The 72089-nt window shown below is 39.6% G+C and overlaps 1 long non-coding RNA gene across 1 annotated transcript; it reads left to right on the forward strand.

Annotated features, from left to right (window-relative positions):
* Positions 1-4058: 4058 nt before the first annotated feature.
* LOC144379542 (uncharacterized) lies at positions 4059-54486 on the forward strand. Its single transcript, XR_013442703.1, has 3 exons — positions 4059-4200; positions 25304-25409; positions 54432-54486. It is a non-coding gene; the product is annotated as an uncharacterized LOC144379542 (long non-coding RNA).
* Positions 54487-72089: the final 17603 nt, after the last annotated feature.

Consider the following 72089-nt stretch of genomic DNA (forward strand, 5'->3'; position numbering starts at 1 on the left):
CAACTTGACTGGATCAAAGGATGCCCACATAGGTGGTTCAACTTGATTTCTGGGTGTGTCTGTGAGGCTATTCCTAGAAGAGATCAGTGTTGAAATTGAGGGACGAAGTAAAGCAGACCGCCCTCCCCAATGTGGGTGAGCATCCTCCAACCCACTAAGGGGCTGAATAGAAGAAAAAGATGGAGGAAGACTGAATTCACTCTCTGCCTGACTATTGAGCTGGATCATTGATCTTCTCCTGCCCTTGGTACTCCTTCTTCTGAGACCTCCAGCCTTGAACTGGGGTGTCTACACCATCAGCTCTCCAGCTCCCAGGCCTTCAAGCTACACCACTGACTTTTCTGGATTTCCAGCTTGCACATGGCAGATAGAGGGAATTCTTAGCCTCCATAATTGTGTGAGCCATTACCTTATAATAAACCTATTTCTAGATATGTATCTACAGGTAGGTAGGTAGGTAGATATCTAGAAATCTCTTTCTAGATAGATTATAGGTATACATTTGGATATGGATACAGAGGTCCTATGCCGTTTCTCTGGAGAGCCCTAATACAAGGACCACAAAACCATTTAGAGGAGAAATTTATTTCTATTTCTATTCTCTGTTAAGGGATTGGAACATCAAAGATGATTGGAAGGGATTGTATCCCATTTACACAATCAAGAGTTTGGGTTTTCCTCCAAGACCTACCCTCCTCCACCCATTCATCAGTGGCTCTCACATATTTGGCCTCCTTCAGGGCAGAATGTTGCTTGGCTGAGAACCTCTTAAGACACCATAGTCAAGTTTTCCTTGATTAAGTAAAATTGCAAAGAAAGGAAATGGACAGACACCTGGAAGAAAACGAAGATTGTGAGAGGTGATGAAGTTCAGAGAGTTAGTTGTTAATGGCAAAGTGTTTGCAAACAATGACCACCATCTTCATCACGGCCCCATTTAGGACATGGACATTTGCACCATAACTGCCCTTAGTGGAAGCCTCTCTCCCTTGTTGCATTTGTAAGACAGCACTTATAACTATCTGTTGGACACTATTCTCATAGTTTACCTACATTAACTCATTTATCCCTCAAGCAAACATATGGCATAGATGCTATTATTATTACTATTTCACAAACAAGGAAAATGGACTATAGAGAGGTTACGTAGCTTTCCTGAGACCACCCAACTGCAGAGCTGGAATTTGAAACAGGCAATTTGGCTTCAGAGTCTGTGCTCTCAACAATGACAAAATAGCACCTAAAACCATCAGTTTCGGTGGATGGAAGTATTGGCATCAGTTCTTCACAAGTCCCATGATCAGAACTGGGAGCTGAGATAGAGAGAGACTGAGCCTCAGGGAAATACATGGATGTCTGTGGTCAGTTCTGGATTCTGGGAACTGGGATTCCACCTTGTTTTTCAAATCAACCTCCACCCCCTCTCATCTCATACCTTGTGTCTAGCAACAAAGGTTATTGCCTTTTCATCTGGGGGGCACTATACATGATTCTGTGTTATCATAACCTTGCTAATTTCCCTGTCCTTGTGAGTCTTGATTTATTTCCGTATCCTTTTCTGGGGACTGATTTCTTCCTCTGAACCACAGGCTGGGGGCTGGAGAGGTAGAGTAGAGTGATGGCTGGAAACAGATTTTTGCCCACCCTGACTTCTGAACACCATCTACTCGAGGATTTCCTTGTTGTTGCTTTCAGGAACACTCTTAGCCAGTCCATAGCTTGACAATTTAGCTCTGTGCTGGGCTTGTCACCTGTGACCCAGGCTGGAAGAAAGCTCTGCTCCAGCCTTCCATAGGACATGGTGCTCTGTGTGCTGAACCGACCTTCCGCCCCCAGCAGCTGTCTCGCCAAGTGAGCGAATCTGGCTTTAGGTCTCTAAACATCTGTTAACTATTCCTTTAGCTAGGCCAATCTCAGTTGTGTGCTGAGATTAGGTAGAATAAAGGAATTCAACAAGCAAAATAGTGAGAGGGATATGGATACTTTCTGGAGGTTTCAAAGAAGCGTTGGTTTCTGGTAGGGGTTTGGGATATTCTGCTAACTTTTTTCCCACATGTTAAAGCCCTTTGTCAGAATCTTTTATTTCTCTGTCTGGAGGTTTCATTTGCATTAAGAACCATTTCACCTTTAGAAATAACTTTATTTTTGGAGTCTGGAAGGCCCAGGTTTGGGCACAGAAGACAGAACATGGAGATCATGCAGAAAAACTGACCCTAAACTCAAGGGTGAGTAATTAATTATTATCATGACAACTATTTAATGCAGTTGCTATTGTTGTTTGAATCCTGAAGAAAGGCAAAGATTTTGAGCCATCTCCTACTATTCTTCACCAACTTGGTTAGAAAGCTCATCTTTTATTAGTTGACTTGAGCCTCTCTATAATGCCTAGTCACTGGTCCTAGATCTGCTGGCTAAAATAACACAAAACAAATATATTTCTAGGTCTCCATGACAAATTTTCAAGTCCTTGAACATAAAGTTCTGACACACTTAACATGATCTTTTTTTTTTTCCTTTTCAAATAAGTATTTCTTTTTCTTGCCACATTCCAGTCATTAATATCACCCAATTAAAATCTCAGGGATGAATATGAAATGGTATCCTTTGTCTTGTGAAGAAACATTCTCATTGATTTTTTTTTTCCCACGCTGTGAGCTGACATAATGAGGCCAGAGAGTAGAGTAAAATGCTGGGTGTAGGTAGAGACCCATTTATGAGGGTATAAGGAAAGGCTATTGAAAAGCTTGGGCCACAGTTTTCTGCACAATGTGAAAATATGGATCCGATGGACAGCAGTGTAAGGGTCCAATATGGCACAGAGAGCACTGAAGAACAATTTCCAAGTGGCAAATGAATGTGCCAGTTGGTGGGGCTTTGAGAAGCAATGAGAGATCCATACATAGGTGTCTGGATTTCCAGCACTGGACCAACTCTGGAAAAAGACCCCAGGAAGAACCTTGGGTTGATAATAATAATAATGATGATGAAACTAATAATAAGTGAATAGGAGCTAACAAGTACTGGGTCATTATGATCAGTTAAGCACTGCACAAAGTTGTTACATGCGCTAACTTCTTAAGACTTATAGTATTGTAATACAATATAGTATTACAATAATCCACATTTTATAAATAAGGATATTAACACAGAGATTAGTAAATGGCATAAGTGGATTCTGTGCCAGTCTCTTTGACCCTAAATCCCTTAATTTTAATGTTTGCATCATATTGGTTTAGTCACTTTCTAGAATTCAGAACCTGTCCCTGATTGTTTAAAAAAAGGGGCGGGAAGACTAAAGTATTAGGTGAGTCAACCAAGGACATTTTAAAGAAGGAAATGAAGGCAGAAACTGGGTTCAAAGTAGCAGGTGGGCACAAGCTGAAATTAGATCGATGCAGATGCCCCAAGCTCACCATGGGGCCCTTCAGATCTGTCTCATTGACAGCAGGGAAAGCCTGGGGGGCAGAGACACTTAGAAGCCCGGAGGTGGTGGTGGGCCACCAGGTGCAGCATGCCTTTGGTTCAAGACGGAGATGTATTAAGCGTATTACTTGCATGTCACCCCTATCAAATTGAATCACAAGTCCAAACAGTCTGGGTCTGCAGCCAAAGCACACCAACAGCTCCTTTGCAAGGAGCTGGCAAAGAGCAAACCTGGGGGAACAAGGCAGGGGCTGACCTGCCCTGGAATATAGACATCTAGGACCAGAGCCTCTTGATCCTCTGCCCTCTCATTTTCTCCCGAAAGTAACAGAGTAAAACCTGTATCATGATGGTTTTCTCTGTGTCATTGTTATTCTCAAGAGCATCTGGTTTTGTAGTTTTATTTGGACATTTTTCACTTTCTTCTACAAATTTCATTTTCAAGCTCTTTGGTCAGGTCAGCAACTCTTCTCCCACGTTTCCTGTGAGATGAACATCATCTCTTGCCAGGAACTCTTTGTTCTGGAAAGCCGTGGTCCAGGAAAACAAATCCCGCTTTGACACCATCTTTACAGCCAGCTGTTCCTTACTCATATCTTACTTTCCCTGCCAAACTTAGAACTTGCGATTGGAAAAGGAGCTGAAAAAGCAACGCTTGTTATTCCCACTATTTTCCTTTTTTCAATCTTGTATCCAGAACTTCAAAATCATTAAGAGCACCTATCAGTTTTGCTGTGATTAGATACATCATTGGGTCTCACGCTCGCCAGCAGAAAAGTAAGTCAATGTGTTCGATGTGTTTGGGGAAATGTTCTATTTCTGTATCCCCTTGGATACCTACCCCAGGGATCGTAAGGAGCCTCCTGTGTCGGCCTTACTTTCTTCATCTATCTCTCCTGCAAAAGAAAGTAATTGACTATTAAAATTCTTCTTTCCCTTTTGGAAGATAATGAAAAACACCAGCTTGCATTAATATCTGTAAGTAATTTAAAATATCCTGGGAAACACAAGACATTTCTTCCCAAAGACTCAACATTGCCATACTCGGAAAGATCTACATACCTACTATACGATTCCATGAGATAGGGCTTCCTAGTCAGGTTTGAGATATTGAGCAGGATGGATTTGGGATGGGCAGAGAAGATGGGGCAAAGAAGTCCAGGTTGATGAAAATATACTGAGCTCTAATATGTAAAATATGATATAATAGTAAAATATATATGTATATGCTTGGGAGATAGTCAAAAATCTAGCCTTGCTGGAAAACTTTGTGTTGAACGATAGAAGAAATGAAGGATTGGTGATACAGTATATGTTGAGATGATTTTTCAAGCTTGCATACTAGGCTGGCATGTCTGGACTTTGCAAATAACTGAAGAAAGAGTGTTTGAGAGAGAGTCAAAGAGACTTGCTTGGTGGAAGCACTGTTTCTGAAAGATTTCTCTCAAGGGTTATACAGAGTTTAGGCTACAAGTCTAGGGAATCAATGCAGAGGAATAAAAAGAACTAGGAAACCCCTTCAGTGAGATTTTGCATCTAGAATGTGGGGATGAATGGTGGGTAACGAGCAAAAGATGCAAGCTGACAAGGGTGTGGATTGGTGCTCATTACTTCATAGTACCTAATATGAACAGACGCTTCTGTTTTACTCCGGAGCTTGCCCTCTATTTTCTCAATAGGAGAATGAGGACATATATTTTTTTTCAAACTTTAAATGGTAAGTATACTGCGCAGTTGTTAGCTTCTGTGTGCAGCTCAGTGCTATAGGCAAGCGGGCTGTTTTCACATGCCTTTTGACAAGAAGAGAACTGTGATTATGCCTGGACGTAGTCTCTGATCTATGTACCGCTGACGCGCACTGATCACGTGACTGAGCAAGGCTCCAGGTGCTTCTTTCTTCTGCCTCAAAGAAAGCATGCTGCACCCACATTTGTACATTGGTCCACCATGCAATGGATGTTTGCTCTAAGTCATCGAGTCTGATGGGAACAAACTTGCATTTTATAGGGGAGTTGAATTCTCAAGAGATGATTCCAAGAACTCGTTTCTCGTTCTGGTTTATTAGTTCACAGCACATCAGGGCTGAGTAAATGGACCAAGAGCTTCCAGAGCTGAGTAAGATTTACAAGCAATTACCGGAGTTCTGAAGGCAGCATCATACCCAAGAATGCCGAGTTGCAGAAGGAACTCCCAGAGCCTTGTTCTTCTCTGGCATGGGCACTCATCATTCAGGGAGGAAGGAGGCAGGGCAGCGCTTCTCACAATCACCCTCTTACCTCAGGCTTCTCACTCCTGCACGACCACTGCCTGAAAGCTGAGTGTTGGCTGTGTCATTTTTCCATACTTCCAGCTTCTACCTAAAGGTTCCTAGAAATGCCAGAAATGAAAGTGTTTGAAAGTCAATTCCTTTCTCACAATCCAAATTAGGGGTTTTGTTTTTGTTTGCTTGTTTTGATTGTTTTTAAGTGGGAAGCAACTTTTCTGCTAAGGAGATGGTGCCCTTAATAGTTAGAAGCACAAGCCCTATAGTCAGTCAGACCTAAAGTCTACTATTTTCTCAGTCAGTTTTCTAATTAGGGGACACTGGATAAATACATGAGTTACTTCACCTTAATTTCCCCATCTGCAAAATGGGAATAGTGACCCACTCTGAACTTCTCTGAGGATTAAATGAGGTGATGTATGTAAACCACTCAGCATATCTGAACATAAAATTTGGGCGATTTACCCACACAGGCAATGTTGGATGGCTATGCGACTCCCTATTTTAGGGGCTGCCCTTGTAAACTTTTACATATAGGAAAATCCAGAATGTGAGTTCTCTAAGCCAAAAAAAAAAAAAAAGATACAAAAACAGGAAAACAGAGGAAGAACTGTGTGTTCAAATTCACCCATCTATCAAGTTACTCCTTTCACGGGGTGGAGTGTGTGTGGGAGCAAAGAAAGACCAGAGGTATCCCTGATACGTGTATTTCTATTCCCTGTAAGTAAGGGAACAATGGGAGTAAGGAATAAGTCCCCTTCCCAAACAATTATGTACAGAAGTTGTTAGATGATTTTCATTTAAATCAAACATACTTTTTTACCCCATTGTGTCTTTCATAAACATATTTCTAATGGAAACATTCCGACAGGTAAATGATTTATGTAGCTATTTCCCTATTATTGGACATTTCATTTTTTCCACTGTTTTCTATGATAAATAACACTTTGGTAACTAACTTAACATATAAATTTTGTCTGAATTTTGGATCATTTCCTCAGGATAAATTTATATGAGTGAAATTACTAGATCAAAAATGATTTTAGGATTCTCATTACATTTTGCTGTGTGTGGCAAAAAAAAAAAAGAAAGAAAATACAAGTTATATTCTTAATAATAGTAAATGAAATTGCTAGTCTCAAGAGCTCCTGGCCAGAACAAAATATTATTTTTTTTAAAAGCACTATTATTTTATTTGAAATAAGCAGGTTCCTTATTGCCATTTAAATCTGTGCTTGATTCAGTAATCTTTTTCTTATGTTGACTAGCCATGAGCAATTTATCTTTTATGAATATCTGTTCAGGCCCTTTGCCCAAATTTTTAAGTGTTGGAGTTTTAGTTTATTTCTTAACACCTTGCAAAAGCTTTGAATGCATCAACTAAAATTTTGACAAATGGAGAAATGAGGATGAGGCAGTGATATCAGTTTGCTATAATTGCAAATTCTAGGTGATGGAAATTTTATGAGCAGAAATATACTTACAGGAGATCCCAAGTAATGTAGGACTGTAGCAGGTAGTTTAGTTGGATAAGTATCCATATAAGAATGTACTAAGAATTAAGATTTTTAAAACTTTGCAACTATAGTGTGGACCTTTTCAAATGCTGGAATAAGAAAGTGGGGCTTCATTCGATGATTGGTGGGAAAATACGAATACTTCTCCTATGTCAGTGTTTTTTTAACTCTGGCTGCATATTAAAACTAAAAATGTCAATTGGGCCCCACCCTGGATCAGTTAAATCAGTGTCTTTAGATGTTCATTGGTAAACCAAGACTGAGAACAAATCCTTTGAGAGATATTGTAAGGAAAATGAAACTCACCTGGGGCACCTGGGAGGCTCAGTCAGTTAAGCGTCGGACTCTTGGTTTCATTTCAGATCATGATCTCAGGGTCATGAGATCCAGCTGGAGTCAGGCTCCATGCTCAACACGGAGTCTGCTTGGGATTCTCTCCCTTCCCCTCTCTGTCCCCCTGCCCCCATCTACCCCGCTCGGGTGCTGTCTCTCTCTCTCTCAAGTAAATAATAAATCTCTCTCTCAATCTCTCTCTTAAATAAATAAATACAAAAATACATAAACACATAAATAAATAAACAAATAAATAAATAAATAAAATCTTTAAATAAAAAAGGAAGAAACTCACCTAATGGCAATAGTAGGAAGTAAAAGGAAGAGAAGGCAATGAAGAGGGAGGAGAGGGCAGGGGAGGGAGAGAAGAAATGGAAAGAACCAGAATTGGCTAGAACAGACTAGAACACAACAGAGTGGAACAGAAGTAGGCTAAATGAAGGACAAATTGTTAGAATATCACAGAAGCTTAGGAAGAGAATAATAAGGGGTTGGCATAGGGTAAGGTGATGGCAGACGGATGGAATGGAGGAAACAGGCGCAAGAAATAACACACAACAACACACAGATTTAGCCAGAAGCTGAGAGAGATGAAAGTAAGAGTAAAGTGTAAGGTTTGAAGGAGATGAAACGTGAAAATGAGTAAGTATAAGGGCTTCCATGGAGTGTTAACAAGAGAGTCATATAATGATTTCCAGGCAATGGTGAAAACCAAAATAATGATCGGGGCAAAGGAGACGGAAAAAAATCTAAGGCAACAGATAGACATAGTACAGCACAATATCTAATACAGAAAGTGCTTACTACATATTTGTTCAAAGAATAAATAAAGGGGAGCTGAGGATAGGACATTTTCTAGGATCTCCTTTCAAGGAGCAAGAAAAGGAAGGTCCAGAACTGGAGATAAAAATGGAATGATCAGAGGATACAAATATATAATTGTAAGTTTCAAAAAGACTGTGAGGGATAGAGTATTGACACAATGGAAGCTGAAGACAGACAATTATAAATTATATTTCACTGGGACAGCAGCTCTCCCAGGAAAGTAAGCTAATGGTTTTTAAATGGTTCCTGAAACAAGGAAGGAAACCTGAGGGAGTTAGCGCCAACCATTCCTGGTAAAGAGTGGAAGAAGAACTTAGGGTAGAAAGAAAACATGTATTTGTTGTTGCCTTCTTTTGTTTAGGGTCATTATTATTACTTTTTAAAGGATAGGGAGAGATAACATTTGTGTCAAAGGGGTAGGTATTACGAGATGGGGACAGGAAAAATGAACAGAGGGAGGAGAGTTTAATTGCTATAAGAAAGCCTGGGGAATGGGGCGCCTGGGTGGCTCAGTTGGTTAAGTGTCTGCCTTCCACTCAGGTCATGATCCCAGGGTCCTGGGATCGAGCCCCTTGTTGGGCTCCCTGCTCAGCGGGGAGTCTGCTTCTCCCTCTCCTTCTGCCCATTCCCCTGCTTGTGCTCTCTCTCTCTCTCTGTCAAATATCTTTAAAAAAAGAAAGAAAGATAAAAGAAAGAAAGAAAGCACAGAAGGCAGGAGGGAATAGAATAATGAGGAGGAGAAGTAGATGAGTGGTCTTCAGAAAGGAGGAGAGCCAATGCATCCTGTGAGAGAGAAGTAAAGGTGGGGAATGGTTAGAAACACAAAGAGACATCGAGGTTAGGAGAAGAGACCTGGGGGGAGCCAGGAATGCTGAAGGTTCAACTTCTCACTAAAATTGCAGGATGGATTATCAGCTGAGAAGACTGGTGAGGGAGAAAGTTTGAAATGTGTATACAGCTGCAGAAAGAAAATCATGAAGAAGTCAATGAGCTGCAGGCAAAAGCTTACCTGACTGAGCCACCCAGATGCCCCAAGGCAGCAGGATCTTAAAACACCTATGTTCAGGGGCGCCTGGGTGGCTCAGTCGTTAAAGCGTCTGCCTTCGGCTCAGGTCATGATCCCAGGGTCCTGGGATCGAGCCCCGCATCGGGCTCCCTGCTCAGCGTGAAGCCTGCTTCTCCCTCTCCCACTCCCCCTGCTTGTGTTCCCTCTCTCACTGTGTCTCTCTCTGTCAAATAAATAAATAAAATCTTTAAAAAAAAAAACAAAACAAAACAAAACAAAAAAAAACACCTATGTTCAACACCCTGAATTTGAGATGAGAAAGACTAAATATAAAAGGCTACCCAGGTACATTAGTTATCTTATTGCCATGTAACAAATTATTCCAAAGCTTAGCAGCTTCAAATGTCATACTATATTGGCATGGTTTAACTAGACCTTCCACTGGACTGTCTTAGAGGCCACAATCAAAGTGTTGACTGAGCTGTAGTCATCTCAAGCCTTGCTGGGGAAGGTTTTACTTCCAGACTTTTGTGATTGTTTGCAGGATTTAGCTCCACCCTGGCTGTCTAAGACCCTCTGTTCTTTGCCAGATGCTGGTCTCAACAGTGTGACAGTTTGTTTCATCAAAGTGTGCAATCTAAGAAGGCAATAGAAGGGGTTTGGGTAGCAAGACAGAAGTCACAACCTTTTGCTGTCTAGCCACAGAAGTGACATTCCATCAAATTTCTGTTACTCCATCAATTAAAATGAGTCACTAGGTCCAGTCCACATTCAAAGATGAACATTAGACAAGGTGTGAATTCCAGGAGTCAGGGTTCACTTGGGACCATCTTAGTATCTGGTTATCAGGTCAGGATTACACTAGATATGGCTTAATGAGTATTTTTTTAAATATCCAAGTTGATTTCTTTAAATAATCTCTAATTCTGTTTTTTTTTAATTATGCTTCTGTAAGAATTTAAAACAAGTTAAGTCTCTAAGGATTTTAAAAAAGATATCTTTGAAACTAGGCTGATGTAGATATAAATTTCAGGAGGGAAGAAAGATAAATAAATAGGAAGGGGGGGCACCTGGGTGGCTCAGCGGTTAAGCGTCTGCCTTCGGCTCAGGTCATGATCCCAGGGTCCTGGGATCGAGCCCCGCATCGGGCCCCCTGCTCAGCCAGGAGCCTGCTTCTCCCTCTCCTGCTCCCCCTGCTTGTATTCCCTCTCTAGCTGTCTCTCTCTCTGTGTCAAATAAATAAAATCTTTAAAAAAAAAAAATAGGAAGGGAAAAAAAGCAAGGAAGAAAGGAAGGAAAAGAAATAATTAAAATTGAGCCGCTACATGTGAAGATGAGATTTAGAGTCTGATGATGTTGCTGTTGTGAGACTCAGGTAGCATTTATGTAAATGAAGACCCAGGGAGTTGTGAATGTTGGAGTTCTTGGATGTCATCTTGGTGATCAGGATGGATGCTAGTGTCATTGACTACAATAATTACATGCATAGAGGGTCTACTTTTCCCAGGTACTCTAAGTCTTCATATAACAATTACAATGATGATGATGTTGATGATGGTGGTGCTGTCATTCATCAATCATATTAGTTTGTTCGGGCTCTGCACTTAATGCTTATCTCAGTTCACCCTCACAATAACTCTATGATAATATTATGTCTGCTTCACATGTGACCTTCCTGCTCAAGGTCACAAAGCTAACAAGCAGCCCAGAATAATGGTAATCTGGATATGGGTACTAGGGAACCTGTTTGTGGTTTTAATTGCCTTCCTACAAAGCCCAAATAGTTGGAAATAGGGTGGGAAGGCTGAAGTCAGTAAGGAAGCAAGTGTGTGAACCTAGAAGGGTATAATTTTAAAGAGATAATATGGAAATATGAGTACGTTTTGGAAGATAAAGAGAGGTAAAGCTCTGATGGTCTCATAAATGATTGCATTAGTTTCAAAAAAGAAGAGGAAGAGGGGCACCTGGGAGGCTCAGATGGTTAAGCGTCTGCCTTCGGCTCACGTCATGATCTCAGGGTCTGAGATCGAGCCCCGTGTCAGGCTCCCTGCTCGGCTGGGGGCCTGCTTCTCCCTCTCCCTCTACTGCTCCCCCTGCTTGTACTCTCTTGCTCTCTCTGTCGAGTAAATAAATAAAATCTTAAAAAAAAAAAAAAAGAGAAAGATGATGGTGAATAAGAAACAAAGGAGAATGTTGACACTTTTTTATCAATTTAATCTAATTTTAACAGCCTAGGAAAGATGAGAAAGCAGGTTTTTATCAGAGGAGAGAGAAAAAATCTTGCAGACTGTAGTAAATTAGGAATGGAGACTACAGTATAATATTCTAGAAAATCCCATTTGTGAGACTTTTGATAGTGATAATTTAATCACGAGCTAGCTAGGTCGTCAAGGGGACTTTTGTTCTAGGGACTTGACATGTCTCCGTGAAATTTTAAAAAATAATAACAACAAAACAAAAAACCACACACTGGTTTTGCTCTCATGGTGCTTATAATCTAAAGTTTCGGGTGACCTTTTAAACCTGGATATTTTGAGTTACTTGTAAGACTTTGCTCAGACAACCAGCATAGACTAGGACCGTTACAAACAAACTGTAATTTATGCCCATCTCCCTAATGAGCAAAATAGTCAAAACAAATAATCAATAAGCAAACAAAATAAATAAATATGTAATTGCAAGTTTATGAGTCCTTTAAAGGAAACAAAATTGACTTGCATAGGATGATCAGGGTACGATTCTCTTTGGAGGTGACATTAAACTAAGACCTAGAGGATAAAAAGGAAAGATTCATGTGAAGAGGGAATAGCATCACATTTTAATAAGCCCTGAGATGGGGAATGACTCTGCCTGCCCAAGGAACCCGAAATGGTGCTGTGTCTCTGGACTGCCCCACTGAGGGAAAGGCATGAGAGAAGGCTGAAAAAAAAAGAACCAACCAGGAGGTCAAACAGGATTTTATTTTAAGTGCAATAGGAAGCCATTGAAGATGTTTAAATAATCTAGTGAGATCATCCAATTTATGTTAGAATGTGTGGGGTGGGGAGTGGTAGCTGCCATGTGAAAGTATTTAGCAGGAGGGCAAAAGTGGCAGTGAAGACCAAGACAAATGAACAGAATCTATATATAACCTGGAGATTTAAAAAATCAGATATGTTGATGGCCAATGTAGGGGGTGATAGAGAAAATAATTAAAAATGACTTCCTATTGTCTGGCATGAGCCAATGGGTGGATAGCCAATGGGAAAGCTAATGGGGACACAGAATCAAGGAGAAGCTGGAGATCCAGGTTTGGAAACGAGCAGGAACCAAGGTACTTGTGGAGGCAGGAACCACATGTGACTCATTCGAGCCACTGCCAGAATGAAATAGAATGACATCTGTTTTCAGTGTTTTTGAACCTCTGTGCAAGAAATTGTGTCCAGGAAGGGAGTATCTAACTGGCTTAGTTGGTGCCGTGTGCCCATCCCTTCACCAGACTATAACCAAGGGGAAAAGCTAAATTCTTTTTTTTAAGATTTTATTTATTTATTTGACAGAGAGAGAAAGAATGAGAGAGCACAAGCCAGAGAAGAGACAGTGGGAGAGGGAGAAGCAGGCTCCTCCCTGAGCAGGGAGCCCAATGCGGCACTCGATCCCAGGACGCTGAGATCATTAAGCCAAAGGCAGACGCTTAACCCACTGAGCCACCCAGGCGCCCTGGGAAAAGTTAAATTCTTATATGAATTGCAGAAAACAGTCATTGGACAGCCAAACCAACATCTGATGTGTGCACAGGAAGCTGTTGAGAAAAGAGACTTAAAGCTGGATGTGGAGACAGAGAAATCCTCACGCACAGTTGGTGGGCATGCAAACTGGTGCAGCCACTCTGGAAAACAGTATGGAGGTTCCTCAAAAAATTGAAAATAGAACTACCATGTGATCCAGTAATTCCACCACTGGGTGTTTATCCAAAGAAAATGAAAATATTAATTCGAAAAGATATATATGCACCCCTATATTTATTGCAGCTTTATTTACAGTAGCCAAGATATGGAAACAACCCGAGTGTCCATCAGTAGAATTGTTCAATGGGATTGTTGTATGGAAGTGTTGAACCACTATATTGTACACCTGAAACTAATACAACACTGCATGTTAACTACATTTTAGAAAGACTACATGATTATAGAAATAAATTAATTAATTCTTTAAAACCTGAAATATCCAATGGTCCAGCAGTAATCAGGTGTCCACTCAGCCACTTGGGAAAAATCTGAGATAGGGAAGGGGGGCTAGGTAGTAATAAAACTATTCCCGAATTATACTCAGGAAGGCAACAGGCACAGGGTCAAGCTCCTGCTTTCCTGGACGTAAAGGAGAAGAGTCATTTTCTACAAACCGCTTTACCCCACCTTTATATAAAAATAGCATAATTGCTAGCATTTTTATCAGACATATTTAATTTCCTTTTGGGTCTGCATTTGGTGATAATCCAGGGGAATTAGTGAACCTGGGTCCTCTTCACTACACTGGGCTGATTTAGCTAATGATCTGTTAATGAGTTGTTAATCACTTATTCAAATTGGGAGGGTTGGGTGACTGAGCAGGTGTTAAACCTGGAGGAGATTCTGCTGCTGTAAAATCTTGCAATTTCCATTTCACTGGGAACAGGCTCTTCCTTGCTCCCTCTTCGCTTATGTGGTATGCGTGTGGGTTTTTTTCTTCCTCATTCTGGCAGGATCCTGGACAAACTTGCCTGGTGAGTGCCCTAAAGCGCTAACAGCCGGGGTGTCCTGGTCTTGAATGTTCCATCTCGGTTGCTGATAAGCAGCATTTTGGCTACCCCAGTTGGAAAGCCATTGAGCTTCAGAAAAGTAATAATTGATTGCTCTACCAGTAAGTGTTCTGGCAGCAACAAACTGTAAAATTCTAAGTAACTGTATAGAATGATATAGTATATGAAGATATTTTCACAGGCATGATCTCCTTTGATCAGAAAGAGCAACCCTGTGACATGAGGTGAGGAAGTATTTCCTATGTGATGTGATGGTGAGGGAGGTTAAGAATTTTTTCCAAGGTCTCTGAACTTGAAAGTCACAGAACTGGTTTTTAATCCAGGTGTGACTACCTCCAAATCCTATTTACTGGACCATGTTGCCTCTCCTAGAATCTGAAGCAAACATCTTAAGAGATATGGAATTGATATCGTATGCTTCATGCATGAGACATGTATTCTGCCCCTACACTGGTGTTACTGAATGACAGGAGAAAACCTCCTTTAGAAATACATGAGGCATTCGTTAAAATTCTTGATCTCCATTCCAGATCTACCAGATCTGAGAATAGTTCCTATGCATCTGTATTTTATACACTCCCCAAGCAGTGTTTATGCACACTAACATTTGGGAGTTTTAATCCCTCACTGATCGCTTTACCCATTACCACAGCCAACACATTTAATAAGATTAATGACCTAGTATCTCAGACTAGAGTACATTAGAAGCATAACATTAGAAAATGGAACAGAAAAGAAAAAGAAAGGCTTTTTGAGATGAGCACACATATCAGGAAGGGTGATATCTGACAAACTCTTACTGAGAAATAAGAAAGAAACACAAAACTGTAGGTACAGGCCTATACTTATAACAGTAAAGTACAATAACGGAAGTTAATTATCATCCTGACTCAAGGGGGAGGAAAAAGTTTAAATTATATTCAGTACCTTTTCTCTGTGAATACTAGGAAAGGCATCATAAATGTTTAAAATTTTTTGTGACAGAACTTTGAACAAAACTTATTTTAATATTTGTAGAGATAACATTTATCTTTAAGAGCTGCCTGAAGTAAGAACATTTTACTGTAAGTTAAAATACTAGGTTCACATCCTACCCTGACAACAACTAATTTTGTAACATGGGCAAACTTTTTAACCTCTATCTTCTTTCTTTTCTTTTCTTTTCTTATTTTATTTTATTTTTTTAGAGAGAGCGAACATGCACAAGTGGGAGAGTGGGATAGGGTGAGAAGGGTCAGAGGGAGAGAGAGAGAATCTTAAGCAGGCTCCACACTCAGTGAGGAGGCCCATGCAGGGCTCGATCTCATGACCCTGAAATCATGACCTGAGCCAAAATCAAAAGTCAAACGCTCAACCAACTGAGCCACCCAGGTGCCCCCTTCTATTTTCTTAACTTCAGCTTGCTCACAACTGTGACATGCTTAAGTTGTGAGGATAAAATTAAATAAAGGCCGTGAAAGCCCTGTGTATATGGCAAAGCATTGTATAGATGTCAAATATTATGAGCATCTGAAAAATCCCCATACAGTATTTATTCCCCCTTGGTCCCAGATTAATAAGGCATCATTGTATTCTATTTGCTAGCTAGAATAGAGATACAGGACTTATCTCTTAAATAAATATAACTATGGGTCCAATGAAACAATTCACCAGAATATTTATGTTTCCGGCCTCTGTTCCTAATTCAAATGAGTGAACTTAGGCAAAAAATCCCTTCATTTATTATAAGCTTTCTTATCTTCAGCAGGGGATTAGAAGTCCTACTGGGTGTATATCAAAAAGCAAGTCATAAGAGTAGTGGAGAATGTCTTGGAAAACTGAACTCTGAGCATTCCTAATCTCTAGATGTAAAATAGTATTATTATAAGGCATGAAACAGTATTTTCATTAAAGTGCCTGATTGTCAGAGTGGGTAGGTGACCCAGAAAACGTGCATGATTACTTCTTTTATCACTGAACATAGAAATTCTAAAGCAATCATTCCATTGACAAGTTTTATAGAAGATTTTCAGAATTGGGTTAATTTGGGGAGATGTGAATAAGAATGGTTATTTGTTGTTGTTACTGGTTGTTTGTCTGCTTTTCTCCGTGGTTTTCTGGTGTGTGTGTGTGTGTGTGTGTGTGTTTTTCCTGAGTCAATATTTCTTCAAATCAATGGTCTGAAAGGAATCTAAATAAGGCAGAGTTTTTAGAAGATGAGCAATATGTTTAAGCCTATTTTTCTGCTGAGATCTATGTTTTCTCATTTTCTAGAGAAAAAGAGATGATTGAGGCCTACTGACCAGAAAGTTTTGTTCAAACAAAAAAACAGAAACAAATTTTTAAATCGAGGGAAAAATGGGCAAACCTGTCACTCCAACAAGATGTGCTAGTTTGTTCTTTATCTTAACTCCTTGTTGGCAAATGAAATCTAAGGGAACAAAAGATCCACATTTTCTAAAACATAGTAGGAGTTTACAAATGCCTGTCTGCTATGCATTTGCCAGATAATTTACTTTACAGTTTTAAGATACCAACTAGTTGTGTTCTATTTTCTCCCCAGAACCAGAAGGGAAGTTTTATTTTATTGTGTAATCATATCACCCAATAATGCTCACATGAAATCATCTTGAGAGTTTTTTTAATACACTATTAGTTTGAATATTTTATCCCATTCAATGAATTAAAATTTGCTTTTAAATTTCTTTTCAGGATCACTGATTCCTATTTGAGAAATAAGACCCAGAATTCAAGATTGTTAACCAAAACTCCCAAACAAATGATAGCTTAACACATGTAAAGGGGCTTTTTTAAAGGTCATTTAGTTTTCCTCTGTGTTGGAATGCCAATCCCCATCCTTCAAAGACAAATGCATTCATTATATTAATCAGAGACAGGGACATGGTAAAAAGAAAAAAAAGAAAGTTATTAAAGAAAAGGAGATGACGGCAATTGAGACAACCATTTGTTTTGCCACAACCGAATTCATTTCCAGAAAAAAAGGCCCTTATCAATTTCTAGGGAATGGTTTGTCCTGTCACTGTGAATGCAGTGCTAATGTTCTTTATGGATCTCTCAGAGCCAATGCAGTGACACCAGTCTAAATAAAGGAGAAGAGAAGGCTTAATCACGCCTGTCACTGACCAGTTATTAACATTTTCCAACAAGGGCATTAGAGGAAAAATTCTGAGAGGTCAATTTGTATTTCAAGACTGGAGCCCAAAGAGAGAAGACTTACTTGAGAGCGATGTGTTTATGGCAAGAGCAGGTGTGTGAAGTCCACTTCAATTTGGCAAGCCTTTATTAAGCATCTTTAAGGTGGCAGACATCATCGTTCAAGGAGTTCATTGTCTAGTAGAAAAAACTGTTAAGGAAAGACATAAAATCAACAAACATTTGTCAAAGCAATTTGAATAGACATATATACAGGATACAAAGGAGAGATAGATTAATGCTTCCTGGAAAACTAAATCCAGGGAAAGCCTTGAGTTAGAAGCTTGGCTGTGGGAGACAAAATGCTTGACACAAGAGGTGGAAGGGAAGCTCCAGGCAGAGAACATACATAGGCAAAGGCTTGGACATGTCAAATACCATGGAAAGTTCTAGAAAACATGGTTCTGTATGAATGGAGCATTGTGTTCCAAGGCAAGAAGAGATTTAGGGGATAAGCAGAACCCTATGAAACAACCTGACTTTGGGGAGCCACTGATGGGTATTCAAACTGTATTATAAGAAGATCGCTCAACAGTCTTGCACAATTCACAGCGCTTACCAGAACACATACCCTCCCCAGTGTCCATCACCCAGTCACCCCATCCCTCCCACCCCACCCCCCACTCCAGCAACCCTCAGTTTGTTTCCTGAGATTAAGAATTCCTCATATCAGTGAGGAAGCTTTGTCAAGATTGGTTTAAATGGGACCAAGAGTGGGGACATGGAGATGTTAGGAAAATATGGTAAAATCTACAAGTGAAAGATTTGATGTTCTAAATTAAGGTGGTAAAGGCAAAATCAAGGATAAAAATTATGATACAGGTTGGAGAAAGGTTTTTTTCCTAGAATTTCTAAATCTTGGTATTGTTTTGATATAGGATATGTGATTCATTGGATGTAGGCCTGATGCCCAGCTATTTCAAAGTGACCACTAGTCCAAATCTACCATGCCTGCTCTATGCCCTTCTGTCTGTCTATCCTGCACTGCACCATCATCAAAAATTCTGTGTAATCCCCTACTCAGTTCTCAGTCTGCCATTCAAAACCATTCTTCAATACTCTCTGGAACTGTCAATCCTGCTGTATTTGTGGTATATGTGGGTGTGTGTGTGTATGGCATATATGGGGTGTGTATATATATATACACACAATGCTCACACAAAAATCTGTTCTAAATTATAGGTACTGGGACGCTTGGGTGGCTCAGTTGCTTAGGCATCTGCCTTTGGCTCAGGTCATGATCCCGGAGTCCGGGGATTGAGCTCCCATCAGGCTCCCTGCTCAGCGGGGAGCCTGCTTCTTCCTCTCCCTCTGCTCCTTCCCCCACTCATGCTTTCTCTCTCACTTTCTCACTCTTTCAAATAAATAAACAAAATTAAAAAAAAATTATAGGTACCATGGTTTAGTTCATTTTGTCATTTATGCACTTTTTTATACTTATCTCGAATGGTAGATAATCATTTTCTCACATCTGTTTTAACTCTAAAGAAAGAAGTGCTGGTGCTGTCCTTCTGGTTCCCTGTGGCTTCTTATTATTCTTCCTGTTAAAATTAAACTGTCTCCTTTGAAGTTTCTGCCCTCTGACTACACCATTCTCTAAATACTGTTATCTGTTGTCTTCCAATTTATCCTTCTTCAGTTTTTAAATAGTCTGCCCCATGAATTTTCAGTCATTAAATATTCCTCCCCATGCTCTTTGTAGCCAATCTAAACCCTCAAAATTCTAGCATCAACTCCCATTACCTCAAATTCTACAAGGAAGTTTCATGGAACAACTTTGGTTCACTTCCTTAGGTTCTTCATCTTCAAATGACCCTCTCTAACCCGTTTAAGTTTATCCCTTGAACTTGCTTGTATGGTAGATTGCTCCACATTCCAAAATCCCTGCCTATCAAACCATCTTCTGAACAAAACTTTTTTCTTCCACCTTGTTTATCCAATTATTCTTGCTTTAACCTTCCAGGCACTCCACTCACTCTTCTCTTCTAATCTTTAGAATCCAGAATCCATCTTTTAAATAACTGTCTATAAAACATAACCTCAGTTTTCCTCAATGTTTTGTCTCATCCCCCTTTCAAGCCCCCAGTACTGAATGAACCCAAACAAATATGTCTTCCATGCCTGTACCTGAGTTGCTGAGCACAGAAGTAAAACCAAACCAAAACAAAACAAAATACCCAAGGAGACAGCCTGGTTCCACTACAACTTCATGGTCTTTAAACCATGATGAGTTTACTATGTTAACTGGCAAATCTACTGTTTCTCTATTCAACTTCTTCTCACACTCTTCAAATATCTCCTACTCCTGTTTTAAAGAGAAATAGAAGTTATCAGACAGAAACTCTGTCATGTTCTCCTTTCCAGGCATAAAAATCTTCCATCATTTATACTCTCCCTCTCTTCCTCTTCTGTTACAACAAAGGGCTTGTTCTGCAAAATGTGCTTTCCATTCCACTTTCTGAAGAATTTAACACTATTTTAACCATTCTTTCTGTAACAGTTAACATCTCTCTCCTCTTCAGTTAAATTCTTCCACAAACTTTTAATTAAGTTAAATTTTTAGTCTAAACAACCTAGAAACAAAGCAACAAAAAGCAAAACCCTCTCTTGACCCCCAACAATTACCTCCAGCTACATTGCTATCTTTATCTTCCTCTTCACTAACATATCAAAGAGATGTCTACATTCCCTGTAACATTTCTTCATGTATCATTCAATCCTCAAGCCACTTCCATTTGACTCTGACTGTAACACGCAACCCTCCACTGAAACAGCTTTTACTAGGACAACTGGTGATCTTCAAATTATCAATCTGCAGAGTAGCTTTCAGTCATCTTAATTGATCATGACTTTAATATCTGAAACACCCTCTTCTTAAACTCCTATGAAGTCTGTGCTAGATTTTCACTATAGTTACTTGATTTCTCTCTCCTGTGTATACTCAATCTACTCTCCCAAAGCAGTCAATGTTGGAGTTGCCCAAGACTCAGTCATACTCCTAATTCTCTCAAGGTGCTTTGCGTCTCTAGACAAACGATCAGCAAACTTCTTCTGTAAAAAGCCAGAGAGTTAATATTTCAAGAGTTGTGGACCATATACTCTGTTGTAACTACTCAATTTTGTTATTGTAAAGTGAAAGCAGCCATAGACAATACGTAAATTAATAGATGTGGCTGTGTTCCAATAAAACTGTATTTACAAAATCAGCCAAAAGGATGGATTTGTCCCATGGAATTTACCAGTCTCTGGTCTAGATCATCTCTTCCATATCCTTGGTTTTAACTGCTACTTAGAGATGAATCAAAAACTTATATGTATCTATGACCTTCCTTCAAAGTTCCAAATGACATTTGACATTTGCATTGGACAATTAAAAGGAACTGCAGGCTCAACAAGGGTTCTTATGATTAAAACTAAAGTCCTTACAATGGTCCACAAAGCCCTATATAATATGCACACACACTCATTAATTTTAGATATGATTCCTATTTTTTCCCACTCATTCACTCCACTCCAGTCATATGGCCTCTTTGCTATTCCTTGGATATGAGTATGCCAAGCAGGCTTCTGCTCCAGGGTCGTTGGCCTTACTATTCTCTCTATCTGAATACTCCACTCCCAGATATTCACATGACTGACTAATTCACCTCCTTCAAGTGTTTGTTCAAGTGATACTTTCTCAATGAAGACTACAGCAAACACCCTATTTAAAATAGCATCCTCCACACTTTGACAGTCTCAACCCCCCTTAAGTTGCTTTACTTCTATTTCCATAGCTTTCACTTCCCAAAACACTGTATGATTTACTTATTTATTGCATTATTTTGTATTGTCTGCTTCCTCTTATAAGAATATAAGCTACAAGGAGGCAGTCATAATCTGTCTATCTTATTCTCTGATTTATCCCAAAAACCTAGAGAAGTATCTGAAACCTAGTCCAACTCAATAAATACAACAAGAAAAAAAAAAACAAAAAAAACGAAAATACCCAAAGCTATACTCATAATGCTTAAAATTAACCTTTAGGTAAAGATTGAACTCTTAGCTTCTGCATGCCATTTGATCTCATATGGTACTCTATCCAGTCTTGTTATAATTGACCTTCTTTCAGTTTCTGAACTGCACCATGATCCTTCAGTCCCTAGAGCCTTTGCACATGCTGTTCCCTCTGTTTGGAATGACCTTCTTTCAGTTTCTGAACTGCACCATGATCCTTCACTCCGTAGAGCCTTTGCACATGCTGTTCCCTCTGCTTAGAATGCCATTCATTTTGCCTAGCTAACTTCTACACATCTTGTAGCCTCAATTCAATCAATACTTCCTTCAAACTTCCTTGGCTTTCCTAAGTCAACCAATATTAACTATTTTCATGTGCACATGTCTTGGAACTTCCTTTATCATTATATGTCTCCTCCACAGGGATTATAAACTCCATGAGGACAGAAATGTTATCTCTCTCTATCTCTGTCTGTCTCTGTCTCTGTCTTGGCTATGTAGTGTTGGAACTTAGGAGAGGTTTAGGCCATGAATAGAGATTTTATAATCATGGTATTGCTTTGGATGAGATTCCCTAATAACACTGGACTGAATGAGAGAAAAGTCAGAAGCTAGAACCCTGATAGTCCCCTTCTGTCGGACTGGCAGACATAGATGCCTTAGTCAGAGAACTGAGACGTGAGAGGAAAAGGAAAAGTAGCAGAGGATTTTAGCAAGGTGAAGGTGAAAGGAAGTGTACTAGGTTAAAGAAGGATGTGTCAATTTTGTGAAATGGTACAAATGATTTTAATAAAGCTCCAAAAGTATAAGAGATAGTTCAGTAAAATGGTAAGAATAGAAATTAGATTGCAGTAGGCTGAGAAGTGAATGAAGGTAGAGGAAGTGGGAGAAAACTATATACATGAACATGAACTATATACATGAACATTTGAACAACATTTTGAAGGGGTTTGACTGTGGGGAAAAAAAGAGGGAAAGGTGTGGTAGAATGAGGATAAGCATGGATAGGCTTTATTTGTTAGACTATCTTTCCCAACGATATGTTCATTTCCAAAGGATGGTAAAAATAACACTGATCATTTAGTGAAAATGTCACCATGTATCCCATACTAAACAAAACATGTTGTCCTGAGCCTTGTGAGAGAGGTTTTGTTTTCCTACATTTTCAGATGAGCACAAGAAAGGATTGAAAGTTTAGGTAACTGTCTTTCAAATCACACACTAATAAATGAGGGGTTGGGGACTCAAACCCAGATCTCTATAACACCAATAGCTGTATTTTTTTAACACTTAGAACAGGTTTTCCCAAATATCAGTTATCTCTATGTCTCCTTCACTATTTTTGCTTTAAACATCTGCCATGTACCATCTTTATCATTATTTATCTAATATTTTTAATCCACTTATTTTTTCTTGTTGATTAGATTCATGTCCAAGGGTTTCATTTTGCATAAAGAAAATCACTTACCAATTATACTTTATTAAATGCTCAATTTATTACATGAATATTTAATAAATGTTAAGTTTATTTAGACATGGAGGGATATATATTATTAATAAAATTTTCTTAAACAACTTAAGACACATTTATAAATTTAGTACAGCTGCTTCTTTTAAATGTTTCAAATACCTTAAATAGCAGTATAATACAAATATATACAATCTATATTACAATACAATATTACAATCTATATTATCTGGAAAGAGCACTATGCTCCCTCTAAAACCTGTTTTAAGTTGTAGGTACCATGGATTTGGTTCATTTTGTCATACATTGTCATTATTTGTAAACTTGTTTTTATACTTACCTATAGTTATACTCAGATGGTATCATCCTAAGGCTGTTCTTAAGCTTACTCAGATATTTTCTCAAAGTTCTTTTATTTTATCAAACAAAAAAGATAAATGATAACATCTCAGACCAGCCAAGGATATAGGACCTGGGTTATAAGTTAACGGATTCTTGGTCAGGTGCGACATGTAGTTGCTTTTTCCAAATGTAACTCAAATGAGCTACGTAACACTAGATTAAGCTTCCTTTCCGTGTCTTAACTTCACTAGATATATTGATAAAGCTTCTGGGGTCCATGCTTTTCAATTAGTTTTAAGTATTTTGCCAATTAGGGCCTTTTCCTAGAATAACGGTCTTTTAGAGTCATGTTTACCTGGCATTATCTGGCTGTCTCACTACTATATTATATTTATTGCCATTATTTACCATCATAACACATTTACCAATTTTGGTATCCTTATTTTAAAATATAGGCCTTACAAGCATGTTTTTAAAATTAGAAGTGTCAATTAGAGGTATATGCCCTAGGAGAAACAGAATCAACTGCATACTTAGCCTTCTTTCAAGGGGCATAGGGGGTATTATCTTGCAACAAACTAAACTTTGGCAGTAAATGGTAATTTGGTTATTAATCACCAGACCCTTTTCTTAACTGATAAGCTACCGGGATATGTAAGATCAATTTTATGGATAAGTTCTCAATGAGTCCTTGGTATGGTTCCCAATTTGTCTAGAGCTGTCTGAGTTACTCCAAGTATTCTGTATTTACCAAAATCTGTTTACACAGATAAAAGCAAGCAAATATCTATGTTTTGCAAATATATACTTAAAAGAATATATAAAATACCCACATACAATAACATTTGTTCACTAATTAAACTAGTAAAACTAAAATTTTTCTATTTTAGCCTTCTTTTGTGTGAAAACTTCCTAACCTTTCAAAACTTTTGTAATTAACCATAACTTTCATCTGCTTTAATATTCAAATGATTATAACCTTCTTAGTAGAGTTCCTTTGAGCCAGCTTCTTTGTTTTTTATTACCGCCCTTGACAGTCTTAAAAATGTCCTTGCCTTCTGTCAATAATAGTCTTTTTTAGAGTTATACTGATTATTTCTTGACTCAAACTATTTTTCTTGGAAATGTTCATTCTTTTTTTAAGTGGAGAATTTTGGAGACCAACTCTGAGTGCTAAAAATGAACATGAATATTGGGGTAGGCAAAAGTGTTGTGGCTGCTGTTTGTTTGTCCATGTTTTGAGTCAGAGCTGAAAAAAATATATCCTTTTAAGAATCATTCATTTACTTTCTTTGTTTCTTATTTCCCCAATTTAACATGGTGTGTTGATATTCCCTACTTTGGTAAGGATTATGATTTTCATTACTATTAAGTCTTTCTACTGTAGAAACATATAGCTTAAATCAATTTATTTTTTTAAAAAAGATTTATTTATTTATGTATTTATTTATTTATTTATTTGACAGAGAGAGAGCCTGATGTGGGACTCTATCCCAGGACCCTGGGATCATGACCTGAGCTGAAGGCAGACGCTTAACCAACTGAGCCACCCAGGCGTCCCAAATTAATTTACTTTTAAAAAGGAAACTTTATATCAGTACTTTAAATCACTACCAGTATAATTTGTCATATGTAAAAAAAATCCTAAAAATAAGAGTCCAGCAATGCACTCCACAACACATGCACACACACACACACACACTCAACCAAAAATACAATGTGAACAATAATGTTCTGAGGATCTTTGAGGATCTACTTTCCAGTGGAAAAATTGTAATTGCTTAAAGTTATTTAAAAAACAACCATTTAAAGTCTCTGGAAATTGTAACGTTATGCAGCAAATGAAGAATCATTTATTCAAGAAAATCTACTAAATCTTGGTAAAAACAGTGAGATTTTAGGGTGCCTGGGTGGCTCAGTTGGTTAAGCACCCAACTCTTGATTTCTGCTCAGGTCATGATATCAGCGTCCTGGGATAGAGCCCCACATGGAGCTCCACACTCAGAGTGTAGTCTGCTTGTCTCTCTCCCTCTGCTCTTACCCCTTCTGTTTGCTCATTCTCTCTCTCTCTCTCAAATAAATAAGTAAATAAAATCTTAAAAAAAAAACAGTGAGATTTTAAGGCACTTGAGCCATGACATGTTCACTCTGCTCCCCCCAGCCCAGCTCAGCATGATAGAAGTCCCACCTATGTGGATGTGGCCAAGAAGATGGAGCTCTCTATCCAACTCCCAGTCAAGGGCTACAGTACTTCCCAGGATGGACAGGTAACAGTCATTTCTCATTTCCCACAGCTTCATGTTGCGGAAGTTACTTTCCAGGTAAGTATAGTTGAGAGGTCAGTAACTCCCTTTCTTCACCCAACCCACTGATAAAGTAGAGGTAAAGCCACCTGAGAATACTGGGGCCCTGTCTATCCATACCTCATCTTGCTTATAAGGAAAAGATCCTTTGCAGGAGAGAAAAGTCAGAAGACCCAGAGACTATTGTCTGCATCCAGCACCCTGAGTGTAAAGCAGAGTATCTCTCTGAGAGAAGCAGGCCACTGTCCTTGTTCCACTTCCAAATCAGTGGTTTAAAGATTTTGCTCAAGAGGAGAGTCAGGTCAGGAAAACAGAGAATTCTGAAACTCTTCTCAAAGGAGCAAACGTTATTTGAAACAGAGTACTGTATAGGGGAATTCAAGCCTTGAAAACAGTGGAGATTTTGGTGTCAAGCAATCAAGAAAAGGTTGGTAACTTCATGAGAGCAATAAGATAAATCATGTTCCAGATAGTTTACCAGAGAGAACCAGGGGAAAAAAAACTAAGAGGAGATCTCCCAAAGTTAGAAATAACCTCAAAGATTGATTTCAAAAACTATCCCTACTCAGGGTCCCAAATTTAATTGAATAAGACAGTGAAGCAATTTATGCCCCTGAGTATTGTCAAAAACAACAGAACGATTAACTAGCAATTAGGGCAGTTTAAAGCTGGATGTAATACCAACAGAGGCAGAAAGCTCATAATGGAAAGAGAAAAGGGAGCCCTGCTAAAACCACTGTCATCCCAAGGTGACTGTGCACATGCCCAAGGCAGTGCCCTCTGTCGAGAAGCTTCACACTCTGGAGAAATATACTTCGATAAAATAGTCCAGCCAGGTCACTAAGAAAATAAACAAGAAACAACAACAGAAAGCCCTGTAAGAGAGGATGATTATCTAGAGTTGTTAAATTTTCCAAAATGTCCAGTTTTCAACAAAATAATTATAAGACATGCAAACAAATAAGTAAGTGTGATTGTACATTAAAAAAAAAAAGCAGGCAACAAAATTGCCTTTGATGTAGAGAGGATTCAGATGTTGCATTTGACAAAGACTTAAAATCAGTAAACTTGAAGATAGATTAACAGACCAGATGCAATCTGAAACATTGAGAGAAAAAGAAGAAAATTTAACAGAGACTCAAAGAAATGTATGATACTATAAAGGGCAACAAGATATTTGTAATGACATCAGCGAAAGTAGAGGAGAATGTTGCAGAAAAAATGTTCAAAATGTATTTTAAAAAAATGGCAAAACACATCTCAAATTTGATGAAAAGTGTTAATCTACACATTCAAGAAGCTCAACAAAATCTACGTAGATTAAATACAAAGAGATCCAAATCCCACTGCTTAATAGCAAAAATACTGAAACAAAAAGACAAAAATCTTCAAAACAGCAAGAAAAAAACATCTTGCCATGCATAAGAGACCCCCCAATAAGATTAGGGTCTTACTTCCTACCAGAAGCAATGGAGGCCAGGAGGCAGTTAATGACATTCAAAGTGCTGTCAACTAAGAATTTTATATCCAGAAAAAATATCCTTAAAAGGAAAAGCAAGATAAAGACATTCCCAGGTAAACAAAATTTGAGAGAATGTATTGCCAGTAGATCCATTTTAGAAGAAATACTACAGTTTTTAAGGCTGAAAGCACAATTGTACTCAGAAGGACATATGCAAGAAAGTAATTTGAGCCCACATGAAAACCTACAAACGTGATCACAAATTTACTAATGCTCACAAATTTGATAACCCAGATGACATGGACCAATTCCTGGAAAGATACAACTGTCAAAACACACACAAGAAGAAATAGACAATCTGAATAGAGCTATATTTATTTTAATATTTGAATCAATAATTCATAACAGAAATTTCCCAAATAGAAAGCAGCAAGCTCAGATGAGTTCATGGTGAATTCTATCACACATTTAAGAAAGATATTATACCAATTCTCTACAATCTCTTTCAGAGGACAAAGCAGACAGAATGTTTCCTAATTCATTCTAAGAAGCCATCATTACCCTAACACCAAAATCAAAGACATTATAATAAAAGAAAACGATGGACTAATATCTCTTATAAACATAGATGACCCATAAGAGACTATGGCCTCTGAGAAACAAACAGGGTTTTAGAGGGGAGGGGGGAGGGGGGATTGGTTAGCCTGGTGATGGGTATTAAGGAGGGCACGTACTGCATGGAGCACTGGGTGTTATACGAAAACAACGGATCGTGGATCACCACATCAAAAACTAATGATGTATTGTATGGTGACTAGCATAACACAATCAAATTAAAATAAATAAATAAATAAATAAACAAACATAGATGCAAAATTCTCAATAAAATATTAGCAAATCAAAACCAACAATGTATAAAAAGGATTATATACCAAAACCAAATGGGATTTAGCTCAGGTATATAACACTGGTTCAACATTCAAAAATCAATTAATACAATCCATTATATTAACAGGCTGAAAAAGAAATCACATGATTATATCAATAGATGTGGAAAAAACATTCCACAAAATCCAACACCTATTTGTGATTAAAAACTCTTAGTAAACTAGAAATAGTGAGGAATTTCCTCAACTTGATAAAAAACATCTCAAAAAGGCTACAGCTGTCATACTTAATGGTGGAAAACTCAAAGCTTTCCTTCTAAGGCTAGGTACAATGCAAGGATGTCCCACTACACCACTCCTTTTCAACATTATCCTGGAAGTTCTAACTAATGCAATAAGAGGAGAAGGAAATAAAAGGTATACAGATCGGGGAGAAAGAAATAAAACTGTTTCTGTTTGCAGAATACATAATCATCTGTGTATAAAATATGTTAGAATCAACAAAAACCCAGCTGGAACCAATAAGCAATTATATTAGGTTGTAGGATTCAAGGTTAACATATAAAAGTCAATCACTTTCCTATAAACCAGCAATGGACAAGTGGAACTTGAAATTAAAAACACAATATCATTTATGTTAGCACCCCCCAAAATGAAAAACTTAGGTAAAATCTAGCAGCATGTGTACATGGTCTATTAGGAAAGCATCAACAGTCTGATAAACAAAATCAAGGAATAATTAAATAAATGGAAAGATATTTCATGTCATGAAGAGGAACATACTGATCAACAGACTCAATATGATGAGATGTTAGTTCTTCCCAACTTCATCTATAGATTCAGTGAAATCCCAGTGAAAATCCCAGCAAATTATTTTGTGGATATCTACAAGCTTATTCTAAAATTTATATGGAGAGGCAAAAGACCCATTATAGCCAACACAATATCGAAATAGAAGAACAAAGTTGGAAGACTGACACTCCCTGACTTCAAGACTTATTTTAAAGCTATAATTATCAAGACAGTGTGGTACTGGCAAGAGAAAAGACAGATCAATGGAACAGAATAGAGAACCCAGAAATAAACCCACATAAATATAGTCAACTGATCTTTGATAAAGGAGCAAAGGCAATATAATAGAGTAAGATAGTCTTTTCAACAAATGGTGCTGCAAAACCTGGACATTTACTTGCTAAAAAAAAAAAAAAAGGAGAGCATCGAGACACAAACATTACACTCTTCACAAAAATGAATTCAAAATTAATCACAGACCTAAATGTAATATATAATACTATGAAACTTCTAGAAGATAACATAGGAGAAAACCTAGATGACCTTGGGTATGACAATGACTTTTTAGATAAAACACTGAAGGCACCATCCATGAAAGAAATAATTGATAAACTAGACTTCATTAAAATTAAAAACCTCTCTGTGAAAGACAATGTTAAGAGAATGAGAAGACAAGCCCCAGACTGGGAGAAATTATTTGCAAAAGACACATCTGATAAAGGACTGTTATCCAAAAGATTAAAAAAAAAGTCTTAAAACTTAACAATAAGAAAACAAGCAAATCAAATAAAAAGTGGACCAAAGATATTAACAGATACCTCACCAAAGAAGATATACAGATGACAAATAAACATAAGAAAAGATGTTCTACATCATATGTCATCAGGGAAATGCAAATTAAAACAACCATGAGATACCACCACACACCTATTAGAATAGCCAAAACCCAGAACACTGACAACACTAAATGATGGTGAAGATATGGTGCAATAAGAACTCTCATTCATTGCTGTGAGAATGCAAAATGGTACACTACTTTGGAAGACAGTTTGGCAGTTTCTTACAAAACTAACCTGACTCTTCATTTGATCGAGAAATTGTGTTCCTTGGTATTTACCTAATGGAGTTAAAAGCTTCTGTTGCCACAAAAAATAGCATACAGATAGCCGTAACAGCTTTATTCATAATTACCAAAACTTGGAAGCAACCTAAATGTCCTTCAGCAGGTGAATGTATAAATAAAACAATTGGACATCCAGACAATGGAATATTATTCGGCACTAAAAAAGAAAATGAGCTATCAAGCCATAAAAAGACATGAAGCAATCTTAAATGAATATTACTTAGTGAAAGAAGTGAACCTCAGGAGGCTACATATTGCATTATTCCAACTATATGACATTCTGGAAAAGGCAAAATTATGGAGACAATAAACAGTTCAATGGTTGTTGGGGTTGGTGTGTGAAAGGGGAAGAAATGAACAGAGTACAGAGGATACTTAGGACAGTAAAAATACTCTGTATGATGTTATAATAATGGATGTACGTTGTTATACATTTGTCCAAATCCATGGAATGCAAAACACCAAAAGCGATTCCTAAAGTAAACTATAGACTTTAGATGATTTATAATGTGTCAGTGTTGGTTCATCCTTGGTAAAAAATATAACATTCTGGTGAGTAATGTTGATAATGGGGGAGACTATTTATGTGTAAAGCAAGGTGTATATGGGAAATCTCTGTACCTATTTCTCAATATTGTTTTAAATTCTTTGTGACCTTGGATGAAGCAATGCTTTCTTGGGTAGGACACTAAAAACATCAGCAACAAAAGGAAAAATTAGATTACTTGGACTTCATCACAATTAAAAGGATGTTATTAAGAAAGTGAAGGCAACCCAAAGAATGAGAGAAAATATTTGCAAATCATATATGTTACAAGGATCTAGTATCCAGAATAAAGAATGCTTATAATTCAATAATAATCACACAACTCAATTGAAAATGGGCAAAATATCTGAATGGATATTTCTACAAAGAAGATATACAAATAGCCAATAAGCACTCACAAAAAAAATGATCAACATCATTTGCCCCTAGGGAAATGCAAATCAAAACCATCATGAAATACCACTTCACTACCTCTTTTATAATCAAAAACAGAGGTAAAGAAGTGTTGTCAAGGTGAGAAGAAATTGGAACCCTCATATACTGCTTGTGGAAATTTAAAGTGGTGCCATCCTTTGGAAAACAGGCTGGTAGTTCTTCAAAATATTAAACATAGAATTTCCACATGATTCAGTACATCCATTTCTAAGTATATTCCTGGAGAACTAAAAGCCTATATCCACAGAAAGGCAGAAGAATCATTCATAATATTCAAAAAGTGAAAGTATCCCAAATAACCAACAAATAAATGGGTAAATCAACTGTGGGTATCAATACAGTGTAATATCTAAAGTTAAAAGGAACTAAAAAGAATAAGATATAGCCTATGGCCCACCATGGATGAACCTTGAAAACCTCATGCTAAGTGAAAGAAGTCAGCCACAAAGATCTTATATTGTATAATTCTATTTATATGAAAAGTCCAGAATAGGCAAATCTATGGAGACAAGAGACAGAACAGAAAGTAGTTGCCTGGAGCTGGGGAGTTTGGTGGGAAATGGGAGATGACTATTGAGTTAAGTACAAGATTCCTTTTCAGGTTGATGAAAATGCTCTAAAATTGATTGTGGTGGTGGCCCAACTCTTTGTAAATACCAAAAATCATTGTATCGTGCACTTTAAATGGATGAATTCTGTTGTGTGAATTCTATCTCAAAAAAGCTGTTTAAAAAAGAAACTGCTTGAGGATTGTAATTTTTGTGAGAATGTAGTTTTGTGAGAGCATGGATAAGGGATCCCCAACTCAGCCTGGAGGCCCAGGATTTTAGGGAAGACTTCTTCTGGGCAATAATTCTTGAGTTTTAAAGGCCAGCCAGAGATAGAGAAAGTGTGTGTGTGTGTGTGTGTGTGTGTGTGTGTGTGTGTGTGCGTGCACTCACGCACGCATGCGTGTGCGCACAAACAAGTATTAAAAAAGAGAGAGAGAGAGATCATGTTGTGATAGAGTATTCCATAGAAAAACTGCATATAATTCAGGGGTAACATGAACTCAGATAATGCTTGAAAAGCAAGCAAAGGATATAATACAGAGGGCTTTTTAATCCAAGTTAAGATGTTCAAACTTAAATCTATGCTCATTGTAAAACTACTGATGGACTTTTTTTTAAAAGATTGATTTATTCATTTTAGAGAGAGAGAGAGCACAAGTGGGAGGGACAGAGGGAGATGGAGAGAGAATCTCAAGCAGACTCCACACTGAGCGTGGAGTCTGAGGCAGGGTTCAATCTCACGACCCTGAGATCACAACCTGAGCGGAAATGCAGAGTCAGACACTTAACTGACTGCAGCAACCGGATGCTTCAAACTCTTGATGGGCTTTCGATTAAAGACATACGATGATGATGACATTTGCATCTTCTGCATTGTCGTGGATATATTCTTTGAGAAAAGGAGAAGCAGAGTGGGAAGGATGAAACTGAAGGTGGTAAGAATGGTTGAGACATAGGCAAGAAATAAAGACAGCATGACATAGACCAAGGAGCATGCAGGTGAAGGACAGTGGAGGAGGGAGCAGATTCAAGAAAGACTGAGGAGGTTAACAAAAGTCATTTTGTCTGGTAGGTTTGGGATATTGCTTGCGAGGGGAAAAGTAAGAACAGAGAAGAATCCAGGCCCAGGTCCAAATTGCCAGTAGAATGATCTAGTAATATCGAACCAACAAGTGAGCTAGAGAATACAGGAAGAAGACTGTGTTTAGAAAAAGCTGTAGGGGCACCTGGGTGACACAATCATTGAGCATCCCACTCTTGGTTTTGGCTCAGGTCGTGATCCCAGGGTCCAAAGATTGAGCCCCGCCTTGGACTCTACACTCAGCAGAAAGTCTGCCTGAGTTTCTCTCTCTCTCTCTCCCTCTCTCTGCCCCTTCTCCCTGCTCTCTCTCTCCCTCTGCTCCTCCTCCCCACTCTCTCTCTCTCAAAATAAACAAATCTTAAAAAAAAAAAAGAAAGAAAAAGCTGCAAAATTTTTGCTCTTGAAGATCAGGCGTGTGTCTTTTTCGTCTAGTAGATCCAACAAATACCACACTGCAAATCAAATAGCTGCCTGGACATATTGCAACAGTGTTAGACTTGCAGATCAAGTGTGCAAGAGCTCAAGTCCCTGCTGAGCCAATTCCCCAAAAGCTAAAAAGGAAATAGCCAGTGTTTGGGGCAAATGTGGGCAACAGTCAAACATTCTACTGGTTTCTAAGCCTGCCTGGTGTTCGATAAAATGTGGTGCCTGCCAAAGTTCATGGTGACAGGACTGTAGAAGAGAGGATGCTATTGGAGTGGAAAAACAGGAATGCTTTGCAGAATTTTGATTTAGAGCCTCCGCTGTAAATGCCAGTTGTTTCACTAACTTCATTTTGCTAATGCAAGAACAGCTTTTGCAGTAATAACATATTTCAGTGTGAATGTCTTTTTAATAATCCTTAATTTGAGTCCTAATTCCCTTGATAGCCACTTTGAGGAGACAACTGCATTCCAAAAGTAACACTCTGTGAGCACAGTTGAAAAAAAACTAACCATATGTGCAGACACACACAAAATCAGAAAGATATTACATATATTTTAACACATTATCATATTTTTTAAATGTCATCAAAGGAAGACCCTGAACCCTGTAATAAGCAAGCATTCTGAATTTCATAGGCATCAGCAATTAACAGCCCATACCTTATCATCAGTCAGAATTTGAGCAGGTTGGAGATAGAAGACAGAGACGTAATAAGAGAGAAAGACAAAAGAGATGAATAGAGGAAAAAAAAGCACAACTTATAATGTAACCACAGAAGCCAGGGCAAGCTCGCAGCAATGGGGGCAGCTGAATATATTTTATCATGGGATCTGATATAATTTAGCAACATTTTTTTTTATCCAGTGGAGAGAGCCAACAAGCTAAGTCGGGATCAATGAGTTGACACTGATGGGTCCAGAGTAACAAAGCTGCCAAGAAAACATTAATGCCAACAAAGAAATATGTGTGTGCCCTCACCTTTCCCCTCCTGAGCCCTTGATAGGACAAATTTATTTTTGTGTTATAGAAAACTGCTCACAGTAGCACCCCCCCTTCCTCATCCATTCCCAACTGTCTTCTATTCTTCTCACCTGCAGTAACTCTTAACTCTTGCTCTGAGAACAGCTTCATGAGACCAGCTCTGAGATTGGGGCCAGAGGGCTCAGAGAGGCTCAGTCACCACAAAAGAAAAATCAGCAATGTCATATGTTTATATGGCACACTTTACCTAGCCTGCCATGTGGGAAGAATTAATTAACAAAAAGTAAACCAAATATCAGACTCGTTATTCTTCCATCTCTACCTTCCAGTCCAAGTCAAGTCTCCTCGTTATCAATGCTTTTTGTTTATCATCCTGCATTCCTCCTTTGTTGTACTTATCAAAGTGTTCTTGAATAATTAATTGTGTAAGTATTTTTTTGTTGTCTGTTTTCCTGACCGTGAGCTCCATGACAATAGGGACTGTGTTTGTCCACTGATCTCATGGACATTCAGTCAATATGTGTTTAGGGGTGGAAGGAGGAAGATAGGGTTGGAAGAGGGAGAAATGAAAAAGGAAGAAAGGGAACAGGTGAGAAAAGAAGAAATGTGAATTCTTGGTTACTCATGAGCTGACTATATAGCTACATATTTCTCAGGCATTGTGGTTCTCTATATTTAATAAGCATTTGGGCCACATGACCCCACTAGAGTTTTACTCATACATAAGATATCTTATAATTTATGATCTAGGTTCCACTTGCCCCAGTATATACGTGCTACTGGCCTGCCATTTCTTTGTCCATTACTGTGAACAGTGAAAGCAAGATCAGTTCTACATTCTAAGGAATTTCAGTCTCAAGGCCCAACAATGCAAACATTTGAACAGAAAGAGAAGAAAAGCTCAGCAGAGCGATCTGAAAGAGAAAAAAATAGTAAGAATAATTTTATTTGACCACAGCTCTCTACCTTTGCATTGGATAGTTCCATCATTTATACACCAGTTCAAAAGTAGCCCCATTCACAAGAAGTCTTAAACATCATGAAACAATCATCTACAGGTAGCAAAATAATTATTTCTTATTTCCAGCGATGTTACAAGTACAAAACACCACACAACACACACACACACACACACACACACACCCCAAACAAAAAAATCCTGGTGGTGGCCTCCTAAAGGTAATCTCTCTTTCTTTCAAATTTTCCAAAGGATGTAGGTTCTACAGCACTGAGCAATAGCACTTTCTGTAATGATGATGTTCTTTATTGGTGCCATCTCCAATATGGTAGATGGTAGCCACATGTGGCTACAGAGTACTTGAAATGTGGCTGATGAGACTACAAAACTAATGTTTAATTTTATCTAATTTTAATTCATTTGCATTGAAATTTTAATAGCCCTGTGTGGTTAGTGGTTACTGTGTTGGACAGCCCCTAATAACACCAAAACAACTTGGCTAATGAGGAAGTCTGGCCTTGACGTCATACTCTTTGACTTTCTGATTCCAAAAATAGTCTGAATAGGCTCTTCTAGCAATATCTGACTATACTTTGATTGATCAGCCAATCACTGCAGATATATTCAGCTGTACAAATAAATATTAACCCTGCCTTTCCATAATTTAGATTGAAATGTCTATCACTGGAGTTACCTTTTTGGTTTATACAACAACAAAGAATAGGGGCATTGTCTCTAAAATGTCACTGTTGGAATGCACATGACTTATGTGGAAAGAAACATGCAACTCTATGCCCTGGTGAGTCTAGGTGGTACCGAATGTGGAAGACGGTCTTGGGCAGGAAAGATCAATGGAATTTTGAGAGGCTCAAATTGAGAGAAGTAGAGTGGTTAGTTCACATTCTGAATCTTACAAAATCTTACAAAAGTCCTGGAAGTGCAGTGAGTGTTTACAAGGGCTCAGCAGAGGTTACCAGACTATATAACAGTGAAAATCAGTCTGAATGCCACCCTTAGCACTGTAGACTCTCAATACTTGTCTTGGATCATGAGGCACATAGGAATAAATTTCCACCAAATAACTGCTCCTAAGACTGCAAATAACCTTAGGAATTATCAGAAGATTTTAGTTATCAAGGTTTCCTCTCTTTCTCTCATTCCCCTCCTCTCATCTCTCACTTAATAATCATTTATTGGCAATCTACCATGTTCCAGGCTCTGTATGGAGCATTAGGGACACACCACTAAACTAGACCTAGATCTAACCTTTAAAAAGCCACCTTATGTTGTACACGGTATTAAGTTGACTTAAAAACTCACTGAAAAACTAATGTCAAAAATTCTGAGCTTCTGCTAAATGAGAGCTGGAATAAATACATGGTATTAGTACATAGTTCCGGGCCCAAAGACCACCACCACCAAGCTCACTGCCCTTACACTTACACAAGCACATACATATACCCACACATACACAATAACTTTTTCCCACTTTGAAAAGCCCAGAAAAGTGACTTGGCAGGCTTGTTTTCTCTTCTTTTTTTTTATTTTTATAGAAAATATTCATAAAGTGATTTTTGCCTATCTTTGCTTCTCCAGGATATCAAAGGTAACACTATTAAAAATTTCTAGAGCTTTTTATTAATTCATTTTGTTTTCACTACAGATTTTACATTACTAAGGATACTAATTATTGGTCAATGGGATGAGATAGGAACCAGGTAAAGATCCTGATGCCACCATCCAGGCTGACAGGCTCTGCAGTCACATGCATTTGAGAAAAGCTCTTGCTTGGGCATTGGTATTAGATTGTTTACACTAATTTGGAGAAGGGGGATGTGGTCCTGACACACTTTTAGTCCAGAGGGAACCGTTGATTTTATAATTGAGTTGAGTTTAAAATGTGAAACAGATTGGCTTTGCTGGCAAACTCAGAGCACAGGTGTGTTTATTTCTTCATAAAACAATGGTACTCCTATACAAAGCCCCAGGACCCCAGATGGACCCCCTATTTCTCTCCACATAGCCTCATCACCTGAATCACAGATGGAACCCACTTAACTCATTCCTTATGCCTCCTACTTCTCTCTTCGGCTCACTTAATTACCCAGAGCTATTGCTGAGTTATTGTTCAAGGACATATTTTTTAATTATATCTCTTAGTTTACCAATGGGCATACATTTTTTAAAAATAATCTGATGCCTCATATGAATGAATATCTATCTCCCTTCAGTAGTGAAGGTGCCATCTGTTCCTTAGAGTTTCAGTTTCATGGAAATACTATCTTTGGTTTGGCTGCCCTTGGTCCTGATCACCACATTATCCTCTTATAGTACCTCCCCCCACAATATACCATCTCAGGCTCCATCAAAAGAATTCCATTTTCTCAAATTTTTCCATACTGAATTAAACAACCAGAGCACAGAGTTGTCTTTTTATGTCTCTTTATTTCTGGCTCATAGTATTCATAACCCAGCCCCTACTATTTACCTCAGGTCACAGAGAAGAATATGACAAGAGGCTATTGTTTCAAAGAACACACAATAAATAAAGGCAGATACATAAATACTTTTAATACATGGCCATGCATATGATAATGTAAGTATGATAAGAAAACTAGGATGTAGACCTGAAGAAGGAGAGCAGGTTCGTCTGAAGGGCCAAGAAAGCTCCCCAGAGGAGACTCTTCCTTTGTACAGCTTGATAGGAGCCAATCATATACAAAAGCAGGAGGAGATTATTTGAGGCTTCAAGGATACAAAATTGGGTGTTCACAACTATAGGTAGATATGAGAAACTAAATATTTATTGAGTACCTGTTGTATGATAGACATTTAGTATGAATTTGTATACAATGGTTTATTTATTCCTACCACAACCTAGTGCCAAAGATAGTGTTTTTCTACCTTATAAGTGAAGGAACTGAAGCTTAAAGGGTGTAAGTAAATGACCTAAAGCTACACAGTTAGAAGTAGGGACAGAATTTGAAATCATATCCAAAGTCTATCTAGTCCTTCCACTATATTTTGTAGGATTTCCTCAGCTGATTTTGCTTCACAGGAAACAGAATTGGCCAAGTTGGTAGGCAAACATTATCCTGTGTTGTCTCCTTCCCCTCCTCCCCCAAACACACACTTCCATTCCTGTCATCAGATAACGAAACATCAAGTACAATTTCTTTTAGGGAGTGACTACTCCACAGGTAAGCTCTGGGAGCTCAGCATGCCCGGGCACCTTTCTGGTGGGATGTCATCTCCTATGGAGGTCTCTGTTTCCCTCGACCATTATTCCAAACTTTTAGGGAAACTGTTGGCAAAATTATGCTAAGGATAAAGTTAAACTCTGCCTTGACTTTCTCCAGGCTCTAGGTTCTGGAAGTCAGTCCAAAGTCAAGAAAGCCAACAGTGCTTTTCCTGGTCATTAGGTTTATCAACTCTCTGCATCTAGTGCACGCTCCATTAAAGGAGCTCTGTGACATCTACAAGAGAAACAAAACAACAGTCAAGATGACAGTAGCAGCAGCTCTTAAAATAATAGAACCACTTCCTTGGGGGGGGGGAGGGAATCTTAAAAGTGAAGTTACTTTCTCATTTAGTTATCTCTATTCATTATTCACACCAAAGTACACTTAGCAAAGAAAACACAAGGCAGCCCTTTACTGCAGTGAGTGGATTCTAACTTTATACAGGATTCCAGTTTTCAGACATCTGTGGAGTTGCTCTCGGAACTTGTTCTTCTTGGGAATTAGACTGATGTCTCTTGGCCATGGCTGGTTAGCTCTGATGGTTAGGGCACTATGATAATAAGGCCAGGCTCATGGATTTGATGCCAGTGACATCCAGTCAACCATGCCTTGTCCCTTTCCATTCATCCCACAGACACTAATTGAATGTTTACTAGGTGCCAGATCATGTGGAAGGCAATAAACAAAATGAAGAGGGGCCTATTCTTATTCTGAAGGAACTCACAGTTTAATGGAAAGACAATGACAATAAAGTAGCACAGACAGAATAAGTCACCAGTGGACAGATGATCAAAGTGCTCTGAAGGCAGATGGCAAACCAGTCCCCGAGCCTTGGCGGTTGTCAGGAACTGTAGCATCCTTGGAGGATAAATGAACTGTACAGTGAAGAAACAAGGAGCCTCACAAGCCTTGCAGGTCACGCACACATGTACAGAGATGTTTGTTGTTAAATATGACACAGATTTGCCTGTGAAAAAATGTAGGAATATTCCGGAAGAGCTGTGGATAATTCCTGCTAAAATCAGCACCAGGTGAGTAGGCCCCAGCACCTGGAGTGAAAAGTCCCAAGTTAGATTTCGGCCTAGGTCAACAGCTCCTCTTCCAAAGACCTGGTGAGCTAGTGAGTTAGCGAGGTTAATGAGGGCCAATGCAGGTGCTCAACCTGATCCCTAGGAACACTATGGCCGTAGAAAAATATGTCCTTCTACCCATAACCGTGGAGGAAGACAGCCAGTAGTATCTATCTGACCAATGTCTATAGAGTGGGAAAATATGACTGGATCAGTGCAAATCAACCGTTTCTGAAGAAAGAAATCTCAAATTGTATATCATGCAAATATTAGATACGCAAGGCAATGCAGTAATATAGTATTAATCTTACCACAGTGCTCTGACAAAAATTACTCTGCTGAATTTCTGATATTTGGAATGAGGGTGCTCTTCACATTTAACAAATAAGGGCCCTGAGTCATGTAGCATAGGGATGATTTCCACCAAGGCTCTGTCACAATTCAGGAGTAAGGGCAGAACTAGTGCCAATGAAGAGGTTGTTCCAAGAGTAAGGGAACAATACCCTGTTCTTGGCTAATGGCTAATCCCTTTAGAATGGGAGGAAGGAAGGATCCTGGGATCTGGATCCAGACAGTCTTTGGATCTAATCCTAGCTCTACCACTGTTCAACTGTGCAACCCAGTACAAGTTTACTGAATGTCCCCTTGCCTCGGTTCTTTATTTGTACAATAGAAATAATAATCCCACTGCCACAGGATGGTTGTGAGTTTTAAAGAAGAGATTGGATGCAAAGTACTTCAGATGACATGTAATAGAAATCAAAATATGCCAGTGGCCTTCTCTCATTTTGTTTGCATCTGAAATATGTGCACCACCTCCCAGATATGCAAAGCTCTGAGGTCCTGAGTGATAGATCTTCTAAAAATCCAAAGTCATTATTTGAGCTGTCACTTTATTCTGATATTTGAAAGATCTCTTTAGAACAGCCCCAACTCGTGACTGGGATAGAATTAGGGATTTGCATTATTCTGCTCCTGCTAACCTCTGGTCCTCTAAAACATAAGAGGGTTGAGCTAACTGACACATTATATGTTATAGAAACAGGCAGCTCACATTCAGGTTGAAGATTAAACTGAACCTGCCTATTGCCAGAGCCTTGTTTACCACCTCTGCATGTTAACTGTTGCCATTTAGCAAGCCTGGGTGCTGTAATTATTACCTGAAGCAAATAATATAGTCAGCACTTTATAAGAAATGCAAACTCCTCACCCTTCCTTTGGTTCTCAGAGCAATACCATTAATTATGATAAATTCTTCTGATATTTTTGTGACTGTGGTAGATATTTTCTTAGGTATTCCTCTGCAATTTGACATCAATCATTGTCCACTTAGCATAAATTAGGGCCAAGACTCCATGGCTGAATTTCACCACCTATTATGCCTCATTCAGGGGAGATAATTCCTTTCTTAAATACATATTAAAAAATTTTTAAGGTATTTTTTAGCAGTGGATGTTTTCAGAGCTACAGTTTTGCCATTTCCCAGGCACAAAATTCATGCAGAGATTGTTAGCAGCCGTTCTCTTTCCACCCTATGAGAAGGATAAATTTCCTAGAAGACTTAGGGGTTTGGGATTTTGTATACAACGTTCAATTAACATATCCCACTACTTTGTCTAATTGTCTATTGCCCTCCTCTTATCCACAACTCATTTAACAAACTTGATAAGGTTGATTCTCATTTATTGAAAATCTGCAAAAGTACTTGAGGACTGATTGCTTCTTTTCAGGGACTTAAATCCTCAGAGTAGAACATCTCAGGAAGGAGGATCAGAATAGTAGTATCTCCACATAGTAAGGCCACATGACATTAGGACACCAGGCAGAACTTCCTGAGGAATTTGTCTGATCCCTCCTTTTTTTCCTCTCCTCCCATAGATTCAAACATGTCAAGTTGTCCCCGGAGAAAATGGCTGACAACTCTCCAGAGTAACATGTCCATGTAAAGGAAACTCCTTGCTTATTGAATCTGACTTAAAGTTGAGGAAATCTTATGATTTCTATGACACAATAATTTATTGGTAAGCATTTATCTAGTGATGCTCCAGAACTCAATAAGGCACTGTTGACACGAAGCAAGTGTGAGCTACAGCTCACTGAGGAGCATGCAAGACTGTTGGCTGACAAGACTGTGCTCCTGGAATGGAATGTAACAATGGCAATTCCCACAGCTCAGGTGTCTGGGCTTGAAAATAGCTTCTCCACATAATAAGACATGGAAGGAATCATAGGTCTGGAGAAATATGTGAGGATTCATGAGGAAGGTGAAATTTGAGTTGCACCTGAAGAATCCTGGCTGGGGCAGGGCAGTGGGGTGGGGTGGATATTATGATAATCATACCAGCCTGAGAACCAGTGAGTAGGTGAAAAGAGTGAAATCCTTCACGAACCAGTGAGAAGTTCAGCCTGCTCTGTGATAAAGGTAATTGGAGGGTACAGTATTGGGTGTGTTTGCTGAAGCCAAGCTTACAGTGCCCATGTTCTTTCAAACCTAGGACCTTGGCCCAAGACAAACATTGCAATTTAAAGGAGAGGGTGGAAACTTCTTTTTATTAAAGAAAAAGGATATTCTAGTTACCACTATATAGGCATACCTTACAACTAGAGAGCACAAAGAACACTGACTGTTTAACAGTCAGTTTTGTCTAATAAAACAAAACAAAACAATGTTAGACTCAAGATGCTGAAACTCAACTTTCTATTTTTATAGATGAGGCTGAGCCTGTGCCCTTTGGTGGCTTACAGTCACATAGTCTGTCAGTGTCTCAGAATCGTTTCCTCTAGGTTTAGAGGGTCTTTATTTTTTTCTCCCCTTAATCACACTCGACTCACTCCAACTCATTCTTCTCCCCCTTAAGAAGGAAAACTTCCTAATGATCATTTACCAAGGTTGTCCCGTCCCTTGAAGTCCTCTTCCATCTCAGGTTAAGATCATTACATATTCTAAGGTCAACCTCCATTGTCCCCTCTTTAAAGAGGCTCTCCTGATTCTGGAGACCAGTCATGGTGCCTCCCCTCTGCTGAACTCACAGAACCTTCCACCTGTAACTCCAATGGCTCTGGTTCTAGTCAAGTCTTGTTCCTAGCCACTTGTACACTTGTCTCATCTTTGAGATTATAAATCTCTCCAGGACAGGAAGCTTGGGTTGTTCATCTTGGTATCCCCTCTTGGCTTAGCACAATGTCTTCACATAACAGCTTCCTAAATACTTAATGAATTTGTTGAATTATTGTACCAAATGTATTTACATCAACCAGTAGCTACTAAATACAGTGTGCCTGAGCCATGAGTAAAATGGCAAAGTACAACGGACAGCGGATGATGATGTCTCTAAAATGTATATCAGAGCATTTTCTGATAGGTAGCCCAAAATATAATATAATAATAACAATAATAATAATAATGATAATAATAATAATGGTTATCACCTACAATGTGCTAGGCACTCATTATGATTTACATTACAAATCTATGGGCATTCTGCTTATAGAGAAGCTATATAGACAAGATATCCTCCCCCTCTAAACTCACTCTGGGAAATCCTGGCAGGTCTGATGGATTTGCCAAGCTAGCTGGCTTTGGTGGGAACTGAAACAATTTGTCAAACTCCAAGGGTTTGTGAGCATGAACGTGTATGGGAAAGGAAGTTTAATGTTGCCTGGAATGTGAATCCAGAACTTTTAGCCCAGGCCAGACAACCCAGAAAGGAAATAGCCCAAGGACACTGGAGTGGGCAACATAAACCCTTGTACAATTTGCTCTGGTTAAAGGTTGACAGCAGGGAAGATTGACAGTGATTTATAGGCAGTGAGAGTGCCAGGTTCCCACAGAAAGGGGCCCCAGACTCAAATTAAAGCAGCTATTTATAGGGATGGAAGGAGATTTGAATTCCCAAACCACCACTCTAGGCCTTGGCTTCTCTTCTGAAGCTTCAAGTGTTTGGAGGAAATGTACGGTGAGTCAATAAGCATGATGAGTCAGAGAATTGCATATAATAGCAGCTCGAGGTATCTGCTGGTAAACAGCCATGGTCTCAGGTCTCTCTGTAAGGACACTGTCCTCCGGGGGCGCCTGGGTGGCACAATTGGTAAGCATCCCACTCTTGCTTTCAGCTCAGGTCATGACCTCCGGGTTGTGAGATCCAGCCAGGTGTGGGGCTCTGTGCTGGGCTTGGAGATGCCTGGGATTCTCTCTGTCCCTCTCCCTCTGCCCCTCCCTTACCCTCTGCACACATGTGTGCACTCTCTCTCTCATAAAAAAAAAAAGAGAGAGAGAGAGAGAGACTGTCCTCTGGATCAGGGGCTGAGATGGTGAATAGAAGAACAAAGTCTGAGTGAATGTGGAAATGCACTGGGAGGGAAGGGAAATTGGGATTCATCTATGTGAACTAGAGTGGGGTTTGAAGGTTGGGATGGGGTGGGTACAATGGGAGATGTGGGAGCTCTGGAATTGCCACAAGCAACTATCTGCCCACTGTGGACACCTAATAAAAGTGGTCTATTCCTAGCCTGGTCCCTAGCTCTGTATTATCCAGCATTGTGACTTTAATTCATTGAAATCTCTGCTTAATCCTCCTTAAGCCTCTAGCCTCTGCACCACCCTAACCTCTACAAGTACTAGATTTGTACATTTTCACTTGGACATCTTAAGAGGTAAATTTAGCTGAATTTGTCCAATATGGAACTTTTGATAACCTACCCCTGTCCAAATATCTTCTTCCTGCCTCCCATCCAGGTTTTCTCATCAAAAAATAACATCACGGGGCATCAACCCAAATACCACTGTTACATCATCCATAAATACACTATGCCTTTAGTATTACCATGGTAAGACATGCCAGGATGTTTTACTAACATTTCTCTGTCAAACCCTGTCAGCAAAAGTAATAATAATAGATACTATTTATCAGCTACTTTTAATGAGCATCATTCTAAACTTTTCACATGTATTCATTTGTTTTATCCTCAAAAAGATGACAAGAGGTGGAAAATACTATTATCCCTCATTTTACTGTTGAAAAAACTGAGACACAGAGAAGATAGATAACCAGGTGAGGCCACATAGTTGGTATTTGGGGGGATCCTAATTCAGGCAGTCTACTCCAGACCCAACACTCTTCAGCTGTATGGAATACATTTGCTGGAGCCAGGATTGCCAGAAGATGTCATGGTTCCTGAGGAAGATGTGTTCACAGAAGGCTCTGTGAGACAGACAGGACAGCTTACGCACAGAAATCTAATCCAATATGATAATCAACACTTCCTTCTTCACGCCAAGGTCAGACTTCTCTTTTCTACCCCCACTGTCTGTGACAGGTGATCGGCCTGCCATCTAGGAAAGCAGGGTAACCCACTGCTTCTGCCTTTTGGCTCCATGTCCCACTGACCCCGCAAGGGGATCAGGCGAGGGAACAGGGAGAGGAGAGGAATCACAAACTTATAAGCATAGAAAAGTGCTCATCTCACTCAACAGTCTTAAGGTGGCAGATGTGTGAGTTGCTTCTGTGGACTATGGATGTTGCCCTGGGTTATCGAGAGTCTCTCCTGCTGGGCTCCTACACTATGGTTCCCAGGGTGCCGATGATGAATTCTACTCCTCCAGCTGCTGTTTCCTGTTAAGCACAGGTGTCTTCATCAGTTCCCTCCACACAGACTTTTTCTTTGGAATCCACACTCTTTCAGAGCTTTCAGCAGCCCCAGATTGATTCTCAATCTGCAGGGTTTACAGTATAGTTCATGACCCCATGTGGCCCCTGCAGCTCTCCTTTATCCAAAGCAATGCACTAGCCCTCCTCTTGCCCTCCAGATTTTCTATGTGTGAGTCAGATATTGGCTCACCACCACTGCCAAAGACACACTGGAGCCTTATCTCAAGGAATCCTCTAAATACGGGCCAACAGGAGCTTTTGTAGCATTCCCATGGCTCTCTCAAAAATTATCTTCACCAAAACCTCCCAAATACTGACTCCTTTGAAATGGCTCTGTGAGTAAAGGGAATTTGAGAGTCATAACATGTTTTTGGAGAAATCCTGCCTTGCTCATGCCTCACAGTGCACTGGCCTCTCACTTTGGAATTCCTATTGTTTCTAGGTGCTTCAGTCGAAAGTTCCAATTCAGCATCCCTATTGGGCACTTATTTTGTGCCAAGCACTATTATAAGCATTCTAGATATATTACCTAAATTAAGTTCAAAAATAATTATATAAGGTGAAAAATAGCAATATCCACATTTTAAAGAGTCTACAACTTAGATTCCAAATACAGTTCAGTACAAAGTACGAGCTCTTACCCATTTTAAACAAAGGACCTGGACTTCCTCTATGTTGTTTATATTTGCTGTCCCTACCATTTTACTCAGATGGGAAGCTTTTTCCCATCTGACTTTTATCCCTCCCAACCTCATTAAAATGACTTTTCTGAAAGCCATTGAACACTTGTTGCCAGATCTTAGTATCTGATATAGTTGAACACTTCTACCTTCTTGAAATACTCTATTTTCTAGGATTCCATGACCACACACTCTTCTGATTTATTTCTCACTTCACTGTGCCTCTTCTCAGTTGCCCCTTTGCTACTTCTCCATCTAGCCTTTACATATTGACTTAGATCTTCATCATGGACCCTCTTCCCTTCTTTATTTACATTCTCTCCCTTGGTGCTCAGTGTGATGCCTTTAAATCTCATGTCTCTGCTGATGACTCCTTTATATAAATCTCCACCCTGGCCTCTACAAGTACCAGATTTGTACATTTTTACTTGGACATCTTAAGAGGTGAATTTAGCAGAATTTGTCCAATATGGAACTTTTGATAACCTACTCCTATCCAAATATCTTCTTCCTGCTCCCCAACCAGTTTTGCTCATCAAAAAATAGCATCACAGTGCATCAATCCAAATACCACTGTTACATCATCCATAAATACACTATGTCCTTATTCTCCACCTTTCCTCCATCATCAAATCCCATTGGTTTTACTTTCTTTTTGAAAAACGGTTTTATTTATTTACTTATTTTAGAGAGAAAGAGAGCGTGAGCAGGGGAGGGGCAGAGGCAGAGAGAGAGAGAGAGAATCCCAAGTAGACTCTGAGCTGAGCCCGGAGCTCAGTGGGGTAGGGGGCTCAATGTCAAGACCCTGAGATCATGACCTGAGCTGAAACCAAGAGTCCAATGCTTAACCGACTGAGCCACCTAGGCACCCCGTATTGGTTTTACTTTCAAAATGTATTTCAATCCTCTCCAACTTCATGATGATTGCATTAATCCAAACCACCATCCCCTTTTCTCCAGATTACTATTTACATGGCAGGCAAGGTGATTGCTTAGAACTATACATCAGATTGCATCGCTCTTTGAATTAGACTCTCAACACTGTTTTCCAGAGTGGCTGCACCAGCTTGCATTCCCACCAACAGTGTAGGAGGGTTCCCCTTTCTCCGCATCCCCGCCAACATCTGTCGTTTCCTGACTTGTTAATTTTAGCCATTCTGACTGGTGTGAGGTGATATATGTTAAAAAAAAAAAAAAAAAAGAAGCAAGAGGGGAAGAATGAAGGGGGGGAAATCGGAGGGGGAGACGAACCGTGAGAGACTATGGACTCTGAAAAACAAACTGAGGGTTCTAGAGGGGAGGAGGATGGGGGATGGGTTAGCCCGGTGATGGGTATTAAGGAGGGCACATTCTGCATGGAGCACTGGGTGTTATACGCAAACAATGAATCATGGAACACTCCATCAAAAACTAATGATGTAATGTATGGTGATTAACATAATAATAACAAAAAAATAAAAAATAAAGTCTTTTCCTACCACTAAAACAAACAAACAAACAAAAAACTCTCAACACTATCCCATTCAAATAAAATCCAAACTTGGTTAGGTAGCCTACTTCTTTTTCCTTCCAGTGTGTCTTCTCTTTACTAACTATGCTTGAATTCTACAGCCTACCCTTTATTTCTGAGCATGCAAACCCTTTCCCATCTCTGGAAATTTGCATTATTGACACAGTATTATTGAAACACTCTTCCTCCTGCTTTATGCAGTTCTGATACCTCCTTCAAAGACCGACTTGGACAGCACCTTTTCGAAAAATCCATTGCTGACCATTTTATTTTAAATGGCTTTCTCCAGTTATTCTCTATCTCACCATTCTCTTTATAGCCTTCATAATATCAGCATAATCTATAAATAGACAAGGTATTATTTGTGCACGTTTGTTTGTTGGTCTCCCCCATTGGTAACTAAACTTCAGGGGAATATAATCTTTATCTTCTTCCTTGCTATATTCATGTCACTTCTCATACAGTAAGTACTCAAATGTTTTTGACTGACTGGATGAATAAAATGAATGAATGAATGAAGGGATGGAAGGATGAATCATGATATGTTGATAGATTGAATACTCTGTAAGGTAGGCGACATATCAAATCCCTGAATAAAATCTGACAAATGAATAGCCTACAAAATATGAAATGAAAATGTTGATCTTGTTTTCAACTGACCCCCAACTTTCCCACAGATCGCTGAGCCCCCTTTGGAAGTTAAAACCACAACACTCTCTTTCTAGGTAGGTTTCAGAGTGAAGGCACAAAGAAACTCTGGACATCTGATGAGCCTGAGGCAACCAGGGAGAATGGCAGTCAGAGGAAAATGCCCCTTCCACCAGAAAAAATGTCTCCAGTCAGCCTTCAGGTTCCTGAATGATCACAGCACTGGAGGCTCCACTTGGAAGATTTTAATCTGAGAAAAATGGTTTAATACATAACATGCTGTGGGGATATTTGTTTGGGAGCAGATTGAGCTTAAGTCAAATACCCTGCATTTACAAATCCAACTGATTAATAAACAGCCACAGAATTTTGCTCTTTCTCTACAATACACTCAGGAAAATGGATGGATTTTATTATTCTACTTATTATTTTTTATCAGCAAAAGTAAAAAAAAAAAAAAAGTGATTTCACCCATCACTCCTAAGCTGTAAAATAAGAGAAACAGTATGATTATATATTGCTGGAAAAAAGATGCAATTGTAGAGAATTATAAATCATATTCTTTTGTTTGGTTGGCATTTTTTGTTTGTGTCTAATGCAAAGAGCAGGAGATTTACCATAATTTGCGATCTATAACCTGCAGTACGTGTGACAGGAGAAAAAAAAATCTATTAGCAAAAATGAGTTTTGCTGCCTTTCTGGGCCGAAAGCAAAATAGCACCAGGTTGAAATATTCATCTATTTCTCTTGCCAGGGTTTATTCCTTTTAGTGACAGTCGTCTACCCTTAAAAAACAAACAGACACGTCTGCCCTTAAAAAAACAAACAGACACAACTACCCTCAAAAAACAAAAAGACAAACAAAAACTCTTAGGGATTTTCTCAAAATGATATTGGTCAAAATACAAAGCTTTGTCTCCTGGGCTGGACTTTGCAGTTCATTACTAACTGCAGTGATATACTTCTTTCTAAGGAGAAAAAAAGATGACTTCCCTTAGGTTTTGTTTGTAAAACAAAATGTGGGTGACCAAGTGTATTCTGCACAGATTCGGAAAGGAGGAAAATACAACTGGGAAATGCACCCACAGCATTATATGTACCCAAGGTAGGAATACTGTATGGAAAAGAATTCTTCAATTGGGTTTGCATATGCTCTGCATTCTGAAACCACATTTCATGGCAGTATTCAAGCCTGTAAGAGAATAATGCTTGAATAAATGAGCAGGTTTTGTGATCATTTTCTCTGTGCCATTTTCTCTGTATCCATTCAGGGCAAGTCAAGGGGATATATATTTAAATGTTAGTATAAAATCTTTAAACTAGACAATTGGAAAGTCGTTTAAGCTCTGAGGATAATAAGATATGAGACCATGTTCCTAAGAGACTCTTGATATTATAATCCATTCCAAATAATTTTAGTTTTGTGTTATATATTCAATGACATACTCCAGGGCAGATATAAAACAAGTAAACCCATATGTCTCTTTGTGTGTGATCTATTCATTTACATACAAAGTTGCACTGAAATACACACACACACACACACACGTAGTAAAGATACTTACAATAAATGGTCAGAATGGATAGAGATATTTGATTTTTATGCCTTTATTGCTTAGAGCAATTTCAGTTTCACAGAAAAATTAAGGGAAAGGTACAGAGATTTTCCACATATCTCCTGATCCCATACATTCATAGCCTCCCCTATTGACAACATCCCCCACCAGGATGCTACATTTTGTTTTAACTGATGAACCTACGCTGACACATCATAATCACCCAAAGTCTATAGTTTACATTACAACTCCTTCTTGGTGTTGTACATTCTATGGCTGGACAAATGTATAGTGACATGTATGCACCATTATAGCATTACATGGAGTATTATCCCTGTCGTAAAAATCCTCTGTGCTCTGCCTATTCCCTTCAGCCCCTGGCAACCACTGATCTTTCTGCTGTCTCCCCAGTTTAGTACTTTCCAGAATGTCATATAGTTGGAATCATACAGTATTATAGCTTTTTCAGATTGGTTTCATCCATTTAGTAACATGCATTTAACTTTCCTCCATGTCTTTGCATGGCTTAATAGCTCATTTCTCTTTGTGATGAATAATATTCCATTGTCTGGAGATACCACAGTTTATTTATCCACTCACCTACTGAGGACATCTTGGTTGCTTCCAAGTTTTGCCATTATGAATAAAGCTGCAACACACATCGATGTGAATGTTTTTGCGTGGACGTAAGTTTTCAACTCCTTTGGGTAAATACCAAGGAGCATGACTATTGGGTCATATAGTAAACTGCCAAACTCTTTTCCAAAGTGGCTGTACCATTTTTCATTCCAATCAGCAATGAATGCAAGTTTCCATCACTCCACATCTTCACTGGCATTGGGTACTGTCAGTGTTCCAGGTTTGGGCCATTCTAATAGGTATGTAGGGATATCCCATTGCTGTTTTAATTTTCATTTCCCTGATGACATATAATGTGGGGCATCTTTTCATATGCTGTTTGCCATTTGTATATCTTCTTTGGTAAGGTGTCTGTTAAGGTCTTTGGCCCATTTTTTCACTGAGTTGTTTGTTTTCTTATCATTAAGTTTTAAGGCTTCTGTGTATATTTCGGATAACAGTCCTTTATTGGATGTGTCTTGCAAATACTTTCTCCCAGTCTGTGGCTTGTCTGCCCATTCTCTTAACATTGTCTTTCACAGAGCAGAAGATTTTGATTTTAATTTTAAGGAAGTCCAGACTATCAATTATCCACTCATGGATCGTACCTTTGGTGTTGTATCTAAAAAAGCATCGCCATATCCAAGGTCATGTTTCCTCCTGTGTTATCTTCTAGGGATTTTATAGGTTTTTGTTATACGTATAGGTCTATGACCCATTTTGAGTTAATTTTTGTGAAGGATGTCAGGTCTATGTGTAGATGCATTGTTTTGCATGTAGATGTCCAGCTGTTCTGGCATCATTTGTTGAAGAGACTATCTTTGTTCCACTGTATGAAGCATGGGATGTATCTCCATTTACTTAGTTCTTTGATTTTGTTCATCAGAGTTTTATAGTTTTCCTCATATGAATTTTGTACATACTTTGTTAGACATCAACCTAAGTATTTCATTTTTGGAAGTGGTAATATAAGTGGTATTCCTTTTCTTTCATTTCAAATTTTACTTGTTCATTGTTGGTATATAGGAAAATGATTAACTTTTGTATATTAACCTTGAATCCTACAACATTGTCGTAATTGTTTATTAGTTCTAGGTTTTTAAAATTGATTCTTTTGGATTTCCTGCATAGATAATTCCTTCATTCCTGTGAATGAAGAGTTTTATGGCTTCCTTCCCAATCTGTATATTTTTCCTTTTCTTTTCTTGCCTTATTGCATTAGCTAGAATTTCCAGCTCAGTGTTGGAAAAGAGTGGCAAGAGGACACATCCTCACTTTGAACTTGATCTTAATGGGAAGGTATACCATTAAGTATCATTCCCACCATTAAATAAGATGTTAACAATAGGTTTTTTGTAGACATTCTTTATCAAGTTGAGAAAATTCCCCTCTATTCCTAGTTTACTGAGAGTTTTTGTCATGAATGGATGGTTGGGTTTTGTCAAATGGGTTTTTCTACATCTGTTGATGTGATCATGTGATTTTTCTTTTTTATCCTGTTGATGAGATGGTTTATATTAATTGATTTTCAAATGCTGAAATAGCTTTGCACCTTGCACACCTGGATAAATCTCACTCAATTGTGGTCTGTAATTTTTATACATTTTAAAATTCAATTTGCTAATATTTCATTGAGGATTTTTGCATCTATGTTCACTAGATGTATTTGTCTTCAGTTTTCTTTTTTTGTAATGTCTTTGTCTGATTTTAGTATTAGGGTAATGCTAGTCTTATAGAATGAGTTAGGAAGTATTCTCTGTGCCCCTTTCCTCTGGAAGAGATTGTAGAGAATCAGTTTAAATTCTTCCTTTAATGTTTGGTAGAATTCACCATTAAGTCCAACCAGGCCTGGTGCAATACTTGAGATTTTTATGGCAAAATGAGTTTTAGTTGTGTGTGATATGATAGAAATTTGACAGGATAAAAGCCATAAAAGGGTTAAGTTTTGTTGGTTCTGAGGAAGCCAATATTAAGCATGATATCCAACCTGTGATCTAAAATCGGATATATGCTGAGGTAGAAGGGGGAGTTAACAGAGGAAGACAAATGCTAAAAGTTACCTAGGAACTGACAAGAGTCAAGCAGGAGGTCTTTTGTTACAAAAATGAGCTGAGGGTAAATAACTAAGAAAAGTACCAGAAGAACCTGAAGAGCAGTAGCAAACAATATTTTGGCACAATCCAGCATAATCTTCCTGAATTTTATTCTCTATTGTAGAACTGCTCTCATGCTAACTCTGGCCTTCTATAGGGCCACCTATACCCTGATTGTTTTGAAGGTTAATGGGTTAATTGCTGGTTTGGTATGAGTTGGTTAAATCAGGAGAAGGCTTACTTTTGAGTAAACACACACACACACACAAACACACATGCCATCGACTCTCAAGCACTTTAACTCAAATAATTTTTATTAGTTTCCTATTGCTCTGGTAATCTATTTCTGTATAACAAACCAACTGAAAACTTCTAAAAAAATATACCCATGGAACCTAGGGGTAAGGCATTTGGACAGGGCATAGAAGAAATGGCTTTTACAATCACATGATATCTGGGACTTCAATTGGAAAAATTCAGACTTTGGGTGAGTTGTTGGCTGGGGCTTGGAATGATCTGGAAGGCTTTCAAGCATGTCTGGCAGTTGATCCTGGCTGCTCGCTGGGACCTCAGGTAAACTGTCAACATGGCCTTTCCAAGTGGTCTCTCCCAACATGGGCTAGTTAGGCTCCTTCCCAGCCTGGATGCTGGATTCCAACAACATGTGCTCCAAGAGAACAAGGTGGAAGTGCATAACATGTTTATGATGTAGCTTCAGAAATCACATAGTCTCACTTCTGAAATATATTCTTTATTGGTTGTCTCTGTTAAAAAGTTCTTTCCAGATTCAAAAAAAGGGACATAGATACCACCACTTGGCGGGAGGAATGTCAAGGTCCTATCAGAGAAAAGTATGTGGGATACAAGATATTGTCATGGCCATCTTTGGAAATACAAGCTACCACGCTAGCAAATCAGTAGAAAAAATGCCAATAATTTACTAAGAATAGAGTAAAATGAAATAATTTTGAGCTTCAAAAAATTTTCAATATTGATCTGATAATGGGACATATTTAAAACTCTCTCACCCTGCAGAATTTGAAAGACTATTTCAATAAGTCAGAGTGATCATCTGTGGTTCTCTAATTTGGGGACCCCCATCTTACTACACTGTTGGGCTCTTGCTATGGACCAAACTACTGAAAGACAGAGGTGGCTTCACAGCTTGTTGCTTAAAAAGGCTTAAGATTTGTGTGTATACTCTTCAGATTATGAAAGAAAGAAGATGGGGTATGCAGCTTTCAAAAAAGCCTGAAACTGTGATAAAAACTGTTGGAGAGAGTTTTAAATAACCAGATCTCTTATGGAGATACTAGATCCATTCATAGAGCACACTAACTTACTTGTCCCTCCCCACAGTCTCTAAGGGATCAGGAACCTGGCTGATGGTCTTCATATCCACCTTGGGCAATACCAGTATCTCAGGAGACATGAATGCTGATCTGGACCACTTCTTCAGTATCATTGCTTTTTAGTTCCTCAAACATCATCTCCAATGACATTTTCCATTCCACTTATGCTCCTCATTCCCATAGTTAGGTTCTACATCTTGTCATCACTCATAACTTCTCTATCTCAAAATTTCCCATCCTTCTCTTACTATTCATCTCCAAACTCATTGAGAATTTTCATCTGTCAATCATCTACTTTCACCTAATTCTTTATTCCTCTCTTTTATTCTCTTTTTATACATCCCAGATTACTGCTTTATTAGCCATCTCAGATTACACGGTCCATCTTTTCAATAATATTTTTACCAATGCCCTTAAACTCTGTTTTTCCCCTTTTTTAGTGATTCATTCTCCTAAGCACTTAGTCTTTTGAAAGTCAAAACCAGGAACACTCCTTTATTTCAACTCTCCCATAAGTCCTCTTGAGGTCATGCTTAAATGTGGGAAAAGAGGAAAGAAGAGAAATGCCTGGAAGGGAAAAACAAAGTTGGCTAATATTTTGCAAAGAATATCTGGCCACATGAATAATTTGAAAGTTAATTTTGCTAATTATTGTGAAGGAGAAGTTCAGTGCACTATCAGAACACATAAGAGTGATCCTAACTGTTTCCTCATCAAGGGCCCAAGGAATAGGGTGAAGGCTTCCGATTAGTAAAGCAATGATGTCCATCCTTCTCTTTACGTTTTATACTTGAAGTCAGCAAGTGTGACTCCCATCACTAAGGAAATATAGATGGCTTAGCCCCCACTCCTCTTATACAAACTTCTTTGCCTCCTGCTGGTCTGTGACTTATTTTGTTTAAGGGCTTCCCAGGAGAGTTGTTTACTTTCCTCTAGTTTTTCTCTGAAAAAGAATGATGGGTACAATATGAGGACGAAGTAAAATGAGGGAAGGAAGTGAAAGATCTCCCCAAACCCATCCTCCCCTTAGGATGAACAGGGCTCTGCATTTGCACCCCAGCAACCCCCACCCCGAGCAACTGCAACCACAGAAATCACCATGTATGCAGGTGATGGTGTTGAACAAACCTGACATTCATCCTCTGTTGAGCTTTGACAAAGAACATTAATTTCTAAGCATAAGTAGTCTTTCTCTGGAAGTTAATGAGAGACAATTATTGTCTTCGAAGATGGAAAAAGAGACAAGGGTGATAACCTAAGTTACCATTAAGCATCAGCAGCAAATCCCGAGTCCTGACTCCAAATCCTTTTTCACTTTTCCACCAGATGATGTGATCCATCCATGCTTGCTGACCATCAGCTGCAGATCATTGCCTTGTCCTGCAGCGAAGTCAGTACACACTGGAACCCTGTTGCCTCATCTGAGTGCCCGAGGAAAGTCTACAACCCTCTCTCTTTCAAGTTGCTCTCTTCCTCATTTATCTCTTCCCACCAAATTTGCCAGTCTCCAGGAGCTCAGAGGGGCAAGATAACTACGAGGCCCCATCCCAGCATATGGTCTGTCAGTCGCCAACATGGGCTCGTGGTGGTTGGCCCTTCTATCTGTATTAAAAATCATAGCAATCCATTTAGGCACCGCTGTTCCTTCCAGGCAAATGTGCAATAACACAGTTGGCCCATTAACATTGCAGCTGCATAGCAGATTAGTCACTTTGTGCCATGCCGCCTGGTTAAAGCATCCACAACCACTTACAGAATTAGGGAATGGCGCTGCTGCAATGAGCTGGTGCGCTGTTTACAATCATCCCCAGCACAGACAACACATTCTTGGTTTTCTGTGTGGGTTGGGTGGCTGAAAACATCTCCCACCAAGTTGGTACTTTCCATATAGCTCTAGAGTGGGAAAAAAAAAAAGAGCGTAACTGATGCTCATCCTGCTCTCCACTGGGATTCTCCATTGAGTTAAAAAAAAAAAAAAAGGTTGGTTTCATCAACTGTCCCGAGAAAATAGACTGATAACTTCCTCAGTTAAACTCTGGCTTCATAAATTCAGGGCTTGTGATTGGCTATAGTGGATCCTGAAGCCTCCTCAGGACAAGAACTTTGTGTGATTTTCCTTCTGCAGCATTTAACAATATGGCATATGCTATTAGGCTCTTTGATTTTAATTTATCCTGAGAAACACATTCTCCTTTCATACAAATATTTTATAGACATCTATGGATAAACGTTTTTAAAGATTTTAGGATAAATGGAATGCAACTGTGCAGAAGCTACTTACATTTTCACTATGTGTCTTAAGTAGAAGGAAGAAATGCTCTTGGCACAAAGGCTGAGCGTATTTCCAAACCTTCCCTGGTGTTGGCTTCTTTGGCCCTCTCTGGGATGTGCAAGGTACAATGTGAAGTAGCTTCAAGTGCAAAAATAACTAATAGCATACAAAGGAGTTGGGCCAAACATGGCAAATAGCTTGTCCCAGGGTTTAAACTGAACACGAGTCACACTTACCACATTTCTGGTTTGGAACAAAATGAAATATATTTCATAATAGCACACTAAACAGGAATTAAAATGAAAACTTAAAACTATATATAGTATACTAGAGTGATGGAGAAAAACAAGTCAGCTTTATTACTGGAAAAACATGCTTAAGAACTCTTTCTAAATATTTCACCACAACTGGGTTTGCTAACACCTTCCCTAAAATGACAGCCTCACCCTGTCATCACAAGACATCACAGACAGCCCTTGAATTGATCTGCTCGGGCTGCCATAACAAAATACCACACGCTGCCTGGCTTAAACAACATACATTACTTTTCTCATAGCTCTGGAGACTGGAAGTGCCAGGACAAGGTGTCAGAAGGTTTGGTTTCTTTTCACGTCTCTCTCCTTGGCCATCCTCATGTGGTCCTTTCTCTGCTTGTGTCTGTGTCCTAAATCCTCCCTTTTTATAAGCACACCAGTCAGATTGGAGTAGAGCCCACCCTCACAGCCTCATTTTAACTGAATCACCTCTTTAAAGGCCGTCTCTCCAAATACGGTCACATTCTGAGGTGCTGGCGATGAGTACATCTGGATTTTGAGGAGGCGAAATTCAGCCTACAACAACCCTCCACGAGTGCAAACTGTTCACTACAAGGAAGAGCAGAGGAGGTGTTTTTCCTGGGGACAGTCTAGCTCATTGTGTCTCACTCCTGGTTGTGCATTAGGGCCAGCCAGGGAACTTTTAAAACCATCAACGCCTGGAGCTCTACCCCAGAGAAACTAAGACCTAATCTCTGGGACTGGAGTCAAGACATGAGCATTTTCTGGAAGTCCACTAGATGATGATGGTGTACATTCAACACTGAGATCTAACAGAGTCACTCAAAAGAGGCAGAGAGGAAGGAACTGGGTGGGGGTACATACTCAGGTCCTTCTCCCAGTATTCCCGATTCCATGAGGTGCTTCTCTTCTCAGGAAGATGAGTGAGTAAGGAAGGAGTCTGACCACCCCCTAAGTATTCCCTTGCCTGTGCAGGATGATGGAGACGGGGAGCCTGGCTCAGCAGAAACATATGGATTATGCGTGGTCTGGTGGGGGAGTGTCTTTCCCTCCTCCACTCCTCCTGACATCTGCAAGGGAGGTGGTGGCCGGTTTCTAATAACCTAGTCCTGCAGTGCAAGCTCTAGGCACAGCCTTCTCAAACCGGCATCTCTCACCATCTCCCTGGAGCAGCAAATTGTTCCACCCTGTCTTTGCACAGAACATTTATGGACCATGGGAAGCTGAGATTTAGTTCTCCATTCCCTGCACCCCTCTGGCTACTGGATCTCAATTCTGGGCAGCCAATCAACCCATCAGGAATCCACCAAAGCAAATCATTTTGCTTCTCCACAGCAGGCTGACTTCAGTAACCACCAAGAATTCATTACTGCTCTGGTTTGTTTACACTCGCTAGGAACAGACAGTGCCTGTGACTTAATTTGGAGACACACATTCCCTATAAATTAGGTTTAATCTATGCTTCAAATAGATAGGCCAGCTTCAGGGGTTTCCTCTTTTTTCTCCTTTCTTTCTTTAGGGAAGTGGGTATATAGGCACCTCCTTTTACAGGCCATATCCACTCAGGAAAACAAAAAATGTAGGGGTGCCTGGGTGGCTCAGATGGTTAAGCGTCTGCCTTCAGCTCAGGTCATGATCTCTGGTCTTGGGATCGAGCCCCATGTCAAGCTCCTGGTTCAGCCAGGAGCTTCTCCCTCTCCCTCGGCCTGCTGCTTCCCCTGTTCATTCCCTCTCTCTCTCTCTCTCTCTGTCTCAAATGAATAAATAAACTCTTTAAAAAAAATTTTTTTTTTTAAGATTTTACCTAGTTATTTGACAGAGAGAGACACAACGAGAGAGGGAACACAAGTGGGGGAGAGGGAGAGGCAGGCCTCCCACTGAGCAGGAAGCCTGATGTGGGGCTCGATCCCAGGACCCTGGGATCATGACCTGAGCCGAAGGCAGACGCTTAACGACTGAGCCACCCAGGCGCCCCCTCTTTTAAAAAATTTTTAAAAAAAGGAAAACAAAACATAATGAATGAGTCAGTAAATAAATAGCTTAGAGTTCAGCTGTCTGGACTCGAGGGCAGGACACCTGGGTTTTAGCCCAAGCACCACCGTTAGCCATATTCATATGAAGTTAAAGTTACTTATCTCATCTCTAAAAGGATGGAAGTATTAGACTGGCCATGATTTACACGATGTGGAATCTCTAGCTGAATAATGACAAATGAAGACAGAAGAGAGACACTGACCAGTTTTCATTTAATTAAATTAACTAAAGTGTTACTTACTGATCACCTACTATGTGCTGGGACTGTGCTGGCATAGACAGAAAGATAGGCGGAGTGTGACTCCCTTTTAAACATAGACCTTGGTTAGCATGGTAGAGAATGAGGATCCTCACAGGTGGTAGCAGTTATAAGGATGTCTTGATCAATTTCTTTAAAAGAACAAAATATTAGGGTTCTGGCCACATTTATATAAATTTCTTTGGAGAATGTTAGGAGCACCCTTTCCCCAGAGGCAAGACAACTAGTAGCAAAGGTAAAAAAAAAAAAAACTAGTAAAACAGAAGCCCAAATTGAAAGAGCAGCATCAATATTTAATCACAGCATGGTAAGGGCTGTTGAAGCAATAGGTATCAAATGTAGTTGAAACAAAGTATTCTGATTCCCACTGTGGGGTATGAGGTAGACCCGGGGCCTTTTCTTTGGGTGTCTCTTTCCCACAACCTGCCGGATGGAATATTCCCTAAGTGGATTGTGTTATTAGGAACACATCAAATCAATATCCTAGGAAGGGTTAGGTGTGCAGGGCCGAAGCATACCATGGGTAATTTCACTTCATGTAACAGATTGGTCTCTTAGCCACACAGTACAGAAGCATTTTCTTTCTACAAAATGGATAACAAAAGAATAATCTAGCTAGCATACTAATAAAGGAAAATAAAAGTGTCTGGGAAAACTCTTTGAAACCCTCAATGGCTAATTTGGGAATTCTAGACTTTGTGTACTGGAGAGACACAGTAAAGGATTATTAAACAACTCTACTACATGAGCTGTATTACACTGAGGATGCACTCTTATTTTTGTAATTGCTACTTATCTCAGACCTTTTATTCGTGATCCCAGAGGACATTTTCAAAAACTAATGCTGTCACCATACCTTGATCAAGGTTATGTGAGTCTTTCCTTTTCTTATAGAAGGATCACCTTCCTGGTCCCTTCTGCCCAACACTCCAGTTTAATAACTGTGTCTTTTCTGGGCACTGTTATTAACCTGGGGTTTATGGCCCCCTCTCCTGAACATCAGTTTAATAATAGTGCCTACTGTGAACCAGGGACATAGAATCTGCATTCTTCATTATTTGCCTTTTTGGATGCCAACCCTGATTACAGTCCTAATTATGGTTACATTTGTATGCGTGTGTGATGATAGATAGACGATAGATAGATAGATAGATAGATAGATAGATAGATAGATAGATAGATGATAGACTAAAATCTCAGATTTGGAACTACCAGTTTTCTATACTCGGTCCATGGCCATGTTCTTGGCCCATAATCAGAAGCTCACCTCTCCAAGTACAAACAATTTTGCATCTATAGGCCACCATCACACACTTGGCAGAACCAGACACAGAATCAATAAAGAGATACTTTGCAGGTAAAGGGGAAAGACAGAGTGACCCCCAGTCTTCAGCACAGCCACATGGTGGGTGGTCCCTTCATTAGACACAGATGCTCTTCAATACAGGCCATGACACTTGTGGGGGATCAGAAGACCCAGGACACACTGCTGTTGAAGTGTCAGATGAATCAGGAGCAGAATTTTATTCCCCATCACTTTTCTCTTTACCAGAATTGTGTTCTGATGTGATATTCAAAATATGCAGCCAAAAACATGTTTTGCAATCTGCTGGACCAAAGCTATTTAAGGATTGTTTTTCCTGAGAAAGAGAAAAATTCTAAGGAAAGGATGCATACCCGTGAGCACAGTTAATTTCAATAAACTGAAATGTTCTCACCACCATCATAACAAACATTGAAACACTAGGCAAGCACATAACTTTTTGTGCCTCTGTTTTTCCATCTGTATAATACAGCAGAAATTGCCATTTAAGGGAAAGGTGATCCATGTATCGTTCATTTTCTATATAGTGCGAAATAATTTGCACATTGAGTCGGGAATATACGTTGTATTTATCTTAAAAACCAAGGTATTTTTTTAAATAAGAAAAAAATAACAATAAACATTTCTATAGCACAGATTTATGAATTTCCCTTCTTCCATTTATTATGGGAGGGAATAATATTCTGCTGAGTCCCCAGTGCATGCCAGTTTCTACATAGATGCCATGGAAATCTAACAGTTGTAAGATTCCCTTGGGGAAGACAGAGAGCGTCTTCAACACCCAGAATCATCCAGAATATTCTTGGTGATGTTTGGGAGGACAATTTTTTTTCTTTACCCTTTTATGTTCTTTGGCTAGTAAATGGATATAAGACAGATTAACAGGAGGAAAAAAATTTAATCATGTATGTATGGAAACCCCATAAAAATATGATACCCAAGGACAAGTCAGGCAATTGACACCAGGCAAGACACCTAATTTTGCCATCTTGAGCTAAAAGGGATGGAGCCTGGAGCTCCAAAGTGGAAGAGGGTAATTCACAGGATAATGAGAAAAACAGTATTTGGTAATTAGATGTTTGCCCTGCCATACAGATAGATCGTTCAGATAAAAATTAGCTCTCACTAAGCCAGGCCCCCTATCGAAATTCTTTTAGGTAGTTAAGGGGAAGGTAATGTTTTTCTTGAGTCTGCTGGGTCTTGATGGTCTTCAGCTTAAAATAATACACATGCACCAGTGGCAGACTCGGGAGTCACATACTCTGCTCTCCCTCAGTGACAGTGAGGTCTTTTGCCTACTCTTCCTGTGACCTGAGGTGTTTCAGACATCACAGGACAGGTCCCAGTTCTTTTTCACTAGTAAAGGGCTTACCTGGAATTCAGATATGTGCATGGCCTCACTCTGGAACAGACTGATCAGGCGGAGAGAAAAGTACCCTGGAGCTGTCAGATACAACATGAGCAATGATTTTGTAGGGCAAGATGAGGCAGGAATCCACAAGTTAGAGTTGAATTCAGAGTGGAACTTTCCAGAGGACAATCAGACATTTGCTTGACAAGCAATTCAATAATCTAATTTTACAGAGCCTTTAGGGATGATGTAATCTAATCCCGTATTGCTACAGATTAGGTTACAAGGGCACAGGGAAGTTAACTGACTTTCCAAGTCACATTGCTAATAAATGAAAAAGGAGAAATTGATACTAGAAGTTCTGGCTCAAAGTCCAGTGTCTTTCTTCACCATAATATGTTGCCTCTGGGGGACCCTGCATTCTTTGCTGGAGTCTGGCTTTATGAAAGTTTGTCTGCTTGGTATAGTTTGGTAAAGCATAATTGAGCCCCCTCAAGAGAAACATCATGTTGCACATTGCCCTGCTAACCCAGGGCTCACTATCTTGGGCTCACTATCTTTATTCATGTGCTGATTAATGCAACAAATATTTCTGGGATACATGCTTTTTATCAGTTTGTGACACATTGTAATTTATGGAAAATATATATTTGGGGATTCAAATGACCGAAGTATATTTTGCATATTGATTTAGTCTTTGTCCATGATTTCTGGCTTACAGCTCCCAAAACCCTTGACATTTCCTGACCAATAAAAGCAATGGGGGCATCTTTTGTTATAATATTTTGTCTCTTGTCCATAGTTTCTGAAAAGCTTCTGAGCTCTAAAAGTGAAACGAGTGTACTGTTATTCATACAAAATCCCTTTCCACAGCTGGGTTTATGTGAATGAGGTGACTTTTGGAAGCACCTATGGATGGGGGCTGGTTGCCAGGGGAACGAACCACAAATAGAGGAGTGGAATTTTCAGGCCTTCCACTCCAACACACACCTCCAGGGAGGTTAGGGGAGCTGCAGGTTGAATAAATTACCAATGTCCGATGATTTAATCATTCATGCCTATGTAATGAAATCTCCATAAAAAAATTTAACCAAAAAAAAAAAAAAAAAAAAGAGGAAGGGTTTTGGAGAGTTTCTAGCCTAGGGAACCAGAATGCTTCCATATGCCACCATGCTGGGCCCCAAACTCCACAAGGACAGAAGCTCCTTTGTTTAGCTCACTCTATGGGATTCTTCATCTGGCTATTGATTCATATCCTCTAATATCCTTTGTGATAAATCTGTAATCTAGTGAGTAAATGGGTTTCCTGTGTTCTGTGAGGCACCCTAGCAAATTAATTGAACCCAAGGTGGGCATTGTGGAAACCTCTGATTGATAACCAGTCAATCAGAAACACAGGTAACAACCTGAGTTTGTGATGAGCATCTGATGTGGGCAGGGAGGGTGGGCAGTCTTGTAGCACTGACCCCTCAGCCTGTATTCTCATACTATCTTCTTGGTAGTTAGTGTTCGAGTAGGGCAGGCAACTGACATCCAGAGAACTATTGGATGGGTGGGAGAGCCTCCCCCAAGGACCCACATTGTAACTGGTGACCAGAATCTTGTACCCTTACCAACCTAGGCTTGAGGATACAAAGTTGAGAAAGACTTAGCCCCTGGCCCTGAAGAAATTTCAGTGTAATAAAGGAATCTGACAAATGGGGAAAAAAAAAACCCACTGTGATAGGTGTTATGAAAGAGGTAACCAAAGAGAGCCCTGAGAGCGTAGAGGGTGAACATTTGGTCAGCAGTGGAAGTTAGGTAAGATTTACCAGGGGAGATGAGGTCCAAGCTGAATTTTAAAGGAGGGGTGGGAGACCAACAGGTGAAGAAGGAGGCTGTCATTAATACCAGAGACAACAGAACGTTTAGCTGCACAGGAATGGGAAAAACAGTGCAGTGTTCAGGAAAACAAGTATTTGCACACAGCAGGAATGTGGACATGGTAAAAGTTGAGGCTTGTGAAGTACAAAGTGACAAAAGAGGAGGGAGCTTTATAGCATACTGTTAATAGGCTTCGGCTGTAATTGGAAGGCAATGGGAAGCCACGGAAATGATTTAACTAAATATCTTTTTAAAAAATGTTCATTCTCATAGCTGTGTGAAAATAGATTAGGGTGAGTTGGGGATGGGAAGACTGGAAGCTCAGAGATCAGTTAGAATGTTATTTCAGTGATCCAAAAATTAAGTGGTGGACACTAAGATGTACCACCCAGGTCCCTCTTCAGGGACAAAGAGCTTATGCCCTCCACAGCTGGGAGTGCTGCCAGAAGATGGACTTCAGCTGTCAGCCTTCTTTGAGGATTGCCTTGGCCGGGAAAAATTTTGGCCAAGGTCACACCTTCTTCCAAGAGCCACTCACCTCTAATGACAGTTCAGCATAGCGTACAAAAGCCCAGCTTCCTCATCCTACCTTGAGACAACTCCAAAGGACTTCCCAACCATAGAGCTCCCTCTGGGCTCAGCTGAAGCCTTTACTGGGACTGCAGTGTGGGCTAGCTTCTCCTCCTGCCCAGTCCTGCTTCCATCCACTCCATCCGAAAGTGTTGATCCCCAAAGCACTCCCTGGTAAATGACCTGCCCACTAATTGCTCATCTCCATCCAGGGTCTGTGTCTCCAGGAAAACCAGCCTATGATAATAAGGTTGAAGGCCTGTACCAGGGTACTGGTATTAAGGAATGAGAGGAGGGTGTCTAGGTGGCTCCAGTCGTTTAAGTGTCTCCCTTTGGCTCAGGTCATGATCCCAGGTTCCTGGGATGGAGCCCCATATCTGGCTCCCTGCTCAAGGGGGAGCCTGCTTCTACCTCTCCCTCTGCCCCTCCCCGCCCCCAACTTGTGCTCTCTTTCGCTCTGCTCTCTCTCAAATAAATAAATAAAATCTTTTTAAAAAAAGAAATAGGAGGGCGCCTGGGTGGCTCAGTTGGTTAAGCGACTGCCTTCGGCTCAGGTCATGATCCTGGAGTCCTGGGATCGAGTCCCACATCGGGCTCCCAGCTCGGCGGCGAGCCTGCTTCTCCCTCTGACCTTCTCCCCTCTCATGCTGTTTCTCTCTCTCTCGCTCTCTAATACATAAATGAATAAAATCTTAAAAAAAAAAAAAAAGAAATAGGAGGAAGCACAGAACTAATTCATATTTTATATATATATACACACATATGCATATATATATATATATATATATATATATGTATATGTACAACTGACAGTATTAAGGACAATGGAGTATAAAAAAGAGAAACACACAGGGGCGCCTGGGTGGCTCAGTCGTTAAGCGTCTGCCTTCGGCTCAGGTCGTGATCCCAGGGTCCTGGGATCGAGCCCCGCATCGGGCTCCCTGCTCTGCGGGGAGCCTGCTTCTCCCTCTCCCCCTCCCCCTGCTTGTGTTCCCTCTCTCGCTGGTCTCTCTCTGTCAAGTAAATAAATAAATAAATCTTTAAAAAAAAAAAAGAGGAACACTTTTCTGATGTGGATTATTGACTGAATGATCTTACTGTGAGATACCTGTAAGACAATGAGGAACTACATCACATAGACAATTGATATATACATAATATTGATATATATTAGACACTATACATATGTAATATATATGTTAGATAGATAGATGATAGCGAGATAGAATGCATATATCCCCCTTGGAGACATCATTTCAGATTCTAGATGGGATTAAATACTGTTTAAGTAGATGAAGTCCCCAAGAAAGAGAGAAAAGAAGTCTCAGTAGTGAACACTGCAGAATTCCAATGTCCACAGATTTGGTAAGGGCAGTGTGACTGGCTGAGAAGGAGCAACCAGAGAGACAGGACAAAATTAGGCCACTATGATTTCACAAGAGATAAGAAAAAAGGAGGCTATTGTTGATTAAGTTGATTGAAGAATCTAATGCATTGAGAACTAAAAATGCTATTGTCTTTGTCAATATGGAGGATAGTGTAACACTAGCAAGGGCAGTTTTGGTGAGGTAATGAGATGGGGGCCAAATGGAGGCCAACAGAGGTGTGAACATGGCAGATATATTTGAATAAAAATCCTGGATTGGGTAAAAAATGCTGGCGTGAGTATTCTACAGGGTACATTTTTCACCTAGTAGCAGTACCTTCCCATTGTCACAGAAGACCAACATTTTAAGAGAAGATGATAAACTCATGATGAAACATCAGCTTTGGAAGAGTAACACCAGAAAGAGGTATTTTCACAGAAATCGGTAGCCAGAGATATTTTTAATATATTAGCATGATAAGACAGGACTTGTGCCAGGTAGTGTACCTAAATAAAAGGCGTAGCTAACACGCTAAATAAATGAACATAGTGGACACAGCGGTGGAGCCAACTAGTGAGGTAGAACATCCAATTGAGGAACTATCCCCCAAATGCCAGGAAAAGTTAGAGACACAAGAGACAGATTCAGGGCGCCTGGGTGGCTCAGTTGGTTAAGCGACTGCCTTCGGCTCAGGTCATGATCCTGGAGTCCCGGGATCGAGTCCCGCGTCGGGCTCCCTGCTCAGCGGGGGGTCTGCTTCTCCCTCTGACCCTCTTCCCTCTCATGCTCTCTGTCTCTCATTCTCTCTCTCAAATAAATAAATAAAATCTTTAAAAAAAAAAAAAAAAAAAAGAGACAGATTCAAAAGTTTCATCCTACTGTTTGTAGCAAATTAAGAAGGCGACAGTAGAGAAATTTCAGGATGCTAAAGAATAAAGAAAATCATAACAGTTTACAGAGGTTTTGAGAAGATGATCTCCAAAGGGATGGAAATATGATGGAATAAGATTTATCACTAGCACCACTTCTTTCAAGAAGATAATAGAGATGACCTCTAAAGGAATGATGAAAAATAATTTTGAACAACGGAAACACATTCTTCCTAGCCATATTATCATTTGAGTATGAAAAGCAAACAAAAGTATCTTCAGAAATGAAGAGTCTTAGAAATGTTGCTGTTCTGTATGCACGCGTCACTAGTTTAGGTGAATTAAAAAAATCAAAGAAGACGGGGTAAGAGGGTACATGGGTCACCTGAAGCTACTTCTGTTCCCTCCTGTAATCTCACTAGAATAACTATAAAGGTATGTTAAAAGCAAAACCCTCTAAAGATAAGGAAGATAGGAGAAGAGAAAACAATAAAAGCCTGAATGGTGTAAATCAAATAGACAATGAGTAAAATATTTTTTGAGGCTTGAGAAAACCGAATCCCAAACAAGCAGGAGAGAAAGTGAAGAGCAAACCCAATTTATACCAGAATCTTTGAAAGACTCAGGAATTGAGGAAACAAAACACCCTGGGAGCCAGTTTGAAGGGAAGGACCTAAATTAACGAGGACTGGTTGAAAATTGATTTAAGAAGCAGTCAGATCCTCTCACCAACCCGGCTAGTGTGTTGCTAATCTTTCCCTCCCCCTGGTACAAGACTGGAGATTTGTATGTTGAGAGAACACAGCAGAAGTGCACTCTGGACTGGTGGGCACAGGGCGCGGGTAGGACAGGAGTCAGTACACTAAAAACAGGGGACTTAAGTACCTGTGTAGACACTCGATACTGACAACCTCTGCCCTATTTTTCTATTCAGCTCCAAGAATGATGGCAATCAGCTCTTCACCCACTGAACAAGAGACTAGTAGAAGCTTCTCTGGGAAATCTGACTGTGTCAATAGGAAAGACCTGAAGAAACCCACACCCTAGACATTTCTCCACTCATTGGCCCAGGCTGATCCCTCAAGGTCTACAAACCACAGCCATGCACTCAGGGCTTCCAATAAGCTTTTGTAAATATGATCCTGATATAAGAACTGAAATCAAGGATTACCTGGCATCTGAAGATAGTTTATAATCTGAAAACTAGAAACCAAGGCATATAAATGAACACAATCCAGCAAGAACAGAGACTGTGCAGGGAGAAAAATATCTTCTCTCTCTGCTTTCAAATAAGACAAAATTACAACCATGAAACAGGAACAGGAAGCCAAGTATAGACAGCCTGGGTGCTCCCTGGAAATTATAAAAATTGTATATCAGAAAGGGGAAACTATGGAGAAGTTTAGAAGATGACATTGAGGAACTCTCCCACAATATGTAGCAAAAAGAAAAAGAAAAGAGATGGAAAACAGAAAAGCAAAGATGAGGAAATTAGAGAGCCAGTGGAGGAGGTACAAATCCCCCCACCCCAGCCACTGGATTGAACTGTGGGGGGTATTTGAGCAAGTGAGCTGAGAGGTCCAAGTGCTAGGAGGAAACCTAGCAGAGAGGACAAGGCAGAAAATTTCCTGTGAGTTATCAGGCTCTAATGTGGTAGCCAGGGCATATAAACTAAGATGGAAGGGGCACCTGGGTGGCTCAGTCGGTTCAGGGGCAGACTCTGGATTTCTGCTCAGGTCATGATCTCAGGGTCGTGGAATCGAGTTCTGCCTTGGGCTCCCACTGGGAGTCTGCTTGTCCCTCCCCCTCTGTTCTCCCCCACTTCGCACTCCCTCTCTCTCTCTCTCAAATAAATTTTAACAATCTTAAAAAAAAAGTAAAGATGGAAAAAGCAATCACTCTATTTCATAATCAATAGGCCATGGTCAATAGGATCTTGGCAAGCATCATTCCAAAGCAGTTATCCGGGCAGAATCCAAATGACCCTGGACTGAGTCCTGGTTGATAAATGAGAATGTGAGAAAGTGACTGTTGGCTGCATTTTACATTATTTTTAAGGATGTAGGTGTGAATAAGAGTGTGCCATGCAGATAGGCAGTGACTTCAGGTCAGCCACAGCGCACAAGTGGCTACAGAGGTCCAGCCTAGAGGAAAGATTCCAGAAACCCACCTCCCACGCCTCAGTCAAGGCAAGTTTTCTCTAAAACAAAACAAACAAAAGAAAGGGAAGAATAGTCCTATCCCACCAGGGGAGGGAGTCTGAGAGCCGGCCTTTGTTAGAAATGCCTCTGTCAGTGCCTTCTCTTCAAGGCTTCGTAGACATACCCTAAATACTTGTGCCTGAATAATCTTTGGCTTTTGGAATATTTCTAGGATCTTCCCCCTGAATCTCCGTCAAGCCATCTTGACAAGTGTATACTGCAGACTTTTTAACCTCAGATCTGGATCTTCTTACACTTTTTCCTTGTCATTTCAGACCTTTGCTTGCTTCTTGACTCACCCTCATTTGTAACCTGGAGATGGACAGCCCTGTGTCTCAGGAACCACGCCAGCAGGAGCGCACCCGCCCCCACAATCAATCCTGGCAACTAGGATCCAGGAGTAGAGGAAGTGCCAACCCATCGACTTCCCCCGGGAAGGAGGGAAGGGACATGAATGGGAGGGCACAAATGGGAGCAAGAAGGGCGCAGATGAGAAGAGGAAAACTAGCGCGTGGGTGTTCCGGGCACTAAGCGGGTAACTGACATGGTCCGCGCTCAGCACTGCACCTGCTATACCTCAAGCATAAAAGTCGGTTGTTTTGGTGGTTGATGTTGTTATCCAGCCAGAAAGACCAGCTCACCTGCCATCGGACATGGCACAAAGGAAGCAGTTGTGAAGAGGGGAAGGTGAAGGTTCTGAACGCCCAGCTGCGTGCCAGGCTAACTTGCCATGTTCATTATTTCCTGTAATCTTCTTAATAATACTGCAAGGCACCAGTCCACCCTAGCTTTTACAGATGATGATTACAAGGTTTAGAGAAGGGAGAAACTTGCCCAGAGCTATAAAGTGGCTGAGCCAAGGTTGGGACCCGTCTGTCTACTTCCACGTCGGGAGGGAAGCATTTTACCATTGATCGCGATGCGACCACAGCACTTCATTTTTAAGGCATTTGATTTTCCGATTAATATAACTTTCCAGAACCAGATGCACCATCCACAATCTGAATTGAAACAAGCTGACTAGTCTTCAGGCGTTGAATGAGCAAAAGGTATTTGGGGGGCATTTTGTTCTCAGGTCTCCCGCTGCAAAGGGACGATCAGATTACAGAACGTGGCCTGGGGGCTTTCGTTCCCCTCCCCTGTCCTCTCCATTTCTCCCTAAGTTAGTTTTCATTTCATAACGGTCATTAGTTGAGCCCTGGGAATGAAGTGTAAAAGTGCCCCTCACCTCCGGAGCCCTGACTGGCAGCAGTTCCTTGAAACTCGGCAATCAGAGCTCCATTTAGGCATCAGAACCTCATCAATTAGGCCTCAATGTACAGGGACCACGTGGCCTGTCGGTCACGCTGAGCTGGGCGCGGAGGAGTAGTGGAGGCCTCATTACTGGCCTTAAGCTTTTGTGAAATTCCTGAATAAGCAGCCCATAGAGCGTCTGCAGAAGGGCTGCGAGGTTTTTTTTTTTTTTGTCCTTCTTCTTCTTCTTCCCCGCCTCCCCCCCCCGCCCCCCCCCCCCCGGCTTTAACAACCGCTTTTATGGACAATTTAACACCGTGGGTTGCCAGCTGTGTTAATGCCGGAACCCCTTCCCTCATGGTGTCTGCCTTGTGAAATGGCCATCAGATACTGAGTCCATGCCTCCCTTTCGCCCAAGAAAACCATGCCTTTCTTAACATCCAGGGCCAGGGATCCATGTCAAGGACAAGGATTCTCATTCCAGACGCTGCTCACACACAGGCCATTGAACACACTACTGCCTGGGCCCCTTTCAGAAGTGCTAAGTCTCTGGGGTGGTGCAACTAAGTGTACCAAGTCTGTGCTCCCAACACAGTTCATTGGGCAGGGAGGTGGAGCAAGGGAGGTGATGCCCAGAGTCTAGACTGTTTCTTGGTGGTGGAGGGAGGAAGCAGATGAAGAGGGAGAGGGTAGCTTTGGTCTCCACAGCTGTCTGCAGCCTCGACATTGAAGGAGCTATTTTAGCATATTTATCTAATCTGTTCCCCCGCTAAGGGAAGGCCATGTATTGGATAAGGTCTGGCCGTTCAGCTGAGCCTCATGTAACTAGATCAAGCGAGATCCAAGGCATGCCTCTTCCTGTTAAAGATTCAGGAACTGAATTTTATGGGTTTGCTCAGTGATGATTAGTTTCTAGGGGCATCTAATATACTGACCCAATTCCTATCAGATATACTGATAAGCCAGTCTCTGCCAATACATGAATTCACAGTGAAAAATATTAGAATATTCATGTCCCATTGTCAGTGTTTTCTCTCTTCTCAACCCTTAAGCAAAATAGAAAAACAACAACAAATAGAAAGAGACTTGAAATGTATTTCAAAGTCATTAAAATACTCAGAAAATTTGAACCTGCAATTCCACTAAAAGATACTTGAACTAAGGAAATCATTAGGATTATACACAAAGATTTAGTTATAGGAAGTGTTGCTAGTACAAATCTAATATTTTGAAAAAAATCCAAACATCCACAAATAGGAGATTGACTTTAAAAATTGATTTAGCCATGCATATTAAATTTTAGATTACTATTCATCCTTAAGAATATAGTATGACACTCTGAGTTCAACAGTAGGCAATACACTTCATTTTCTTGTTATAAATCAGACTAAACAACCTGAACAACCCTCCTGCATAAAAAAATCTTTGGATGAATTATATATATTAAATATCTCTTGAAGGCCTATAAAAAATGAACAACCAAATAAAATGAGCATTTATATTGCTTCGATGGTAGTTTTAAACTATGATTTCCCACTAAAAGAAAGCAGAACTTCTTAAGAAAATAGACGGTCTAAGTCTGGGACAGAAGAAGTACAAGATGAGCCTGAAACATCTGGGATCCTGTCAGAAGAGCTTTGGAGGGAACTTGAAGAAACTGTCAAATAGGGTGATGGAATGGATAAAAAGGAAGACCCATCTATATGCTGCCTATAAGAGACCCATTTCAGGTCAAAAGACACATGCAGATTGAAAGTGAGGGGATGGAAAAGCACCTATCATGCAAACGGAAGTAAAAAAGAAAGCCAGAGTAGCAATATTTATATTGGACAAAGTAATACAATAATATGAAGTATTATATTGTTTACAGAGTATTGTATTACAAAGTAATACAATAATAGTAGAGAACTTTAGTACCTCACTTACCTCAATGGATAGGTAATCCAAACAGAAAGTCAACCAGGAAACAGTGGCTTTGAAAGGCACACTCGACCAGCTGAATCTAACAGATGTATTCAGAACATTCCACTCTTAAAATAGCAGAATACTGAGGAAACTGGGTGGCTCAGTCAGTTAATTGTCCAACTCTTGATCTCAGTTCAGGTCTTGATCTCAGGGTCATGAGTTCAAACCCACATTGAGCTTACTTTAAAAAAAATAGCAGAATACCCATTCTTTTCAAATGCACATGGACCATTCTCCAGAATAGATCACATATTAGACCACAAAACAAGTCACAACAAATTCAGAAAGGTTGAAGTCATACCATGCATCTTTCCAACCACAATGCTATGAAAATAGAAATCAATCCCAAGAAAATATCAGGAAAGAACACAAATACACAAAGATTAAATAACATACTACTAACCACTGAGAAATCAAAGAGGAGTTAAGAAAATATATGGAAACAAATGAAAATGAAAACACAATGGTTCAAAATCTTTGGGATGCAGCAAGAGCTGTCCTAAGAAGGAAGTTTGTAGCAATACAAGCCTACCTCAAGAAGCAAAAAAAATCTCAAATAAACCTAACCTTACAGCTAAAGGAACTAGAAAAAGAAGTACAAACAAATCCCAAAACCTGCAGAAGGAATAAAGATTAGAGCAGAAATAATTGAAATAAAAACTAAAAAAAAAAAAAAAAAAAAAAAAATAGAACAGACCACTGAAACCAGGAACTGGTTTTTTAAAAAATCAATGAAACTGATAAACCTTGAGTCAGACTCATAAAAAGAGAGAGAGAGAGAGGACTCAAACAAAATAAAAAATGGAACAGGAGAAATGACAACCAACACCACAGAAATACAAAGGATTATAACAGAATATTATGAAAAATTATATGCCAACAAATAGGACATCCTAGAAGAAATGGTTACATTCCTAGAAACATAAAATCTTCCAAAACTGAATCAGGAAGAAATAGAAAATTTGAACAGACTAATTACCAGCAATGAAATTGAATCAGTAATCAAAAAACTCCCAACAAACAGAAGTCCAGGATCAGATGGCTTTACAGGAGAATTCTACCAAACATTTAAAGAAGAGTTAATACCTATTCTTCTCAAACTGTTGGAAAACACATAGAAGAGGAAGGAAAACTTCCAAATTCATTAACCTGATACTAAAACCCGATAAAGATACCACTAAAAAAATAGAACTACGGTCCCATATATTTGGTGAACATAGATGCAAAAATCCTGAACAAAATACTAGCAAATCAAATCCAACAATACATTTAGAAGAATCATTCATCACAATAAAGTGGGATTTGTTCTTGGGTTGCAAGGGTAGTTCTATATTCTCAAAGCAATCAACATGATACATCATCATTAATAAGAGAAAGGATAAAAATCATATGATCTTTTTA

Source organism: Halichoerus grypus, chromosome 11 (assembly GCF_964656455.1).
Source record: "Halichoerus grypus chromosome 11, mHalGry1.hap1.1, whole genome shotgun sequence".
NCBI lineage: Eukaryota > Metazoa > Chordata > Mammalia > Carnivora > Phocidae > Halichoerus > Halichoerus grypus.